This window comes from Sciurus vulgaris (assembly GCF_902686455.1).
Source record: "Sciurus vulgaris genome assembly, chromosome: 10".
In the NCBI taxonomy this organism is placed as follows: Eukaryota; Metazoa; Chordata; class Mammalia; order Rodentia; family Sciuridae; genus Sciurus; species Sciurus vulgaris.
Genome location: NC_136470.1, coordinates 12404103 through 12475075, shown reverse-complemented (window position 1 = coordinate 12475075; position 70973 = coordinate 12404103). Strand labels below are relative to the sequence as shown.

The window sequence follows — 70973 nt, the reverse complement described above, 5'->3', positions numbered from 1 at the left end:
CATTTGCACAGGTACTGCTAGACTTCCATCTCTGTCTCTCCAGGCAGATGACTTAAATTTTCCACTAAGAAATTTTTGTAAAATGACAAAAACTCATGGGGGCGGTCTTTTGTGAACAGACCTTGAAGAAATAGGAATGCAGCCTATTAAAAAAAAAAAAAAGTGCCAGCACAGCATAAATAGATGTGACTGATAACAGTCAATCACCCACTTGAGAACTAGCCTTCTCTCAAGGAACGTAGACTTAGATTCATTTGTTCATAATGTGGGTGTGAAAATGGTTCTGAAAAAAACATTCTAAACAAACTTGTGTTTCTAAAGGAGTAGATGAAATCAGTTTTTAAAGGACAGAAAATATGTCATTCAGGAAGTTATATTCTCGTTAATTCTGTGCCCTTCGCATGTCAACTTGTCCTAAAAGAAAGTCTGGCCATATTCCACAGGTATAGAGATTAGGAGAGAAAGCACCTCCTGAAAAGCCCAAGGAAATATCTATAATTAAGGTTTCAAGAGAAAATGGGTTCTTTCTAACACCTTGTCCCAGGCAGTTCCCACCTGAGTCCTTTTTGCACCAACCTCTGTTGGTACCAAAAGAGTGCAACAGACTGTAAAGAAAACAGGCACTCCGAGAAGGAAGAACTCAGTGGACAGTGGTATTTTAGAGAATTTTGTTTTCTTCTTAATTTTTCAACATTTTCCAGAAGCCCTACAGAAGATATGTCTACTTCTAGTGTGTGTGTGCGGGAATCAAACCCAGGGCCTCGCATTTGCTAAGCTTGTGTTCTGAGCTATACTCCCAGCCCAGCATGTATTGTTTTATAGTCAAAAAGAGAAAACTCCTTAAAAAGAGCAACCACATAGGTAAGTGTGCAGCAAACCTCAAGTATTCTGGGTTGATAATCTTAGCTGTGATTAAAACCGTGAACATATGAATAACTAATAAAGGAAAACTACTTCTCTTGGCCATTTCCTGTCTTATCAATAGGGATTCAATATTTTTTTTTCCAAATTGAAAATCATTAAAATCAAGTCTCAGGGTTGTGGATGTAGGTCAGTAGTACAGTGCTTGCCAAGTATGCATGGCCCTGGTTTTGATCCTCAGCACAGCAAAAAAGAAATAAACAAATCAAGGCTCTACTGAATCCCACATTTTACCTTTTGTTTATTCAGAAAATAAATATGAACATATACTATAGACAGGCACTGTGCTGGATGTTTAGGATACCGGTGTAAACCAAAACAGGTACGTTCCTTCCTTGTAGAACCACATCTTCAGAATATAGTACCTGATATTGCGTCATTTGTCTTATTGAATTGTATGAATTCTTTACATATTCTAGATTTCAGGTCCTCTGTCAGATATGCATACTGTGACTATTTCCTTCCAGTCTGTGTTGTCTTTCATTTTCTTTCGAAAAACAGATGTTTTTAATGTTAATGAATATAACTTATCAATGTTTTTCTTTTATGGTTTGTGATTTTCTGTCATATTGAATAATTTTTGCTTCCCCCTAAGGGTACTAAACTGTTCTATGTTTTCTTCTTGAGTCTTCACAGTTTAGCATTTATGTTTAGGTTTGTGATACATTTTGAGTTAATTTATGTGTATGATATTGGGTAAATGTCAAGGTTCTTTTGTTTTTCAATAGGACATCCAGCATTATTGAAAAATATCATTTCTGCACAGAATTACTTTGGCTTTGTTGAAAATCAGCTGACTATATAAGTATGGAGCTATTTTTGTATCTAATCCCAGTCATCTATATGTCTATCTTACATATAAAAATTAGACCATCTTAATTTCTCTGGTAATTCAAGTAAATTAGTTTGAATCTCCAACAGTATCCTTCTTTTAAAAATGTTTTAGCTGTTCTACAATCTTTGCATTTCTGTATACATTTTAGAATCTACTTGTTAATTTAAAAAGTAAAAATGAGACAAAATTAAGTCTTCTGTGATTTTGATTGGGTTTGCATTGAAATTATGAGTCAGTGAGGATAATTTACTTTGTTGAGTCTTCTGATCCATGAACATAATATCTCCTTTCATTTAGTTAGGCCTTTAGTTTCTCTTAACACTATCTACTGAGCCCTCAATATCTCTTACCCATATTTTGTTAAATTTATCCCAGGGCAATTCATGTTTTGGGTTCTTATAATAAATGGGTTTTTTAAAGAATTTGTTCCTAATTTTTTATTTCCAGTATAGAAAAACATAATTAATCCTGTATGTTCTTCCTGTGTTCTGTTATCTTATTATAATTGTTAGTACTAGTAGCTTTTTTATAAGTTTCTTCAGATTTTCTCTGTACATGATTATGTCACCTAAGAATAAAAGTTTTTCTAATCTACTCTATGAATATATGTCTTTGTTTTTCTCATCTGTACTAACTAGTATTCCATTGAGATGTTGAATAAAGTAGTGAGAGCGGATATCTTTATTTTGTATCCTTCACCAAGACTTGTGTTGTTAGCTGAAGAGTTTCTAATAGGTGCCCTATGAGGAAGTTCCCTTATATTAGTCCCCTGAGAGTATTTTTATTCTCTTAAACCATGAATGGGTATTGAATTTTTCCAAATGTTGTTCCATATCCATTGACATGATCAATTTTTTAAAATTTTAATTGATTAATATGATGGCTTAAAATTATTGGCATTTAAAATGTTTTTACTGGTACATTATAATTATACATAATAGTGGAATTCATTGTTACATATTCATACATGCACACAATATACTTTGTTCAATTTCATTCTCCATACTTCCCCTTTTCTACTACTGGGGTCCCTTTCTTCTACTCTCTGGCTTCCTTCTATTTTCATTAGATTCCCCCCTGTAATTCACTTTTGAATGTCAAACCAACCTGGTATTCCTGAAATAAAGCCACGTGGTCATGGGGTATTACTACCCTTTTTATATATTGCTGGATTTGGTTTGCAAAGATTTGATGAAGAATGTTTCCTTCTAGGCTCATGTATGAGCAATGCCAGATTAATTTCCTCTTCTTATAATGGTAGCTTATCCTCATAAAAATGATTTCAGAAGTATTACCTTCTTTCTTGTTTTCAGAAACAGTTTGTGTAGAATTGATATGATTTCTTTCTTGTGATTTTGTTTAGAACTCACCAGTAAAGTCACCTGGGCCTAAAGTTTCCTTTATTTATAAGATTTATGTTAGCAATTCAATTTAAAAAACTGATATAGAGGTCCTATTGTGGTTTAAATAAGTGATCCCTAAAGGCTTGGTTGCCAGCTTGGAACACTATTGAGAGGTATGGGAATGTTAGGAGGTGGGGCCTAGAGGAAGGAAGTTAGGTCATGAGGGATGTGCCCTTGGAGGAGATATGGGGATTCTGGCACTTCCTCTTCCTTGTTCTGTTTCCTAGCCACCATGAGGTGAGTAGCTTCCTTTGCTATGTACTCCTGACATGTTGTACTGCCTTACCACAGGCCCAAAGACAACAGGGCCAAATGATCATGAACTGAAAAATCAAACCAATTGCCAAAATAAACCTTTCCTCCTTTTTTTTCTTCTGAGCTATCTCCCCAGCCCCTTTCCTCCTTTTTAAGTCACTTTATCCAAGGTTATTTGTTTAGCAACAAAAAAACTGACTAACAGAAGCTACTCAAGTTTCTATTTTTTGTTAGTTTTGATAGTTTGTATCTTTTGATTAATTTGTCTATTCAAAGTTTATCAGCTAATTGGCATAACCAATGATATTTTGTCATATTCTATTATCCTTTTAATGTCTGATGACATCTTTCATTCTTGATATTAGTAATTTCTATCTTCTTAAGTCTAGCTAGAGATTCATCTCTTTTTGTCTTTAAGAAACAGCTTTTGGTTTCATAGTTTTGCTCTATTGTTTGTGTACTTTGTACTTCATTGATTTTTTTTCCCCACTTTTTGTTAGTTCCTTTTTTTGTTTGCTTTATATTTAACTTACTTTTTTCTAGCTTATTAAAGTGGAAGCTTGGATCACTAATTTAAGACTTTTTTGGTAATATACGCATTTAAAACTTTAAATTTACTTCTCAGTTTTTGATATATTGTGTTTTCATTTTCATTTAGTTCAAAATATTTTGTGATTTTCTTTGCAAGTTACCTTTACCCATGAGTTATTTGGAGGTATATTGTTTCAATTCCAAATATATGGAAATTTCTAAAATATCTTTTTGTGATTGATCACTGATATAATTCCGTTGTAGCCAGAGGTAATACTTTGTGTGATTTCAGTACTTTTAAATTTATTGAGACTTGTTTTATAGGTTAGCCTATGGTTTATCTAGATGATTAGTCCACATGAACTTTAAAATTAGGTATGTTCTGTTAGTATTAGGTTGGTCTATTAGTGTTGCTTAGATAAGTTTGGTTAATAGTATTCTTTAAGTGTTCTCTATGTTTATTTTCTGCCTACTTAATATGCCAATTGCTTGAAAGGAGATTTAATATCAAATGTACTTCTGTATTTGTTTATTTCTCCAATTCTGTCTGTATTTGGAAGCATTTTTATTAGGTATGTAAAAATTTAGAATTATTATTTTTCCTTGATGAATTGGCCTTCTTATTCTGAAAAATTTCTCTATCTGGTAATATTCCTTGTCCTGAAATCTATTTTGTTTGATATTGATATAGCCATTCTGGCTTTCTTATGGTTACTGTTTGAATAGTCTATTCTTTTCCATCCTTCTACTGTTAACCTATGTCTTTATATATTTTTTGCAGACAGCATACAGTTGGGCCTTGTGTTTTTCTCTAATCTGACAATCTGACAATTCTTTTATATGAATTTTTAAGAACATTCACATTTCATGTAGTTATCAATATATTTGGGCTTACATTTACCATTTTGTTACTTGTTTTCTGTTTGTCTCATCTGCTCTTTTTCTTTTTTCTTTTTTTTTTTTTTTTTTTTTTTTTGTGGTGCTGGGGATTGAACCCAGGTCCTTGTGCATGCTAGGCAGGCACTTTACCAACTGAGCTATATCCCCAGCCCCCCATCTGCTCTTTCTTTACTGTTTTTTCCTCTTGTTTGGCTTCTTTATTCCAGTATTTTGGTTCAGTATTTTTTAGTATTTTACTTGATCTCTTCTATTAACTTATTAGATGTACCTGATTTTTAGTGTTTGATTTAAGGTTTTATAATATGCATTTTTAAGTTATCACACTCCACTTTCAAATAAATTTCTGCTACTTCATATACAGTATATGATTCTTATAAGGTGCCTCTGATTTCTCTTCATTTTTTGTGCTTTCTGTTATTCTATATTTTACTTCTACATGTGTGTTTTCTATGTTTTTGCTTTAGGCAGTTGTTTTCTATTAAAGACATTTTTAAAAAAGACAATGCTTTTTATATTTTCCTATATATGAATAATCCAGTACTCTTCATTCTTTTGAATACATTCAAATTTCCATCAATTGTCAATTTCCTTATCCAAAGACAAGTTCCTTTAATATTTCTTTTAGTGTGTATCAGCTCAGTGAACTCTCTCTGCCCTTGTTCATCTGAAAAACTCTGTATTTCATCTATATTTTTGAAAGATATTTTCAGTGGATATAGAATTCTGGGTCTTTGGGATTTGGCCCCTACCACTTTAAAGATGTCATTCCATTGTCTTCTGGCTTGCATAGATTCTCATGTCTTATGGTTTGGATGTGACATGTCCTCCAAAAGCTCACGTGAGACAATGCAAGAAGGTTCAGAGGAGAAACGACTGGGTTGTGAGAGTCTTAACCCAGTGAATTAATCCCCTGACAGGAATTAACTGAGTGGTAACCATTGAAGTGGTAGGGCGTGGCTGAAGGAGATGGGAATTGTGGTATGGATATGGGGTATATATTCTGTATCCCGAGAGTGGAGTCTCTCTCTCTCTCTCTCTCCTCTCTCTGTTTTCTGATCACCATATGAGCTGCTTCCCTCTGCCACACTCTTCTTCCATGATGCTGTGCCTCACCTTCAGCCCCAAGGAATGGAGCTGGCCTTCTTGGACTAAGACCTCTGAAACCATGAGCCCTCAAATAAACTTTCCCTTTTTTACAATTGTGCTGATCAGATCCTTTAGTCACAGCAGTGAAAAAGCTGACTAAAACATCACAAGAAGTTTGATAATTCTTATACTTGTCAATAATTTGCTTTTTGTCCAGTGTTAGAAATTTTTTGTTTCCCATGTTTTCCAATTATCTAGCTTTTCCCCATGATGAAAGGGTAATTTTGGACCTCATGAATAGAAGCAGAAGTTCACAGCAGTTTTTAATTATTATGCAGTAATATTTTTTATTTATAGCTAGAGACTTCCTGTGGGTTCAAAAATCTTTACTGGCACTGAGATTAGAAAGATATTCTCCATGTTTCCTTTTAGAAATTTTATAGTTGTAGTATTTGTATTTAGGTCTGTGGTACCTTTCAAATAATTTTTTTGTGTATGTGAGAAATAGATTTCAAGGTTCATTTTTTTTTAAAGTTGTTCTGTCCCTCTTTATGGAAAAATTTCCCCTGTCCTGCTGAATTACCTTGGCACTTTTGTCAAAAGTTAAGAGGTTGCATATATGCAGGTGTATTTCTGAACACATCATTCTATTTCTGTAATCACTGATTCCACATTGTCTTGATTGCCATAATTTTATGGTAAGTTTTGAAATCAGGAAGGTTAAGTCCTCCAACTTTGTTTTCCTTGAAGATTATTGTGATTATTCTCGTTCCTTTCCATTTCCTAATAGAGTCTAGCTTCAGCCTGTCAATTTTGGAGGAAAAAAAACCCTTATAGTGTCTTGGTATTTTGATTGTGATTTCTGATTCTAGGTATTCATAACTATTCATCTTAAGGGGGTCCATCATGTAACCAATAATCATAGCACATTTTCCCTCTTCACTTGGCCTTCCTTTCTCCAACAACTGTTTTATGTCTATTCCTCTTTTCACACTTCCAACACCAACACCTCCTCTCTTCTCACTTTCAAATAATGACTTTGCTTCCATGTCACTGAGAAATGGAAGCATGTGGAGAACTCCTTCAGATTCACACCACCACGCCCTCCTACTTACCAACCTCCGCATGTAGACTCCACATCCTTTCCTGTTACCATAAGTAAACTACCTGTGCTGTTCTAAGAATGTCCCTCTACTCGAACACTATATTCCAGCCTTTCTTTCCTACTTAGTAGCGCTTCTTTCTCCATTGCATCATAATTTCCCCTCCCTCTATTGAATCATGTGCAATATTACACAGGCTCTTATTTCTCCCTTCTTAAAAGTTCCCTCTAATCAAACAACATTGCCCTATGTAAATTTATGATTACACAAATGGTATGCCTTGACTCCATGTACAAATAGAGAAACAACATGTATCCCACTTGTTTAAATTAAAAAAAAAAAAAAAAAAAGTTCCCTCTAGGGCTGGGGAGATAGCTCACTTGGTAGAGAGCTTGCCTTGCAAGCACAGAGCCCTGGGTTCGATCCCCAGCACCGCGCAAAAAAAAAAAAAAAAAAAAAAAAGAAAAAGAAAAAAGTTCCCTCTATTGAACTCACCTCAACTACCAGCTACCTCCTCATTCCTGTGCTTACAGGGACACAGCTTTTTACCAAGGACACAACTCCAAACCACATGTGTCAGCCTTTAATGTGTATCATTTCCATCAAGTTCACATACGTTCCCTCATGATCTGAGGACATAGCTAAAAGATAAGTCACCTGCCCCCAATACTCACATACAAAATGATGGAAAGGGAACTGAATAGGTACATTTAAAAGTCCCATTTGAGGAACGGAAAACCCAGTGGTCACTCGTCCGTGGTGCACATCAAACCTGCTGGACGGGAATGGTGGTGACTCCCTGGTCTGGTATGGTGTTATTGTCATGCTTAGCTGATCTGGAAGCCACTAGCTCTTCTCTCGGGAGGTTCTTCCTGCTCCGTTTTCCTCCCTGCATGCAATAAGGAGAACACTCCTTCTGTGGAACACACAGATTCTGTAGTTCTCTTTTTGTTCATGCAATTTTGAGGCCTCAGCATCGCCTTGGGGTGCTGAGGCGGTGGGTCTCAAATTTGGTTGTATAGGAGAATTAAAAAACTTGACACCAGGCCACACCTCAGTCCTGTTAAATCATTCTCAAGGATCTTGGTGTCAGTAATTTTTACCACGCCCTCCCCCCACCCCCAGGTGATTCCAACATGAAGCCAAGGTTGACAGTTACTGCCTCACCCTTTCTATTTAGGCAATCACTTTCCTGCTCGTCCTTGTGTTTTCTAAAGCTGAAGTTGGGAAAAAATTGTCCTTATTGACCTGGCTGGGCTTCAAATTGTGGGACTCTATTAGACTGAAGAATCACACCATTTAGCAAAGCTGATCACCCACAACCATCAATGGTCAAACCAGACATCTTGAAGTTAAGGTCTCCTTGCTTGATAAGTTTGGGTATAATCTAAGCTGCTATGACAAAGAGACCCTCCCTTAACCCTAACGTGAACGTAGCATCCCATTCTCAACATGGGAACTCCAGTGTGACCTATGCCACAAGCCATGATTTCCCAGCCAGTAGAACAGGAAAAGGGTAAGTAGAGGCATGCAGTTTCCTTGTAGATGTCACTGGATGTTGCGTACTTCTTGTTTGCTCATGTCTCAGTTGGAACTTAGTCACATGACCATTACAAGCTTCAGGGGAGCCTAGGAAATGGATTTTCTGACTGGGTTGGTCCTGTATCTTGCTGAACCTCATCAAGTTCTATTATTAAAGGGAACAAATCCCCAGTAGGTTTGGGGAGAAAATCATTAATCTTTACCTTGTCTGTCTATTGGACTTTGCTGAGTACCATGATAATTAATCAAAACATCAATGTTCTGAAATTTCCTGCCATTTCTCCTAATAGCACAGAATGCGTATTGGGTCATGAGTAGAGCAGGTCACACTTTAACCAAATATTTTGCCATCACCAAATCACAGACCTGGAATCATTTATTCTCACTGCCTGTTGTCTTATTTTGTCCTCTCCATTATTTTAGAGTCTGTTACTTGTAGTAACCTAGTTTAAAACATCAAATCCTCCGTCAAATAGGAATTTTGACAGCAGCAAGTAAAGAAAACCTAGCCATTAGTGGTTTTAGCACACATTTCTTTTTTTCATTCAATAAAAAGTCTAGAGTAGATTGTTTCCACCACTGATTCCAATGGTACAGCAGAGGACTAAGGCTCTTTTATTCTTGCTGCTTCATTTTTTAAAAACATCTTGGCTTTTCGACTTCTTGTCATTTCATGGTTACGGGATTCATGATTGCTGTAGTTCCAGGCATCACATTTATTTTAAAGCATGAATCAAGAGAGAGATCAACACCTGCTGAGGCTCTTTCTTATGTGAAGAGAGGAGGCTCTTTCATAAATTTCTCCACACAGTTATTCCTGCCTCTTATTGACGAGAAATGGCCACATACTCTTCTCTAAACCAACAAAAAGAAAAAAGGGATTGATTACTTACAGCCAACCAGATTTCATCCACTAGGGCTAGCATGTGGGTGACTTTCCTTTAGACTAAGGGAAGAGATCTTTGTGAAATATCCAAACTAACAAATTCTGTTAGCAAGCAAGTGGAGAGGAAGGGAGCTGAGGTATGGGTGTTGCATGGGCAACAAAGATTAAAGGCCGTGTAGCTCAAACCCTCTGTGTGTGTGTGTGTTGTTTGATTATCTAAGCATGCAGCAAGCATGAAAGGTATATACTCAGTGGTTAGCACATGCTTTGTCACAGTGGGGAATGGGGCACTGAAGCATGTGAACGCAGGAGGGAAGGCAAGAAAATCTGGGGGGGAAAGTGCTCTAAAAATGTAGATCACATTTATGCATTTATGTAAGTGCATAAATCCTGTACTCATGTCAGTATCTAAATAAATAAAAAGATTTAAAAAAAATCCCAACACCACCCAAAATAAAGGTCACTTTAGGCAGTCTGTAAGAACCATGGCTGAGCACCTGTGTGCAAGTAAAAGAAGAGTGAATAAATAAGACAGAAGGCAGCCACCATAAATGTCTCATTAAAAACAAACAAAAAAAATTAAAAAATAGACATCCCATTAAAACAAATACACATGTACATACATCCTTCAGTGTCTATTGCGGATCGATTCCAGGACTGTCCAAGGATACCAAGATACAAGGATGCTCAAGTTCCCTATGCAAAATGGTGTAGTATTTGCCTATAACCTATGTAATCCTCCAGAATACTTTAGATCATCTCTATATTAACTAAAATGTCCAAGCATTGTAATCAGTTGTGCTGTGTTATTTAGGGAATAATAACAAGGAAAAATGTCTGTACATGTTCAGTACAGATGTAAATATTTGGAATATTTTTGATCCAGGGGTGGTTCAATCTTTGGATATGCAGGACCAACTGTAAATAGAAATAGTTTTGCAAGCAACCAGTATGAATGTCTGGTCCACACATTAAGATTATGCATGCCACCCACTGGATGGCCGCTCAGCACTTATTCCTGGTAAAATTATCTGACAATTCTAATACCTTGAGTGTGTGTGTGTGTGTGTGTGTGTGTGTGTGTGTGTGTGTATTTAAGTCCAAGTACATTAAAAGTAGCAATACAATAAAAGAGACCACTAGAGACAGGCAAACCAACAGCAACAGGAGGTGGCGCTGACTGGCTGACAGTGAAGGGGGAGACAGAAAAATCTATAGAAAGCAGCCATGAGAACTCACAAAGGCAAAGTTGTCAAGGTCCTTCAGTTTAAAGTACACTAGTTCTGGGCACCTCTATAACCCCCAGAGGCATGGGTTTTACTGTAAGTCACGGGGAGAATATCGGACACCAGTTAACAAGGAACGTGAGATTATGCACCACTTAATTTGTTTAAGAAATCAAAGTGGTCTAGGACAGAACGGAGGACAATGTCTGCCTCTAGAGAAAGAAATGATGATGCCCAATTCATTCCCAAGATTTTAAGGCAAGGGTCTCAGCTCTCCACTGCATGGTCCTCTGTATTCTGCCAACCTCCTTGAGCTCAATGCACTTAAACTCTTCCTGCCTCATGCTTGAGGATGCCGATTTACCAAGGGCTACAAAAATGATAGGGCAAATCCATGAATCAAAATTTCAAGGGAAATGCCTGAGAAGGTGTGTCACAGCTCTTCCCACTCTGCGATGATAAAAGTTGTCAAAGGGGAGAGAGGGAGAATTAGGTAGAAGGAGACGGGCTAGAAGAGAGGTCTGGAGCCCATAGTGTTCTGTCTCCAACTCCTACCCTTCTCCCTGTTTGGGGAATGAAGTGAGGGCTCGAGGTGCTACCGCTAACTCAGGGGTCAGCAAGATTTGGGCTAAATCTGATCACAGACTGTTTCCACAAATAAGTTTTTATTGAGAGACAGTTATGTGAATTCAGCTCTGTGACTGCTCTGTGCTACAATGGCACAGTTGAGTAAGTGCAGCAACCATCCAGGCCCCACAACGCCCCAAATATTTACTTCTTGACTCTTTTCAGAAGAGTCCTGTTCTGATTTCATGCCTCATGCGGAAGACTTCAGGGGTCACTGGGAGTTTTGAAATGGGTCCCCAGAAGGCAAGAGATACAGATGGGTAGCTAAGGAGGCAACCATGGGCTGGGGTCTGAGTCCTTTTTTAAAAAAACAGGTGGTGAGAGAAGGGGTTCCCCAAGGACCTCCTTTGCTATTTTGCTGTTTTTAATTGTTTGGACTTTAAAAAAACCCAAGACTTGAGGTGTTCACATTGTCTGCGTGGATGGCAGAAACAGCGCTATGACGCTGGGGTCCAGAGGGAGTAGAGAGTGACCGTGACCCAGCACTCAGGGTCGAGTGGGAGAGAGAGCACAGTGCTGTGGCTCCTTTTGTGTTGTATTGAGGAGGCCACCTGGAGGCCTCAGCCCACTGCACGCCCAGGGACTGAAATGGAAAGAGACCACCCAGAATAGGTGCATCCTTTGTCGTCAAAGGAAATGAGGGAGAAAAGGATCCAGAAAAGAACTTCTGCAGAGCTCAACAAAAGATGGAGCCCTCACCATCTGCCAGCCCAAGACTCAGCATGAAGCCACAAGCCAAGTCAGAGCCGGTCTCCTTCCCCCTTCCCCTCCCCCTCCCCCACACCCACTTCTCCCTAGTGGGTCTGCACCAACGACTGGCAAGTTGTAGGAGATTTGAGCAGGAGAGAGAGGTCCAGAGGGCCTCTTTCCCCCACTGCAGGCTCCCAGCCTCAGAGTTGGGGAAGGGAGAAAATTTAACACTATCAAGTTCAGCATTCTCACATTCTAACTACTAAATTGAACGGGTGACTTAATGTGGCTCATCTATTACCTAGGCAAGAGTAGAAAAGCATTGGAAGCTGCTAGACTTTCATCTAGGCTCAAGAAAAGACTGTGCCCTTGAAGAGAGGTTGAAGGGCTGAGGGGAAACACACAGAAGTAAGGTTATTTTTGTTTTCTTTGGGGTGGTGCACAATTCATGCTTGCTCAACACCCTGGATCCAATAACTACCATCTATTAAGCACTAAAATGTTCCAGACCCCACGCCAAGCAATTTTCATGCATTAACACGTTAAACCTCCCAACAAACCCTGACTAGGAAGACTTGTTTTTACAGAAGGGAAACAGAGACAAATAAAAGATGGGTGATGGTCCAGAGTCTCAGAGCTGGTGAGTGGTAAAGATGAGATCCAAACCCAGAGCCTGAACTCTCAATCACTACATTAGTCCTTCAGCATTCAAAGGGAACTGGTTCTAGGACTGCCCTTGGAGAGTCCACGGGTGATTAAGTCCATTATATAAAATGGCATGGTATTTGCATATAACTTATGCACATCCTCCCGTAAACTTTAAATAACCTCTAGATTGCTTACAATACTTAATACAATGTAAAGGCTACCTAAATAGGTATTATACTGAATTAATTAGAGAATAATGACAAAGAAACAAATCCGTATATCTAAAGTACAGATGCAACATTTTTTTTTTTTTTTTAAATGTATTTTCCAATCAACTGCCGGTTGAATCTATGAATGTGGATCCCCACAGGTACAGAGGGCCAACTGCCTGTCATACTGCCTTGAAGCGTGGCAACCTAAGAGCTAGATCTCTACAGGGTCATTGTTGCTGAGAGGTTTTGAATTCCCCTAGAATTCTAAGGGTTGTCTACTTTGCTCCTGCCATCAGGGCCTACCACAGAGTCCTATCATATCTCGTTTGACCAGACACCCTTCAGGCTTCTTTGAATCAACTGGATCACAAATTCTGAGCAACAGAGTTGCTGGCCCTGCACCCTGAACCAGCTCTGGGCCTTCCAGTGCTCCAAGCTGAGGGTCTGGTGAGTCACCGGTTCAGTCAGACAGCACACCCAGGTGTATTAAGAGTGGCTAACATCTGGTACACACCCATTGCACCTGATTCCTGGTGATCGGGGTTGCCACAGGTAACTACTTCCTTTTCATTTTGAAGAGAAACTTACCTGCTCAGTTCACTGGGCAACTTCCCCCACCTTTGCACAAATCCACTTATGGGTACGTGAGGTATGTCCTCTACTCTTTGGTGTGACTTGTCTTACCCAGACATCCTGGATGTGTACCTGCTTAGCCCTCCCTGGATTCTGTCAGCTTAATATGGTATGAGACAAGGATTCCACAGACCAAACTAGCATGGCACCAGGGAGGTAACACTGAGTTAAGGAAAAGATCTACTGTTGTCCTGGCCAGGTAAAAGCAAACAATGTGGCCAGACAGACAAGCCACCAACTAGCTTCTGGTGTTCTTCATCTGTGGAAGTAGAGAAAACAAACCTTTGGCAAATCCACAGATGCAATCCAAGTGCCAGGGGCTCTATATATTCACTCTTGTCACGTGAAGCCACCTGGAAGAGCAGATGTCACTGATTAAGTTTATGAGAACACAGTCATTCCTCAACAACCATTTGGTTTTCTTCACTGGCCAAACGAGAGAGTTAAATGGGACTGTGATAGCGATCATCACCTCTGAATTCTTCATGTCCATTATCCTCCACATTCTCCTAGGGACATGGTCTCACTAGTCATGTGTCATTTTACATATGAAGAGCTCCTTGAGTTTACACTTAGCCATTTCTGTCACCATAACCCTCTTTATAGAAGAGAGTCATTTTGGGGATTTGTTGTCTGGTGAGTGTATCTGTTCCACTTACACCCTGTAATCCCAGCAACTCAGGAGGCTGAGGTAGGAGGATCATGAGTTTGAGGTCAGCCTCAGCAATTTAGCAAGGCCCTAAGCAACTCAGTGAGACCCTGTATCTAAATAAAATATACAAGAAAAGACTGGGGATGTGGCTCAGAGGTTAAGTGTCCCTGGGTTCAATGCCTGGTACCAAAAACAAAAAACAAAAAACAAAACAACAACAACAAAAAAAAGAGTTGGGAAATAAATACAGATTTGAGGACAACTTGCCATAAACCTCTGACTGGCAGAAAATGGTAGCCTTAGGGAACCACAGGAAACAGGAATCAGCATTAGTAATGGATTCACTTTCTAATAATCCTCCAGAGATCTATCTGCTGCCCTTTCTATAGTTCACATTTACACAAATTAACTGAGATAGCTATTTTGAAGGAAGACCAAGATGAGGTTTTACCTCAGGCTTGGTGGCACATGCCTGTAATTCCAGTGACTTGGGGGCCAAGGCAGGAGGACTGCAAGTTTGAGATCAGCCTTCGCGACTTAGTGAGGCCCTAAGCAATTTAGTGAGATTGAATCTCAAAAAAAAAAAAAAAAAAAAAAAAAAAAAAAAAAAAAAAAAAAGAAAGAAAGAAAAGAAAAAGGGCTGGGAATGTAGCTCAGTGGTACAGTGGCCCTGGGTTCAGGATTCCCAATATCTATTTGTGATCTTATTGTAGTGTTCCTGAGATCCAATTAAGGTTTTGGGCTTGAGAATCTCTATCCCAGTGACTCGGTCCATGCCTTCGCTTATCACACCTGAGTGGGAGCCTTAATGATTTTGGTTCTAGAAACTCCACAGTCAACAGTGGTTACAGTGGTGCTTGTCTATAACCCCAGCTACTCAAGAGGCTGAGGAAGGAGGATTACAAGTTCAAGGCCAACCTCAGCAATTCAGTGAGACCCTGACTCAAAATAAAATTTAAAAAAGGTGTTGGGGATATAACTCATTGATAGAGCACTACTGGGTTTAAACCTCATTATGAAGTAAGAAAGGAAGGGAGAAAGAAAGAAAAACTCTACGGCCAATTAGCCATGATGAAGGGCCCCTGAGACCCTGTTCTGGTCTACTGCTTTGAATCACTCCAGACAGTTTGCGGATGGTAGTGGGGTCAAGTCCACACCTTGCTGCAATAGAGCCTGGGGGGACGGAGGTCATGAATCTAGCATTTTCAGTTCCAATCATGGGCAATAGAGTCAGTCTGCCTTCCACCAGGATTTATGTTCTGGGGAAGTAAATCCAGATTTCTATTCTAAACATAGGAAGGAGTTTTCAAGGCTGTTTAGCTGAAAACAATGATAAATGCTTTTCCCTGATCCATTTTACCCTCTTCTGTTGTCTAATAAGCATGAGATTTAGGAGATTAATCCCATCTCTGAAGGCAGCCCTTGCTTTATTTAAATGAAGTTTAATAAGGCAATCTCCTTTGCTAATGATTTGTTTAGAAAATCAGATCAAACCAGTTAGCACAAGACATCCCTCTGACCTCAGGCATTCAAAACACTTTGGTCTAAAGACAGGCAAGATTCCCCGGTATTCTAAAAATGTTTCTCAGTTCCCCAGAGCTAGAGAAAGACCGCAGTATCTTCTGTGTGTGATACCTGGAGCCATCTTGGTACCATTAGGAGGATAAAGTTGCTATAGGGTGGAGGGTAGGAATGAGATTTCTAGAATAACCAGACTGAATCTGCTGAATTAAACCAACCCCAAAGACTGATTTATTTGCAGATTTACAGTTAGGAGAGCCAATGCATGTACTTATTGTTTAAGCCAATTTAAGTTGGGATTTTTGGTTTTTGTAACTGAGATCATCCTAACTGACTCATTACAGGATTTTCTGTGTTCACAGCTCCTAATGGAATTCTCTAGAAGTGGTATTCCTTTATAATAATGATTACTGTCCTCTGAGGTGGGAGTGTCTCGAAGATGGATTAAGATGACAACAAAACAAATATAATTATTGATAAGATAGGAGATGAATAATGATTAAAGGAGAGATTAAAAAATGGATTTTATAATGATGTTTTAGTTATCAAAATTTTTGAGTATAGTATATTGTAATTCAATTCCCTGTAATATAAATACATGAGGCATTATTAAGTATTTAGAAAATATTTATACACGTAAAATAATAAACTATTTATGTCTTTTCCTGCTTTCCCTCCAGTGAGCTGTGTTATTATTATGAGGCTTTGGAAAGAGCCTGGGAAACTTGTAATAAGATCTTAGGTGGGTGAATTTGCTTTACTGAATCTTAGGTTTCTAGTCTGCAAAACAATTTTCGTTAGTATCAAATTAATTCCTACATGTGAAAAGTCATTATAAAGCCCAGGGCAGTGAAGAGACAAAGTTTATATCTGTCCTTGTGTTAGTTAGTTTTCCAATACTATCACAAATATCCAAGAGAATCAACTTATAAAGAGAAGAAGTTTATTTTGACTCACAGTTTGGTGGTTGCTATCCATGTTCGGTTCTCACTGTTGCAATGGGCCTGCATGATGGAAGCACGTGGTGATGCATAACGCTTATCCTTTGGTCAGGAAGTGATAGGCAGGAAGAGGCAGAGATCAGAGTCCCTCTCTTCCTTCAAGAGCATGCCTTCAGTGACAGAAGCCCTCCTCCTAGGACCCCCCTCTTAAACATTCCACCTTTTCTTTTCTTTTCTTTTTGCCGTCCTGGGGATTCGAACCCAGGGCCTTTGTGTCCACCATTTCTTAATATCTCTTAGCAGCACCACTCTGGGGACCAACTCTTCATCAAATGGGCTTCTGGATGAAATTTAATATCCAAACTCTAACATTCTGAGTTCCAGAAAGTTAGAGGGCCACACTGATCACTAACGAATTTTAGTTCTAATATAAATACTTGGTTTCCTATAATGGTGGCTGATTTTCATATTTAAAAAAAGAAAAGGTCCAGTGGTGTGTTTCTTCATGTCCTGCTGCTTCCTAATTGGTATTCTCTATATATCTGGTAGATGCCTGAGTGTTAGTAATAACTAACACTTCATGAGAGTGAACAGAGGAAGCCAAGGACTTTCACATGCACAAGCACACCCGAGACACGCAGCTGCTCTGTAGCTGAGAACAGTATTGTGAGTACAACTTTGTACCAACCGATGACTGCTTAGTGGCAGGAGGAGAGTTGTGATATTTCTATGGAAGTCTAACTTGACATTTTTGTCTTCCTTGTGACCTTGAGGAAGTTTCTTGGTCTTGTCATGCCTTAGTGGCCTTTTCAGTAAGATGGGGATAACAATAGCATAGGTCTGTTTTGAGAATCAAATGAGCTCCTATTTATAATGTTTCAGCTAGGAGCCAGCTCTTAGTAAGAGAGCTTAAATGTTTTAAAGTAATAAATAAATATATTCTTCACCTCTGCTGCTATCACCATCACTGGGGTAAATTCTTACTTTCAAATATTCCTCCTCTAATACTCATGGCTTCTTGATTTAATGGATTCTTGCCTACTATGCATGAAAGAGTATGTATGGTAGAGTGTGGTGTTATTGTTTTGTAAAGGATTTTAGATCAGTCTTTGGCAAAACTATGGCCAAATTCAGCCCATTACCCTCTTTTAAAAACAAAGTTTTATTGAAACACAGCCTCTCTCCATTTAATATTTTCATATGCTTCAGTGGTGGAGTTATTTAGTTACAGAGAGAATATGTGGCTTGTAAAGCCTAAAATGTTTATTATCTGTCCTTTTGCACAAATAGTTTGCAGACCCTGCTTAAAAGATACATACATTTTAGAAACATACTTGGAGTTTTAAGTCTTCGACAGAAAGGAAATAATGCACTTTTTACATTCAAAGAAGATACACATTTCCTGTCCTTACTGGATAACAAAAGATAAATATAAATGATTCCTATAAAACCATTCACCCACCATAACTATATGACACATATGGGGTAATTATTAAATGCTAAAATTGTAGATTGTCATTGCCCAATCTAAGCTTGCCAAGAAATTGCAGATTCACTTTTGTATTTGAGGCTGCTCACTTCCCTCCTCAAACATGCCTCCGGATCAGAGGCTGTCCCTGGACATCAAAGTACTGACTCATTTCCCCTGGGAGCAGATCAAAGCAACTTGGGGCCTAGGTCTTGTGCTGGCCCCACCCCCCACCTCACAGATATTCCCTGGAGAGCAGTTTCCAGGTTTCCTTCTGGGCTCTACCAGGCAGCTCTCTGCTCTTTCACTATTGCATGTCACCCCCTTAATCTCAGATATTCATCTTCTGAATTTGGTTGGTAAGAAATTCAAGGAGGAAAGTCAGGATGGATCAGGCCAAATCCATTATGATTTCTTTCCTGGGAAGATAGTTCAGGGCACGTGGCCAGAGCTTGCCATACAGACACAACCCACTCTGAATGCCCCGTGTGAACCTGTATCATGTATTTTTAAAGTTCTGATGTTTTATATTTTGAACTGATCTATGAGACAGTGGCTGCCTAGAGGTGTCACACATCTAGTTCTTGCCGTGAATTGCTTTCCCCAGAGTCCCTGTCCACAGAGATCATTTTAGGCAATTTGTCTTTATAGCTTCTTGAAATTATCCTAGGATTCTCCTATAATTCTTGCCGCTTTTAGAATCTGTCTCCCCTGAACATAATTCCTATCATTTTCTAATGCAATGACATCTGTTCATAAATCTGTAATGCCTGTTACTTTTCAGATTGACAGGTTTTGTGCTTATTATCTATGACCTATTCATTGACTTTTGCAAAGCCATGTTATTGCCATCCCTGCTTGGGTAAGATTTAATACCTGATATTTCCTCCATCCATTTATCAGAAAATTCAGAACTCTCTCTCCCCTGCCCCCGCACAAAGTATAATTTCAAGGATTTTTCTTTAAAACTTATTCCCTATAATATTTTTCTCTAGTACTCACTTTATTAAAGAGATATCATCACCTAAAATAGCTGTGCCAACCCCTTTCTGCATCCTGATTTAGTTTTTGAGATTTTTATTATTAAGCTTATAAGGAAATGTCCAAATATATTGCTAATGAAAGGGAATCCTTGTTTTATTAGTTCTTTTAAAATATTATTTGTAATTTTCCTATTAGAAAATTTATAAATTGTTCCTAAGATATTTCTATTAAAAGTTTAATATTATGGAAATTAAAATTTTTAAGCTCTAGTTTAAAAAAGACTACGGATTGTCTTTTTAATAGCTTTGAAAGCATTATCACTTTCTGTGACAAATTGTTAAATTCGAAGCAGTAATTTCTTAATCCAAGGGCAGCAGAGATACGGATCTGAAGGGGTCAGCGTTCTGCCCTCATGAAGTTTGCAATTGCAGCTGAGTCTGACAAATGAAAGAAAGGAAATTGTAATGTGTGATGTGCTAAGGAAGCTTCTGCTCTGGGTGAGGGGATCACTCGGGAGGGCTTCCCGGAAGAGGGGAGCTGAGTAGGGAAATGGGTTCCAGGAGGAAAGGAACTGATTGTGCCAAGTGAAGTCACTGTCTGGGTGATCTCTAGCAATCCCACAGGAGGGGACAGCGGAGATATCTCCGCACCCATGAGTGTGTGTGCTTAGAGAGCAGCTGGACAGAGCAGCACTAACTGGTTAGTTTTCTCAGAGCTGGACGGCAAGGTCTAGAGGCAGGTTAGGGGAACAGGAAGAGATCAAGGACCTCTGGTGAAAGAAAAGAACAGAGTTGCAGACCAAAGAAGCCCGGAGTGAACAGTTATAATTATTCAGGTAAATCATTAAAATAACACCTCTGTGTGTTTACTTCCTCCGTTTTAACTGGGCAATCAGAATGTTCTCTGGTTTTCCATGGCTCCATGGAGCGAGACCCTTCTGTAATGCACAGGTCTGCAGACTGAAGGAAATGAGCAGAGGAGATCACTGCTTCCTTTATTTCTTTCTGTGCGTTAAGTCTAAATTTAGGAAGCAGCACAACAGATACTTAATAAAAACGGATGTTTCTAAGCAGAGTGTGTGTGTGTGTGTGTGTGTTCAAGCCTTTCCCCCCTTTCCTGGTCTCAAGCAAAGTTTAAAAAAAAAGGTGTCACCTTTTAGTGACACTGTTTTTATGTCCAGCATGCACAGCTGGCAGGTTGGTCTCCCCTCTCACACCCAGGTCCCGGGTATTAGCTTAAACACATGTATTAGGTTATGAGCAAAGGCTCTGGAGCCAGGCTGCTTGGTAGGAATCTGGGTGCGACCGTTTATCAGCTTTAAGCACCAAATGGGCCAAGTTGCCAACCAGCCCTGTCTCTGCTGGTAAAAGGGGGGGTCAGTGCCAGTTTCATGAGTTTTCACAAGGGATAAATGCTGACTCCACAGCTGCTTAGGGAGCCCCTGGCACATGGTGGCATAACCTTCCTGGTGGACAGCCCCATCCATCAGCAGCATGGAGGGGCAATGCCCAGGCCACGGAGACCATTATCTTCAGTTTCTCTTCCTTCTTTTTCTCACTCTGTTCTTCACTGTCCGGCGTCCCCTGCCCTTCTCACCCCATTTGGCTCCTGGGGCTCAGGCTTCCCTTGTTCAGAGGGAAGATGACCTGTGCTGTGTCAGTCTCTGGTAACAGGGTGGTGGACCCCACGGTAAGGGAGGACATGTGGCATCGAGGAGGTAAGAACGAGAAAGCCTGAGGTCAGTTCCTCCATCACTGCTTACCAGTCATGTGTCTTTAGGGAAATCTGGAAGTACTGTGACCTCAGTTTTCTCATCCATGACATTGAGATGTGGCCCTCATCCCACCTGATCCTGGTGAGGGTCATAGGAGCTCGTTCTTTTCTTTCTTTCTTTCTTTCTTTCATGTAGTTTTTAGTTGCTGATGGACCTTTACTTTATCTGTTTATTTATATGCAGTGCTGAGAATCGAACCCAGGGCTTCACACATGCCAGGCAAGTGCTCCAGCTCTGAGCCACACCCCCGGCCCCAGGAGCTCCTTCTTATAGAGACCTTTTATAAACTGGGAAGTACAAGCATATACAGGGTTGATTTCACTAATCCAAAGACATGCCCATGAATAGTTGTGGGAAGCCGTCCTTATTTAGCAGAATCAGACTAGGTTGAGCCGTGGGACGCAGAGGCCTGGCTTCCAGGAACTAACAGCCAGGGAGGTCTGTCCCAGATTGCCAGGAAGCATGTGGTGCTGTGTGGGAGTGGTTCCCTCCTTCTGGAATATCCCCCTCAGAGAATGGTTCCCCTAACTCCACCCTATCCTGTCCATCACAGAAGAAGCTTCTCCCGGTCTTGCTCCCTTACCTGTGTGTTATAAATAAAAGAGAGTTGAGCAACTCCAGCTGGTTGTTTTAGAGGCCAGAGTCAGTATGGTCAGACCTGTCATGCCTCCTCTCATTTAAAAAGAGTATTGGCTCTTGTGTGTTTATTGAGTAGATAAGTTTTTGGGCAATGGATTGATAAACAGCCAACATCATCCTCCAGCAGTTAACCCTTTTTTCATCCATGTGGGATGTGACTGAGAGACCCCCACAAATAGTATTAGTTTTTCCTGGTTTTAAAGTATCATATAATCCTTGTAGTACAATAGGAACCTTGTTTTATTCCTGATTCCCTCCCTCTTTTAAAAAAATCTTGATTTTTAATTGACACCTAAGTGTGCATATTTATGGGGTACAGTATGATATTCAATACCTACATACAATTTGTAGCTATTGGATCAGGGTATTTGGAGTATCCATCACTTCAAACTTTTATCATTTCTTTGTTTGGGGAACATTCAAAATCTTCTGTAGCAGCAAATTTTTGGATCTATGATTAATTGATGTCAACTATAGTTACCCTCCTGTTATGGAGCATGAGATGTTATTTCCCCCTGTATCTATTAACCAACATCTCTTTGTCCCTTCATCTCCTTATTCTTGACTTTCATGGGAGGGATCTGTAATACCTGACCCATAAAATAATGCTCAGGTTATTAACATCCTATATTAACTTAAAACATTTCCTGATTTGCTATTGTAAATGGATGTTATATTTTTGTAAATGCCTCTAAAACATCCATTAGTTCAATCACAGTTTTTCTATTCTAATCTCTTTAGTAGGTTCCTTTTTGGGGGCACAGATACTGGGGGATTGAGCTCAGGGGCAGTCAACCACTGAGACACATCTCCAGCCCTATTTTGTATTTTATTTAGAGACAGGGTCTCACTGTGTTGCTTAGCACCTTGCTTTTGCTGAGGCTGACTTTGAACTTGAGATCCTCCTGCCTCAGCCTCCCGAGCTGCTGTGATTACAGGTGTGTGCCACTGTGCCCGGCTAGTAGGTTCTTAATATTGATACATCTTTACAGTCCTAGAATGATCTCTTCTATGATTCCTTTATGACACTGCTGGATATAAAATTCTGCATCTTTGTGTGCATGTATATGTGGCGTATAAAAATGGCATACATGCATAAGTTGTATGTATGTATGTAGGTCAATAGATTCAGTTATATATCTATTATTACTGTTATTCTGATCCTATAAAGTGGAAAAATGAGCTTGATAGATTTCCCATCTATTCCTAGACTTTGAGACAGTTTATGTAGGCTTATTTCTTTTCTAAAAGTCTGGTAGGATCTTCTGGAAAAGCCATCTGGACTGGCTGCTCATTTTAGAGGTAGATCTTTAAGTAGCTCTTATTTTTTTGTTGTAGTTATGATTTTGTTCAAATTTCCTACTTTTCCTCAAAAGAATATTTACATAATTAATATTTTCCTAGTAAAACACTTTATCAAGTGGTTTTCAAGCTGTTGTCATAAAGGTTTTTACAATTTTTGACTAAATGATTTTGTCTTTTTTCTTCTCCTTTCTTCTTGACAGATGCGCCATAGGTTCACTGTACCATTGGGTCTTTCCAAGACCCAATTTAACCCCTCAGTCTATTGTCTTTTCGTTTCCTGTTTTTAGTGATAATGACTGTGTGTGTGTGTGTGTGTGTGTGTGTGTGTGTGTGTGTGTGTGTGGTGCTGGGGATTGAACCTGGGGCCTTGTGCACATGAGGAAAGCACTTTACCAACTGAGCTCAATCCCCAGTCCCTCTATCTCTCTTAATTCTTTTCTTCAGCTTTATTTTGCCTCCCCGCCTCTCCATGTTCCCAAGTTGAAAACTTGGTCAATTCATTTATTTTCAATCTTTCTGATTTTCTACCACATGCGCATATTTTCTCTCTGAATGCTGTCTTCGCCTATCCCATGGGCTTTGATATATATGTATTGCTCTTATTGTGAGTCTGTTCTAAGGAGCTTATAATTTGTTTTTATTTCCTTTCAAACCTAAGATTTATTTTGTAGAATGCTTGAGACCATCTAAGACGATAGATTTTTGTTGGTTAGCGTCCTTTTATGATTTTCTAATTTTATTCCATTATAGTTCATAAATATCTTCTGTCAACATTTTACTCTTGGGAATTTATTGTGATTCTTTTTGTGGCTTAAGACATTTGGTGAATGTCTCGTGGAGTTTGAAAACAATGTGTAATCCCTGTTGGGTAAAAAAATTTTTTTCTCGGTATATCTTTTAGGTGATAAACATTAAGGCTATTAGTCAGGACTTGCTGAACCTTATTCATTTTAGAATACTCGATCAGCCCGTTGCCGAGAAATGTGTTTTAACTCACCCGTTGTGAGTACTGGTCAGCATCTCCTAGTGAAGGCATCAGGGTTGTCCTAGGTTGTGAGACGAAGGTTTTGGATGTGTGAGGGTTTATGACGTGGATTTGGTGGATTATAGTACGAATTATGGTGTGTCCGTTAAGGGTTTTTCATTTTGAATTTGTTTTGTGAGAAATAAAGTCGTAACTATCACCTGGCATGCTGCTCCTGCTCCTTCCCATCTGTTTCCAGTCTTCCTGTGTCATTTCCAGTAGACGTGGGTACTGGTTGGCCGTCTTTCTGGCTGTGGCGGAAGGGGCTGTCTGATCCCCACAAATCCATGCTGTGCCTTCCTCGAGATGCAGAGTGACTCCTGTTAAGGATCATTCCTCCAGGCCTCCGGAATGACCCTGTGATAACTTCTCAGCCATGAAATGTGAGGAGTGCTGATAGGACTCACTAGAGAAATGGAGGAAGCAGAGGGAAGCTTCTCTTTGCTTACTGATTTTGAGCCCTCAAAGATCTAGGGGACCAGAGACGTCTGAGTCATGGTGGTACTGCCAATGACTTCCCTGATGTTTGTCTTCTCCATAACTGTAAGGGCCCTGCCTGCCGAGTTAGCCATTGGTCTCACTAAAACTTGGCTTATAATAGCCACTTTATTAATATTTATTGTGTGAATAAATGAAGTGCTGTCTCTCTTGTTTTTCATATTTACTTTCTGGTATGCCTGTCAACTGATTTTTTTTCTTTTTTCTTTTTTTGTAGTGCTGGGGATTGAACCCAGGGACTTGTGCTTGTGAGGCAAGCACTCTACCAACTGAGCTATATCCCCAGCCCTCTGTCAACTAATTCTTTTGGTAAGTGAACCTCTGCTTAAATCAGGATCTGTGTTCTCTTGCTATAACAAAATTCCTGAGGCTGGGTACTTTGTAAAGAGAAGAGGTTTATTTGGTTTATGGTTCTGGAAGTTCAAGAGCACGGTGTTGGCATCGATGAAACCCTCATGGTAGATGACATCATGATGGTGGGAAGGTGTACCTGAGTGGTAAGTGGTGCAGGTGAGAAAAGGATTCAGGGAAGGTGTCAGCCTCCCTTATAAACAACTCATTCTCATGAGAACTAATTCAGTCCCATGAGGCCTGTATTAGTCTCTTCCAAGGGTGGCGCCCTGTGAACTACCTACCGTCTACCAGGCCCCAACCCTTAAAAGTTCTACCACCTCTCAATACCACCACACTGGGGACCCAGCTTTTAGCACATGAATCTTTGGGGGGTCAAACCACAGCATCAGGCCATGATATTTCTTAATAAGAACCCAAAACAATGAATTAGGGACTGAGATGGGAGGAAAGGAGGTACTCTCTGTGTCTTTAAGTTATGTGATGTGTAATAAAAATCTAGACAAGCTGTGAATGAGAATAATAAAAAGAAGCCACATATACTAGTAATAACCAAACCCACTTGTCTGAGTGCCTGTTTTGTGTCGGGGACTGAAACGGACTGTTTTCATACATTCTCTCAATGACTCCCCATGGCAGGTGCCACACAGATTTTATTCTTGCTATTTTACAGATGAATCAACTGAGGCTCTGTGCAGTCAGTAAGTTGCCCAACAACAGGGAATAAGTCTGTGGCTAGGTCAGAATTCAGTCTACACCATCATCCTCCCTCCAAGCTTGAGTTTCTATTATCCTGTATAAAAAGAATCAGCATTCCGGGGTTCGAAGCTCAATTGCACGATTTTTAGGAAGTCCTGTAATTTCTCTGAGCCTCAGTGTCCCTGCCTGGGGAATGGGGATAAGGATGATACTGATCTGCAGTCCCTCACAGGATTTTTGTGGAGAGCACCCAGGGGTGAGGGTAATGTTTTGCAAACTCTGATCTGCTGCAAACATGGCTTATATTAATGGTGTACCGGGGAAGCTCACATTAGCCTTTAAAATTTCCAAGCTTGACTGTAAGACTTTTGACAGGCAACCTCTAAAACTTTCAGAGGAGAAAGGATGCTTGCCTGTCTCACGAGAGACCTTGGTCATCTATTTTAAGTATTCGACTTTCTCTTTGGTGTTATTTGTGGGCGGGCCAAGTTTCTGTTCCTCAAATCAGCTTTTTCATTTGCATTGGGCAGGAGTTCTGTATACACTTGTCTTATCATTGCCCAGCTTTTTCTATGCCTTTGCTGAGAGGTCATGAAGGGTTCCTGGAAAAGGCCTGGATTAGTTGTCACAAACCTGGGGATGGAGCCCTGGCTCTAGCTCTTAGCAACCATGAGAACTTGGGTGAACTACTTCCCATGCCTGCTTCTCAGGTCCCCATTTCTTCAAAGCAATGTGCAGGGCTCTTTCCATAAGGACCCTCTCACTGCAAGGCTTAAAATGACTGCAGCGGGATGCTGTGGAGCATGCCTGTAATCCTCGTGGCTCGGGAGACTGATGCAGGAGGATCTCGAGTTCAAAGCCAGCCTCATCAATGGTGAGGCACTAAGCAACGCCGTGAGATCGTGTCTCTGAATAAAATAAAAATTAGGGCTGGGGCATGGCTCAGTGGCAGAGTGCACACTTAGCATGCACAAGACCCTAGGTTTAGTCTCCAGCACCAAAGAACAAAACAAACAAAACAAGACACGCAGAGTCTTGTATCATTGGTTAAGCAAAACTGAACACCTGCTGTCAGTACCTGCACCTCAGCATCGTGGCCCGCGGCGGGATCTATATTTGGTTAGGTCTGGATGAGTTTTTTTTTTCCCTTCTCTTTGCTTTAACACTTCTTAACCTCCAATTATTTGTTTATTACAGCGATCCCCTCCTTTTCATTCTGCAGATGCAGGTGAGATGCAAATATGCGTTTTGAGGCGTTGGTTGTCTCCTGGGCCTGAAGTTGACAGATGGGAGGCAGAAGAAATGAGGAAGTGCATCATGGAGCTGGTAGGACCCTGGGGGGCAGGAAGTGTGAGTGGACACCCTAGAAAAATGGGGCCAACAGCTGGGAAAGAGGGAAAAAAGATTTGACTCCAGGAAGAGGACTGGGAGATGGGCTGGCTCCAGAGGTCTGTGACTCTGGTACTGAAAAGAGGAGTCAACTGACTGGGTGTGGCTAGTGGGTCACACTAGGTTTAAAAGAAAAGTCAGGTCTTGTCCTTCTCCTGCTCACAACTCTTCAGTGGATTGCCCTCTCACTTAAAAACAAAAGAACCTGGAGTTCATGCCTTGGTCCATTTATTTTCTTTAACTCTTTTCCTTGCACCCCTGGACCAGAAACACTGATGTTCTTAGATTTTATTTTTTATTTTTGCCATGCCATGGATCAAGCCCAGCCCTCCTAGAGTTCTTAGCAGGTGATGAGTTTTGCCTTGGAAAACACCCTTCCCCTCTGTTCAAGCCTCGGCTGCCATTTACCCTCTTAGAAGTCTCCTAGGACCACCCAAATTAAGGAGCCAGCCACACCCCAGGCTTTCTTCCTCCCTTGTCCAAATCGTTTTTCTCTTTAGTGCTTCCAGCCTCTTGCCCTTCTGTTATAAATGGGACTGTTTGATGTCTCTCTCCTCTACTACTACGTCAGCCCCTCAGGGACGAGGGGCAGGGCTCAGCTCTCCATGGTGTGCCGTGTGCATCTTGACTGACAGGGTTGTGGAATGAATGAATGGAGGAATGAATGAACTGAGACATGGAAGACCAATCTCCAGCCCCATCCTTGCTGGAGAGCGGCCAGCACCAGCAGGATATGCAGGGGCCTTGCTGGCATGTTTCTGGACAGCAGAGGACGAGCAGTAGCTGTTGGCTCTTTGTCAGTCCAGCTGTGCCAGGACTGGGTGGCAGCCTCTCCCAGGGAGGGAGAGACACCTAGGACCAGTGGGAAGGACAGAGAGTCAGACTCATGAAGCCTCAAGTAGGACCCCAGCCCTCACTTATTCCTGAAAAACTTAGAGGTATGACACTCATTGATCAGCTACAATATGTGTGGACTTCAAGATAAGACCATCTAGACAATCAATAATTATTTCAAAGTAACTCGGTGGTTCATCCTATCCTCACCTCCTTTTCTTGTGGTGTTGGGGATCATGCATGCAAGGCACAAGCTCTACCACTGAGCTGCACCCCCTGCCCCGGTTCATTCTTTCCTTGATCACCAAGAAGCATGTAATCACCAATGGTAGCCCTTAAATCCCTCTTGTCTCTCTCCCACTCACTGCAAAAGTATACCCACCACAGGTGCCGTTCTCGAGATACTACACCTAAAGAACTCCCCACGCCTGCCCCCTTCCCTGCATGCCTCTCATCTTCCCTCTCCCCTCCCTAGTCCTCCCAGTCCTCTATTCCAGAAGACTCTCCATGGAGGGAGGAGAAGGAAGGGTGGAATTTCTCCCCAGTGATTATAGGCACAGGCAGTGTCAAAACCCTCCTTTTCTCACTTGCCAAATAGGAACACAGTAGTTTCTCTTCAGTCATCTGAGGTCAAACACGATTTGAAAATATTAAATAGAAATTTCCAGAAACAAACAATTCATAAGGCTTAAATTGTGTGCCATTCCGAGAAAGGTGAGCAAATCTCATGCCATCTGCTCTGTCCTGCCCAGGACAGATGTGAATTGTCGCTTGGTCCAGTGTATCCACATGGTATGTGCTACCCACCTGTTAGTCAGTATCTCAGTTATCACATCAACTGTTGGGGTATCAGAGTGCTTCTGTTTAAGTAATCCTTATTTTGCTTAATAATGGCCCCAAAGTGCCAAAGTAGTAATGCCAGCAATTTTATTGCAGTATGTTATAACTGTTCTATTTTATTATTAGTTATTGGTGTTCATCTTTTACTGAATCTAACTTATAATTAAACTTTATCGTAGATGTGTATGCATAAGAAAAGATACAGTATATATAGGGTTTGGTACTATCTACAGCCTCAGGCACCTGCTGGGGATCTTGGAATGTATCTCTTGTGGATAAATCACCTTTCCATGTGTTAGTCATCTTTCCATCACTATAACAAAATGCATGTGATAATTAACTTATAGAGAACAGGTTTGTTTTGGCTCCTAGTCTATGATAGGTTGGCCCTATTGCTCTGGGCCTGTGGCAAGACAGCACATCATGGTAAGAGCATAGGGCAAAGCAAAATCAGTCACCTCATTGCCAGGAAGCAGGAGAAAGAGGAAGTGACCAGTGTCCCAAAATCCCCTTTGAGGGCCTGATCCCAAAACCCGAGGACTTCCTATTAGACCCCACCTTTGAAAGCTCCCACCATCTTCCAATAGGTCTACCCTGGGGACCCAGCCTTTAACACATGGGGGACAATCCTGATCCAAATCTAGCAAGGGGGTACTTACCATAGCAGTACTCAGCCCTGGGAGTGTGGGAGACTCAGTTCAGGAATGGATGTGGGCAAGCTTACCTCTCAGAGCAGGGAAGCAGTTGGCTTCCTGTGTGCTCTGCTTTCCCTCTGCTGAGGCTGCCCCAGGTCACACAGGAATGTGACAGAATCTTGTCGTCCATAGAGCTGGGTACCAAAGCCAGAGGAGTGGTTGCTTCTCCCAGAGACAGTCTCTGATCCACAGAGGAGGCACACCTGGGTGCTGGAGAGAGGGTTCCCTGCAGAGAAGGAGGACGAGGGTCCATGGGACGAGACAGGGAGCAGAGTCCTCCACCCAGGCTGGGGAGGAAGAACCAGCCACTGGACACCGGGCAAAGCATGACTCCTGGCATTTGTCATGGTGGCTGGAGCAGAGACTTGTGTCTGACCCGAGTCACACTGAACTGAGGGGTGTTCCTCTGAGTTGAGGTGACAGACACAGCCAAAGTGGTCCTCAGATGTGAAGCTGCCCTTTGCCCTTGGCCTGAGAGTCCTGCCTGTTGTTTTTCTTTTCGGCGGGACCACCACCTGTGCTGGTGGTGGCTTTCCCTGGATACCGACTGAGGACTGATGGTGTTTTGGTCATTCCTGGTGTTTGGAGCACAGGAACATTGCTACAGTGCACCTGCTGACCCGGCTCTCCTAGTGCATGTGGGCGGGAGAGCATTATGGACTGAATGTGTTCCCTCACCCCACCCACCTCGCCCACCCTGCCAAATTCTAACCCCCAGCGTGATGGCATTAGGAGGTAACAGGTCATGAACGTGGAAACCCCATGAATGGGATCTGTGCCCTTAGCAAAGGGATCCCACAGAGCTCTCTCATCCTCCTTCCTCTTTCCACCATGAGGGCCTATGATAAGTGGTTGGCATGACTTGGAAGAGTCCTCCCCAGAACCAGAACATCCTGGCACCCTGATCTTGGATTTCCAGCCTCCAGAACCGTGAGGAACAGGTTTCTATTGTTCCATGAACCAGTCTCTAGGACTTCGTTATAGCAGCTTCAGCTGACTTGAGACAAAGCTTCCTGAAGTACAGCTCTCGGTTTTTGTATAAGCTCTGCCATGGTCTCCAAATTAAAGACTTCTTGTTCCTCCAGAAGCAGCCGAGATGGGCCCTGTCAGAACATCCACATCTGCATTTGGATCCCCACTGATTTACAAGTGTTGTTCACTCACACATTTCTTTTCCTAGCTAAAAGGGGGTGTTATAGCAATTCCTGAAATCACTTCCTGCTGGGGGTCCACATTTCTCTCAGAGCAATTAGTCCTGCTATGAGGGAGAAGATTTGGTGCTGGTCAAAAAGACCTGATGGCTGATGGGGATGAGGCCACGTCCTTGGTGCAGGAGGCTGGCTGGTCTGCACGGGGAGATGTGGCCTCTCAGGAAATCTGTCTGCGCTTTCTACCCTTCTCCCTGGGGGCTGTCTTGCTGACTTGTGTAGGAGGTAAAGGAAGCCAATGGTTTGGGGAAAGTCCTGCTGATACAAAACGAACCTGTTTCAAACTTGGTAAGGTTCAAGCTGTCAGCAGGAAGCAGCACACGGGCTGGTTGTGTTTAATCCCGCTTCCAGCCTGACGCCATGAGCAGGTGTGTCACCTGTTCTTGCTCATAAGCAGCTCAACACTGATGTCTAGTTTTATAGGTGCCAAGGGCCCATTACCATTCATTACCTACTCTGCCACACAGCAACTCTACCGGGGCAGCTAATGATGCCCAAGTTACAGACAAGGGGGATTAGGTTGAAGGTGCCTCGTACCTTTCCCGGAGCTAGCTCCTTTCAACAGAATAAGGAAACATGTTAGAATTCCCAAGTCATTAACTCAGATGCCTTCTGAGCATTGTGAGCTGGATTGGTGTAAACCAACTCATACACTAAAGAGCAGCTGTAGGGGTTCTTTCTCCCCAAGAGCAAGATCCTGCTTGAGGGAGGGGCCTCTCTAGGAAGGCCCCTGGTGATAGCCTCTGCTCTGGTACCTATCTTAACTGGGCAAGGGGCTTCTCCCCACAGCTATGGCAGGCAGATTCAAGGTGGAAAATGTGAAGAAAGGGGAGGGGGGCCAGCGGGTTAATTACATCATTTCAGAAACAGGTTGTGAACACCAGGACAGCCAGAGCATACTCACCCAGAGGTCCTTGTGCAGGCACCAGGCCACACACATACTCTCTTGGAGCCTTCCTCCTTCCCTCCCTCCCTCCCTCTTTCCCCTTTCTCCCTCCCTCCCTCCCTCCCTCCCTCCCTCCCTCCCTCCCTTCCTTCCTTCCTTCCTTCCTTCCTTCTCTCTCTCTCTCTTTCTACCCAGAACTCAGGGTGCTTAACCACTGAGCCACATTTCAGCCTTTTTAAAAACATATTTTATTTAGAGATGGAGTCTCACTGAGTTGTTTAGGGCCTTGCTGAGTTGCTGAGGCTGGCTTTGAACTCTTGATCCTTCTACTTCAGCCACCCAAGCTGTTGGGATGACAGGCATGTGCCACTAAGCTTCTTTTCTTTTCTTTTTTCTTTTTTTTATAAGTGGGAATTGGACTCAGGGCTTTGCACGTGCTAAACATGCTCTGTCGCGCTGAGCTATGCCCTTTAACCTCAGCAACATTTTGTTAAAGAAAAAGATTCCATTCAAATGTTCACCGGCTGGAGAAAGGATGAAGAGGTGTGGGGTGTGATCACCGGGCTGACTGCAGGGCTGAGGAGCCTGAAGATGAAGGAACCAAAGCCAACACCTCACTACAGGTGCATTTAGAACCTGAAGTTCAATGGAAAAAAGTCTCAGAGAAACAAGCACAGTGTGACTCCATTCATAGTGTTCGGAAATCCACAAACGAAGAGTGCCTATAGGACAGCCCGCAAATGGAGCCAAACTACCCAACAAAGGAGGAAGGATAAGTGCCCAAACAGAATGAGTGGTTTCCTTGGACAGGAGGGAGGCTGAGAGGCCAGGGAGGGATCTGCCCGGGCTTCTGCTACCTTGGTGATGTTTGGTTTCTTACACTGGGTAGTGGGTCCATCAGGATTCGTTCTGTTATTATTCTTTAACTTTTGCATTTAACTGCGCGCGCACACACACACACACACACACACACACACGCCTGTATGTGTAATATGAAGGAATATATATCTATTCAGACATACACATATGTGTTCTTTATTCTGTCTGAATTACTTGGTAATAGGGAAATACACAGATAAACCACCTCCCTAGACTCGGCCTTTCCCCAGAGCACCACACTTTCTTGCCTCACTTACAGACCCTTCACACTCTGTCCCCTCCACCCTCCTGACGTCAGCCCACATTGTGTCAGCCTTGCATTGTGTCAGTGACTGTCCAAAGTGCCTTATGTTGTGCCGCCATGTTTAATCCTCATAACAACTCTACAAGACAGAAACTGCCACCATTCATGTTCGGTGTGTGTGGAAACTGAGGTCCGGAGAGGGGAATGAACAGGTCAGGTTTGCTTGGCTGGCAGGGGCAGAGGCAGTGCCTGCGCCTGCATGGTCTGATGGAAGAGTGTGAATTCTGGAAGGTTCTTCTCGGTCTGCTGGTGCCTTTCCTCTCTGCTTCGGGACTGTCCCTCCTCCACTGCCCGGCCTTCCTGAGCGTGCTTCTTTGGTGGAAATGGTCTTTCCAGGTATGGACTACAGAGTATCAGGACCAGGAACCTCTACTGAAGCAAGGGTCAAATAAAGGGGACAAACCCTGAGTAGGAAAACTCACTCTCAGAGCGTTACCATTCTCCTTTCCGAATTCCTACAGCCTTTCTAGTTTGTATCAAGCCACCTGGCTCTGATTTGTGTACACCCGGTTTGGTATAAGAATTTCTCTGGGAAGTGGAAAGGAAAGATTTCTTTGTGAACTGGTCTTTATTCCTCGAGGAGAGGTTAAATTTCTTGTGGGCAGGGACTAAATGGTGGGTTTCTTATGCTTCCATTTGTTCTGAAGTGTGACTCTGGTCCTGGGCACTTGATTAGTTCCCAAAACATGGAGCAAGGAGCGGTATTGGTGTAGGAACTTGGGCACTCAAAACCTTGTGTTCAGGAGTCTCTGGGCACATCCAACTTTGCAGGAGGTGCTGTTTCTCACCCATGTGAAGGAGAGAGATTTAGAACTTTTGCCTGGATCAGGGAAGAAAGAATTCGGTGACTTGGCATTCAACCACCCCACTGCCAAACCCTCCAACAGGCTGTGTTGCCTAAGCCAAAATGCATCACCACCCCAGCAGGCGGAACTTGACTTCAGCCTCTGTGGGCACAGAGAACTCACCTGTCGAGAACTCACTGCGCTCTCGTCTAATGAGAGCCCAGGAGAAGACGACCTCGCAGGTGCGCGTGCTGAAATGATTTTGAGGGTTGGTGAGAGATGTTCCAGTTGCTCCCTCTGTTGGGTTGCTAAGGTGAGGGGTGCTTCTTCCTCCTTTAATCTCATTCCTTTACACCCTCTAAGATCTCCCCATTTATACCAAATTAATGCTGTATAATTATAGGCCATTAATATAATTCAAAAATGTAGTTCATCTCTCTGCTCTTACCCTGTATTAAGGTTCTATTGCTGCTATAACAAATCCTCACAAAGGCTACAGCTTAATAACACCAGTTCATTATCCGACAGTCTTGGAGGTCAGAAGTCTGAAGGAGCTGAAATCCAGCTGTCGGAGGGCTGTGTTCCCTACAGGAGGATGCAGAACCGTTTTCTCCCTCTTTCCAGCTTCTGAAGGTCTCAGCTCCTGCTCCTTTCTCCATCTTCCAAGTCCTGACCTGCCATTTCTCTTAAGAACACATGGGATTAAACTGGGTTCATCTGGATAATCCAGGATCATCTCCCCATCTCAATATCCTTAACCGTAAGGATAAGACTTCTGCAAAGTCTCGGCCAGGAAGGTGAACATACCCACAGGTTCCGAGGGTTAGGGCATAATTGTCCTTGGGAGTTGAGCCTGTCTACCACATTCCCCTAATTTTTAGGAAGAGTTTGAGGAATGAGCTAGGGAAGTCATTGTGTGATCAGGAAGCATGATTTATGCAGTCAGCTGTGTCCCCTAAACTCACCATGTTACCCTGAAAGTCCTAAGTCAAGAAAATCTGCAGGGAAGTTTGAGAAGAAGGGGAATTTTGGAGAAGCTCTACTCATCCCCTCTTGAAGTGTCATTATGTGTGGTAGACTGTCAGTTCAGAGGAAATGTTGGCCGGCATGCTGACCACATTTGCACTCCTTGGAAATGCATCTTGTCCTCCCCATTCACTGTTACCGAGTGGGGCAGACTGGAAGTATCTGGGAACTGGAACCAGACCCATGGCCAGGATGAGGCAGGTCCCTGGCAAATGCTAAGAAAGGGTCTAAGGATGGGCAAGGAAAGAATGGCTACTGGGAATCAGGGGCAGATGTCCACATGTCCAACAGCAGTCTCAGGGGAGCCTGAGGAATAGCACTCTGGTCCTTAGGAGAGAGGGATGTTATAATCTGAATCTTAAATATCCTCCAAAGACCCATGTGTTAAAAGTGTGTTCCCTGGGGTGGTGGCTTTGGGAGGTGGCAGATTCTTTAGGAGGTGGGCCTAGTGGGGGGGTTTTAGGACATGGTAGTGTGCCTTCTAAGGGGTTGCAGAACCCCAGTCTCTTCTTCATTTCACACCTCAGAGCAGATTTGCTCCACCATGAACTCCTGCCATGATGATTCTTGCCACAGACCCAAAAGCAATGGGGTCAACTGACCATGAACTAAAATCTCTGTAACTATGAGTTAAAATAAACCTTCTCTCTTTATAAGTTGATAATCTCAGGTATTTTGTCATAGTAACAGACAATGAACTAACACAAATGTAGTAAAACTAGGACAGAACCAAGACCTTAAAGAATGTTAATGCAAGGCCCAAGATTAAGACCAGTATAGGCTTAGAGAACATAACAGAAGCCCATTCATCAAGATGGGATACAGAGGCAGATCATGGCAGTGCCCCTCAATGGTGGGTCTTGGTCACTGTAGAGTAAACAGAAGCCTGCATGGTGTTTGCACTCAATTCTGCATGAAATGGGAATTCCTTGAATACTGCAGGGTGTTTGCTATCCCTGGTTCCTACCTAGTAGATGCCAGTAACCACCCTAAGTCGTTTTACCAATTCAGACATTTTTAAATGTCCCCTAATGGGTTCATAATGCTCCTGGTTGATATTAAATGTGACCAGCCTATAGTCAGGCTGGGTCCTGGACTAGAGGCTACTATGAACCTAGGTGTTAAGCCAGCCAGGCCCTAGGAGTGAGGAAAGAGACACTATTGTTGTTGAAAATTGATTTTTTTCAAGGCTTCTGTGTACTGGTTTATGCAGTGGTTCCTCTAGTCTCCCAGCCATCTTTCCTTATTTCCTTCCTTCCTCTCAATACTATCCTGTGTTTTCTTCCCCATTACATCAGCACTAGCTGGGAACCTTGTGGTTTCTGTGGGTGGTTGCGAGAGGACCCAAGATGACTTTCCTTCATCCTGCCCCTTCCTTCCCTCAGCGGTGCTGTACATGCCTTCTGGACCATCCTTAAAGCTCAGATCTCACCATCTATGTTATTGTCCAATTAATGAGTCTTTTGGGAACCCCCCACCAGCCAGTCCATTGAAGGCCAGATTTGGCTGGTGTTAGAGCCTTGTCCAACCTTGCTGGGCACCTCCAGTTTTAGTTCCAATCCTGGAGTCCATGAGTCTCTTGGTTTCAGTGTGTCCCTTCTCACTGTCACTTATTTCTAAACCTCTATATCACTGAGGATCAACCCATGTTATGGTTTAGATATGAGACATTCCCCCCAAAGCTCATGTGTAAGATAATGCAAGAAAGCTTAGAGGTGAAATGATTGCGTTATGATAGCCTTGATCCAATCAATGCCTTAATCCACTGATAGAGATTAGCTGGTTGGTAACTGTAAGCAGGTGGGACATGGCTGGAGGAGGTGGGTCATTTGAGGGCATTGCATTTGGGACACACATTTTATCTGTGGCGAAGGGAGTCTCTCTTTCTCTGCTTCCTGGTGTGATGTCCTGAGCTGCTTCCTCCACCACATCCTTCCACCATTATGTTCTGCCTCACCTCTGGCCCAGAGTAATGGAGTTGGCCATCAATGGACTGAGACCTCTGAAATGTGAGCCCCCAAATAAAGTTTTTCTCCTCTAAAATAGTTCTTGTCAGGTCTTTTGTTCATAGTAGCAAAAAGGTTGACTCCCACAACCTAAATCCTTCCCTTTGGGTATCTAGATCCTTTCAGGCTCAGTTTAATGCCACTGTACCCAAGCATCAGGAAAGCACACTGGTTAAATACTGATTCAATACTGTTATTTTGTTCAGAGGAGAAATCTGAGTTAATGGGCAAATCCACTCTGGACAGCAGAGGGCTCTTATGTATGTAACACACAACTTCTCCTGCTTTTAAAGAGCATTAGCACAGGGGTGCAAGCCACATGTCATCATCCCTGTGCCTTGATAGGTATGAATTTTGACAGGTATAGTTGCTGTGCTAATGGACACAATTTTCCAGTGCTGTTAAAAGGAGCAAAATGAGACAGAGAGTCTGGGGAAAGTATTGTAGCAATTCTAAAGGGAGATACAAATGGAAAATATTATCAATCAGTAAACTCCTAGAAGCAGTAACTCCCTCATGAGACCGCAGAGGTGCCACCTCTAGCCTATACACTCTCTAGAATTTCAGACCTGCCTCTCTAATGTGCTTGAAATCCCTCCCTAAGGCTCCGTCGGCCCCTCAAAATTAATGGGGCTGAAACATAACTCTTGATCCAGTATCTACTCAGCAACTCAGGCCCTAAATCAAATCTGGGGTTCTGTTCTTTTTTCCCATTTTGCTAATTGAAAGCAAGACCTACTCTTTCTCTTCCCAAGGTTCATCCTGACCCTGTCCTCTTTTCTCTGTCTTCCTGTTTCCAGCCTGACACTAGCCACCAGGATTGCCAGCCTGAACTTCAGTCAAGAGCCTCCTAGTGGTCTTGTCTTCCTCCTTCAAGCTTTTCCCCAAACACAGCCAGAGTATTCTTTTAAAACAAATCATGTCATGTCACTCCCTTGTTTTATACCCCTTGAAGCATTTACCTTACCCTAAATAAAAATCAAGATCCTTCCCCAGGCTTTGAAGGAACCACCTGGGCAGGTGGACTCCTCCCCTACCACTCCTCTCTGTATTCCATTCCCACCCTTTCTGGCCACGGTATGGACCATACGCATGTGGGTTCCTCATCTTTTCATGGCTGGTTTCCTTGATGCAGCCAATTCTCAGCTTAGATGTCACCTCAGAGAGGCCGTCCCTGATCCCCCAAACTAAACTAGTGACCCATCTCTCTTTTTCACCTACCCTACCTGAACTATCTGTGAAATAATTATCATCAACCACATCAGAGGATAAACCATTGACATTCAAATCCCATCTTGGGATATAATTCAATTAATAGGATCACTGAGGTGAGGTACCTTATGTCTTTGGAATTACAGAATTTAGGAAAAGAATAAAGAAAAATGTTTAGACATAAGCACAAAGAGATATGTACAACCTCTTAATGCTGCCCCTCCACTCAGAGACTAGATGATTTTAGAATCTGGGGGAAAATCCACGCCAGATAGGGCTCTGGATGAATTATCCACAGAAACCAAGAGACTGACGGTGACATCACCAATGTCAAGTCAGAATTCTTGCTGTGGGGACCCCCTGACCATTTCACATGCTCTTCCCTGTGGTTGTTTATCTCCGAGCACTTGCATCTCCTCTGACACATGCAGGGGAGTCATGATAAATAAGACATCCCCACTCCTTCCCCTGCACTGGCTGCTTCTCCACTCACCTCTCCCTTGTGTTCAATGAACACATAAAACCTTCTAAGCTTGTTCCTGAACTCGTATCTTGCCTATTTTGGAAGAAGTTGCAATTCCTGGGCAGCTGAACTGTCATGATAGTGACTTTAAATGACAGCTTTAACCAATGCCTGGTCTTTGGGAAGAGCTGTCTCAGCCTTTTAAGAACAGAATCCACTGTCTCCATGGAGAAATTACCTAAGTCCTTACATACCTTTTGAAGTCCTTTGGAAAATTTATAGGGCAAATAAGAATTGGGCTTGGGACCACTTCCAGACATCCTCTTCCTGACTCAAAAGTGTCTGCCTTCTCTCTGCCAGTGAGCAGTCCTCCAACCACAGAAACTCCCTCCCCACCTTGCCCTCTTCTTGTGCCCACCTCTAGTGAAAAACTCCTAAATCTTTGGAATAATTCTGATGGAGGTCATTTGTACACATATGTGATTGTTGGATAGTCTTAACTCCCCTCAGTTGTACTTTTCCTTTGAGAAAGAACATTAATCGAACTCTAATTAGGAACAAATAATTAGGGGAATTAGTTACATCCATATTTTAGAGCAGGGTGTTGGAAACCTCTTTGTCTCTTTCTGCTTGCCTGCTGTGTTACTGAAGGCAAATGCTATAATCTCTCTGTGCTTCAGGTTCTTGTAAATAGCCATCATCAAAGTTCTACCCCATAAAGTTGTGTCAGCTCATTATCATCATCACCACCATCACTATTGCCATCTCCACCATCATTGCCACCATCACCATCACCACTATCACTGCCACCATCACCACCATCACGATCATCACCACCATCTCCACCACCATCACCACCATCACCATCATTATCACGATCACCACCACCACTACCCATGATCACCACCACCACTACTGCTACTAGTTACTACCACCACCATCACCATCACCATCACCACCATCTCTACCACTACCACCACCATCACCATCACCATTACTGCCACCAGCACTATCACCTTCGTCATCATCATCCCCACCACCACCTCTGCCACTACCATTATCATCACCACCATTACCACCACCATCATCACCATCACCATCATTATCACGATCACCATCATCACTACCCATGATCACCACCACCACTACTGCTACTACTGTTACCACATCACCATTACCACCATCACCATCACCACCACCATCACCACCACCACCATCATTATGACCACCATCATCTTCACCACTGCCATTATTATCACAAACACACCACCGTCACCATCATCGCCACCATCTCCTCCACCATTACCACCACCACCATCACCATCACCACCATCACCATTACTGCCACCATCACTATCATCTTCATCATCATCATCCCCACCAGCATTGCCACTACCATTATCATCACCACCATTACCACCACCACCATCACCACCACCATCAACATCGTCATCATCACTACCAGCAGTAGCCACAGCCCTTTTCCCCCTTTCTTCAGAAGGTCTTAGAGCCTCTACTGGGCTCTAGCAGCCTTATTTCCTCCGTGTCCTCATTGAATTCAATCTGAAGTAAGTTTGCAGTTTACTAATGTCTCCACCAGGGGGCAGGCCATGGAAGGAAAACATTGTCAAAGTTAAATGCAAGAATTGACCCGTTTCTTAAATTTTTGAGCCCTGTGTGTAAATTCTTCCACACCGTTCCTGACAGAAACCCTGCTTTACGTATCTGCCAAGCAGTTGTATTGCTCTATTGTTTTCTGTCAGCGAGTTTCTCTTATTCAGTGGGATGCTTGTGATTTTGAATATTTGAACCCAGTGTTTTCCCCTTTGCTCTACATTCTAAGATGTTTTGCAAAACGTGGGGAAATTAAGCTTGATATGAGTCAGTTGCATTTTTTTTCCTGCCAAAAGCGATTTTGATTTTAGGCTTCAGACATAGGCGAAAGGTGTGCAGAACAAGATGGTCAACTCTGCAGACACTGGCATGCAGGTCACCCTTCCCTCCTCTCCGGCTCACAGACAGCATCCTTGATAGAGGGGAAGATCGTTGTTGTTCAGACAAAGGCAGTACTAGAACCTTCTCCACAGGAGCCGTCAGTGAGCTTCTGGTAATCAATGGCTTTTGGGATAGAACCAATTTGGTGGAAGAAAGATGGATGGAGAGAATCTCAGGTACGGGGGTACAGTTGGATTGGAGGAATAACTTCTCATGTTTTACAACATGGAAGGTTGAACTGTGCTTGACAGCAATTAATTGGATGTTTTAAAATTGCTGGTAGAGGAGATTTTGAATACTCCCAAAACAGAAATGTTTGCCTGATGTGATGGGTGTGCCGTTATCCAATCACTACACATTATATACACATATGGAAATGTCACACTGGACCCCATAAATATGTACAATTACCATGTGTGAATCAAATGTAAAACTATATTAAACCCCAATTCACATGGAGCTAATATATTAAGCACTGGTGAAGATGTCCTACTTCATTCTTCTTCCATTGCTCTCGGCTCAGGGTAGAGTGGACCAGGGCCTCCCGTTGGAAGGATATATGTGCAGAGATGCTTCATCGGGACAATCTGTTCCCAGAGTGTTTGGAAACCTGTGGGGTGATTTTTGGTAAGCACAGTGGTGGGAGCCATTCCTGGCACTAACTAGGTCAAAGCCAGGATTGCGAGCCATCCTGCAATGTGGGGGGTTTTCCCTCACAATGAGGAATTGTTTCCTAGCCTGCATTATTTTTGAAAGTGATTGTTGGCCATTCATGTGGGTGAAAATCCTGAGGATAATAATCTAACACCAGACCTGAACTCCATTTTATATCACAAATTATTATTTTTTCAACTTATATCCATTTTTAATCAATGCATAAATAATTAAAGTTATATATATTTACGGGATCCCTCGTGATATTTCCATCTGCTTGTACATTATATAACATTTAAATCAGGTTTCATGCAGATTGTCTTAGTACACTTTTAACATGCCAGGTGTATAACGACTGGACCAATTGAAACAATGTTGTGTTTACATTTCTGAAAACTGCCTCATAGCTTTGTTATGGAATTTGAGCTGCTGGTGTGGCACACCTGTTTCAGCATGCACTGGCCACTGTCCCGTTCCCGGGGAGTTGACAGGTAAGGCAGGCATGTGACTTCTTACTGATATCTCCATTGTACTCAGGCAAGAGCATTCACACAAATGTGTGGAGGAAAAATAGGTGGTTCAAGTATCTTACCTTTAAAGAGGGTCCACGGATCCAGGCAAAGTGTTGCTTTTTTTATTTCTGTTGGGGTGGGTGTGGGAGGTACTGTGTGCTGGTGTGGTGTGCAGAGCTGAGCTGGGTGGGATATGTATATGTAAGCCTCTGTCCTTAGTTTTTTTATTATTGTTTCTGTGGTTGTTGCTGATTGGGGTTTCTTGGGGTGCAAGGGATTGAGCCCAGGGCTTTGCACATGCTAAGCATGAGCTCTGCCAGTAAGGGCACCTCCAGTCCTGTCGTTTTTCTGAAGTGATAACGGACATAGGCCAATCCACTTCTGCTCTTTCTAGGTCCACACATTGCCAAAAGCATAGATTTTGGGGAGACATGTCACCTGGAAAAGGCAGTACTATGGTTCAGGCATGAGGTGAGAGTCACCAATTGATACCCATGAGATTCAAGGCACAGATGGGTCTTCATTTCTATCCATTCCCTGCTCACAGAGGATTTTAGTTTTTAAAATCATTCTTAGTTTTATGGCCTTTAAAATAGATTTAGAAACGATATCTTATGGCTACATCTTCCTCCTTTGTCAATATTGGTTAACTCAACAAATATTTATTAGCTTCTATTTTATGCCAGAGGTTCCAGGTGCTGAGGATACAGTGAAGAACAAAACAAGTCCCCTAGATCCTTTTTGATAGAGCATTCTCCCGGGAATTTCTTATAAGGAAATTATGGGGAAAACATGCAAAGATGGATGAAAGATACATTATCAGAACAACAAAAAAAATTATCTAGATGTTAAAGAACAACAACAAAAAATCTAGACATTAAAGAACAGAGGACTGATTTGGAGATTTAATTACATCTATATACTAGGAAACTATGCAGCTATTAAAATTAAATTTGTAATTACTAAGATGAAAGAGAAAAACTGACATATTTAGTGAAAAAGCTGATATTGTTATTCAATTTAAAACTTCTATATTTTACATGCATGTATTTTCTTTTTTTGATTTTGTTTGGAAAAATTTCTGCAAGTACATGCACCAATTGCAAGTTGCAATTTTCTCTTTATAATTTTTTCATGTGTTAAATGCATAATTTCAAAGTTGATGTATTTTCTCCAAGCATTTAAAGTAAACAAAACTAGTCTATATACTTGCTGCATTAGTTTACTAGGGTGGCCATAACAAAGTACCATAGACTGGTAGTTTAAATAACAGAAATTTATCATCTCACAATTTTGGAGGCTGGAAGTCCAAGATCAGCAAGTTTGGTGATATGGTTTAGATATGAGGTGTCCCTGCAGAGCTCATGTGTGAAACAATGCAAGAATTTTCAGAGGAGGAATGATTAGATTATGAGAGGTGTGACCTAATCTGTGGATTGATCCACTGACGGATTAACTGGGTTGTAGGATGTGGCTGGAGGAAATAGGTCACTGGGGTCATGCCTTTGGGATTTACATTTTGTCCATGGTGAGTGGAACTCTCTCTTTGCTTCTGGTTACCACGTCCTGAGCTGCTTTCCTCTGTCACACTCTTCTGCCATGATGTTCTGCCTCACCTTGGGCCCAGAGCTATGCAGTCACCCAACCACAGTCTGATCTGCTAGAACCAGGAGCCAAAATAAATATTTCCTCCTTTAAATTGTTTTTGTCCGATCTTTTGGTCACAGTAATGAAAATGCTGTCTAAAGCATTTGGTTTCTTCTGGGCCTCTCTCCTTGCTTGTCAATGGCCACCTTCTCTGTGTGTCTTCACAGGATCCCTCTTGGAGTGTCTATGTCCTCATCTGTTTGTAAAAGGACATCTTCCATATTGCATTAGGGCCACCCCATTGACCTCGTTTTAGCTTTTTCTTCTCTTCAAAGACCTTGTCTCCCATACAATCACCTTCTGAGACACTGGGAGTGAGGACTTCAGATTGTGAGTTTGGGGAGGAGACAAGCCAGCTCACAACACTTACTTTCTAAATAGGAGCAGGAATCCTCGTAGCTCTCGCGTGAAGTTTCTTCTGCTTTTAAAACATGCTTATGGCATAATGATATGATCATGCCAATAATTATTTTATAGCGTGATAAAAATGATTTTACAGATTTAGACGTAGATTTCCAAATGTCTTTGGCAGTATGAAGAGGATCCCAGGGCATGCTTGCTTGCAGTCTTCTTCCCTGGTGGGCTCATGGTGTGCCGTGTTGCAGTGGAGTCTCACTTCCTTCACTTGAGGCCAGCAGTCAGTCAACCCACATTTACCGGACACCCACAGGGTATGGCACATTCCACTAGGTGTGGGGCAAGTTAAAAATAAACAGAAACTCAACTCATGCCTTCAAGTACCTTTTAATTCCCTGGGGGCAAAGAATCCTCCCACTGAACCCAGAGACACCAATAATAGGGAAACATTTCTGGTGAGATTCAGATATAAGCTGTCTAACTTACTTTGTGGGGGTGACTTGTTTTGTAATTAAGTGACCATAAAATGATGGCACCCTCAGGATGGGCCCATTGGCCTCTAGAATCGGGCCAGTACTTTCCCTTCAGACCACCCCATGACTGACCCCAATGAGCTCCTTCAACTGCAGTACAAAGCATGTGCCAATATTGAAGAAAGCATCAGATCTGGCTTCACCAGAGGCATTTCAAATGGGTTTTGGAGAAGGGAAGGGACGTGATTGAGAGGAAAGGATCAGACGCATGGTGTCATGGCCTGGCCATCTTCTCAGCCTAAGAGTTGGCTGTGCAGAGTAGTACAGAAAGCAAGGATCTCCTTTAGACCAGGGAGAGATTTCGACTACGCGCAAGGGAGGGGACAGAGGGTCCCCCATGGGAAAGGGCCAGGTCAGCATAACCCAAGGGGAGGGGCTTCCTGGGGTTGCCACAGGGCTGAGACCACAGCAGAGAGGTGACAGGTGAGCCCCCTGCATGTACCATAGCTGGTTTCAGTGCTGTTTATTTCTTGGCATATTTTGTAGAGTTTTCTCTTGGGGACACCGACAAGTCCTCAGGTATTCTTCTATGATATCCAGGGAAGTTGAATGGATTAGTTCCTAGAGGCCTGTGTGTGGGTGCACTTGTAATATATGAGTGCATGTATGTGAGGTAGCATGTGTGAGCGTGTGTGAGCATGTGTGTGAGGCAGTGTGGGTAGCATGTGCATGTGAGTATGTGTGTGTGGCTACCCAGTGTGTGTGTGTGTGTGTGTGTGTGTGTGTGTGAGGAGAGAGAGAGAGAGAGAGAGAGAGAGAGAGAGAGAGAGAGAGAGAGAGAGAGAGAGAGAAAGTGTGTGCATGTGAGAGAGTATAAATGCCTGTGCATTAGCTCTGGAGGTCAATGTATTTGTTTCTTGTTGCTGCTGTAACAAAATTACCACACACTTTGTGGTTTGCAACAACACACGTTTGTTTCTTACAGTTCTGGGAGTCAGAGATCTGAATGGTGCTCACTGGGCTAAAATCAAGGTGTGAGCCGGCCTATTTCCTTTTGGAGACTCTAGGAGAGGATCTGTTTCCTTGCCTTTTCCAGCTTCTAGAGGCTATCCGCATTCCTTGGCTCCATCTTCAGAGCTAGAACCATGACTTGGATGAAGGTTGCTCCTGATTTGACGGCACTGCAACAGTGTTGGAGGTGGGGCCTGTGGGCGTTGGGGTCAGGGGGCCTGCACCCTCGTGAATGGGTCAGTGCCTTTCTCCTGCTGAAGAAGGAGTTCAGCCTCCTTTCCTCTTTTGAACCTGCCTATTTGCCCTTCCACTTTCTCTATCCTTGGAATTGGCATGAGGTCCTCAACAGAAGCCAAGTAGATGTCAGTACCCTGTCTTGGGCTTCTCAGCCTCCAGAATCATAATCCAAAATAAACTTCCTTTCTTTATAAGTTGTCTGTTCTCAGACATTCTGTTATAGCAACAGAAACCAGATAAAAGAGCCATATCAGGTTGAGTCCTTCTCCTGTTGAATACTCTGACCTGTTCATCTGCCTCTCTCTTTCACTTTTAGGAATTCTTGTGATCCCACTGTCTGCCTGGACAATGAAGTATAATCTCTTTATCTTAAACTCAATTAATTAGCAACTTAAATTCCATCTGCAGCCTTAATTTTCCTTTGAATTGCAACCCACCACACTCATAGGTTCTGGTGATGAGCAGGAGGACAATCTGCCCACCGCAGTCACCACTGTAACCACTGGCAGGCCTTTTATAAAGTCCAAGTCCTCTTCTCCTTTCTCTAAATGTGAACCTGCTGGAGGGGCAGCAGGCAGAGACTGGGGAGTCGGGTGTATTTCAGGTGACTGACTCAAGCTCACCGTCATTGAGATTCTCTGGTTTAGGTGCCTAGGCAGTATTGGTCTTTTCCCAGAGAGCAGGAATGGTGAGGGCTGCCATGAGGGACTCTCCAACCCATTCACTCTTCATTCACAAGGAAACCAAGAGCCAGGCTGGAGAAGTGACTCCTCCAAGGTCTCCCAGCTTGTGGGGTGAGCTGGACCACCACCAGGCTCCTCTGAACTCTGTCCCCTGCTCTTGCTGCTGTCATGCTCGTCAATTTTACACGATTAATTCCCTGTCTTTTCCAAGCAAAAGAGATGTGTTTTCTTGACCTTCAGAAGGCATTTGATTCTCTTGACTAACAATGTATATCTGTATGTGCCTGTGTCTGAAAAGCAATTACAATAGTTGGATCAGATGCTTACATGGTTGCTTTGCTGCATTTTCTGCCCAAGGCATATAATGAGACAGGAGGGGAAACTACGGAAATGTGCCCAGCATTCAATCTGGACAGCCCTGATACCCAGAAGATGCAGATAAATTGGAGGAGGTCCAGAGGAGATCAGCTAAATGATGAAAAGGGGGAAGGAAAGATTGAAGAAGCTAAGTAGGGGATGCCTCACTAAGCAGTCATTCGGCTGGAAGAAAGCAGGCTCCAGGATTCATATGAATATTTTCAAGCTATGACAAAGAGGGGACAGAAAGGCTTTGCCGTACTGGTGGGTCTGAGGAAACGTGCTGAGTGTAGATACAAAGAAAGAAAATGACTTCATCCTGACACAAGGGCATCGAAGCTTTTTGCTTAACTCTCTGTTGACTGTAACTTGGAGACATTGTTTTTCACTTTGCTAGGGTGACCAAGTATCCTGGTTTGCATGAGACTGAGGATTTTCCTGGGATGTAGGCCTGTCAGTGCTAGATCCAGGATGGATATGGGCAAACTGGGGGCTGATCATCTTGTTGCCCGTGAGGATCATAAGGTAGACCTAACCCATCTGTCCACCTTGGAGACACTGGCATACAAGAGTGGGTTACTACCAGTCCTGTTTGCATGTGGATTCCAAATTTCCTTGGAGAAATGGTAGAATGATCTCTAGTGCTCATGATCAAGTCTTGGAATACTGAGTTGCACAGTTCTGCTTATCGGGAGAAGGCACAGCTGCCGACCTTGGCTGCAGTCAATGGGCATCTGGATTTTTCAGAAAGAGAGGGCACATGGCTTGAGATCACTTGGTGTAACTCACTCTGGGGCTCTTGTTCAGGTGGATTAACCAATATGTTTGATGCAGCCTTAGACAGCGTACCTCACACCTAGTCATCTCCTGCCTAGTCAGAAAGAGTGAGGCTCACTTCCAGGCCCCTGAAAAGGTACACCCAGCATGCTTGTTGAGGGCTCTGTGGGAACAGCAAGAGAAGGGTTTGGATACTGGAATTGGTAGCAGGAAGATCACTGGTCCCTTTTCAGTCACAAAAATGGCAGCCATTAAGCCAGATCATCAGATAATGGGGAAAAAAGAATAAAAACAGAGCAAAAGCCTCCAATAAGAAAGAATGTGAGAGGAGGAGCGTGGCCGCTTGGATTCGGAGTGGCTACACCAGAGCTACAGGCGGTTGCCAGAGGAGGAGCTGGGTGGCAAGCTGTTTGGACTCAGACCACTTCTGAACACCGGGGCCTGCCCGGAGGAGTAGGAGGAGGAGAAGGAGAAACGCGGCGGGTCGTGTGGACTCGCAGTGACTGCATTAGAGCTCCAGGTGGCTGCTCAGAGGAGGAGGCGATTGGTGAGTGGTTTGGACTTAAAGCGACCACTCCTGAACACAGGGGGGCTGCCTGGAGGAGAAGCGCGGTGGGTCGCTTGGTCTCGAGTGGCCGCACCAGAGCTCTGGGCAGTTGCCCAGAGGACGTGTGCAGCGGGTCACGTGGATTCAGAGCCACTCAGAGCGACCGCTCCTGAACACCCGGGGGGTTACCTGGAGGATGAGGAACGGGGAGGGTCACTTCGACTCGGAGTGATTGCCCAGGGCTACGGGTGGTTGGTGGGAGGAGGAGGCACTCAGTGAGTTGCTTGGACTCCTAGTGACCGCACCGGAATACTGGGCGGCTGTCTGGAGGAAGAGGCGTGGGCGGGTCTCTGGGACTCAGAGCGATTGTACGGGGCCCCAGGTGGCTGCTCAGAGGAAGGGCCGCATAGCCAGGCGATTAGGTGCAGAGCAGGGTCCCAGGATCTAGGAGGCTTCTTGGTGGAAGAGCCCCACAGAGGCAGGCTTAGGGGCTGAGCGAAGGTTCCAGGACTGCGGGCAGATTCTCTGAGGAGGGGCAGCCTAAGGAGATTCATCTGCGAAGGGTGAGGCTCCCAGGCCCAGGAGGTAGGGCCGGGCCCCTGGGAACTTTGCAGAGGAAGGCAGCCCAGCCCAGGCGGTAGCTGTAAATTGAGGGGAACCTCTAGGAGGGAACTGACCAGCGAGACCTCCCCACCGGGTGAGTCTTCCCTGCCAGGTGAGGTTTCCCCACAAGGACGGTAAAACCAGAGACACAGGCCCAAACAGGCCTTGCCTCTGCCCGCAGCCTAGTTCCCCTTTGGATGACCATCGGTTAACAAGTGGAGGCACCTCTGCCCACTAGCAGGGAATATACCCCACCTGAAGGCCACCACCCCTAGAGAGGCAGCTTCCTTGTGGAGCACCGCATTATCAACTTCCTCCAAGACTTCAGCCTACTGAAGGCTAAGAGGGGATATATATAGAAATCTTCAGGGACATTGTAAGTCAATAGAGGAAATCTGCAATATCTCAGCAGTCCACTGATACCTGAACAATATGAGAAAACAAGGAAAGAAAATGCTGCAAACAAATCTAGATGTTACATCAATAAAATCCAATGACAGCATGGCAGAAGAAATGACAGAAAAGGAGTTCAGAATGTACATAATTAAAATGATCAGGGAAGCAAACGATGAGATGAAAGAGCAAATGCAGGCATTGAATGATGAGATGAAAGAGCAAATGCAGGCATTGAATGATTGCACCAATCGACAGTTAAAAGAGCTAATACAGGAAGCAAAAGATCATTTCAATAAAGAGTTAGAGATATTGAAAAAAAACCAAACAGAAAGAATGTGAGGCTGCTCTAGAAAGGGAGGACCTTTGGCAGAAACTTAGAACAGAAATAAAACTTCATGAGCCTTCCTCCACGTCAAAGAGGGTCTCTACTGTTACCCAAGCTGTCAAAGTCTACAAGTCCTGTTGCTCCAAAGGAGAGGAACTGGGCTCCCCGATGCTGGGGAGTTGGATAATCCTCTGAAAGGATTAAACAAGAATTGGAATCGAAACAGACTGTTGAAAGGTGGAAACAGAAGGAAGGGAAAGACGGCTCAAGGCAGCTCATCATGGATGTCAGAACTGCAGAGTGGGTCAGGTTACAGAATGGGCATTTCATTAGCCCACAGTTCTATGAGGTGATTGTGAGATAAAATGACCGATTAACTTAAGCAAAAAATAAATTTTCTGTCATAGGTAGCTCATAGAAGGATCTGGAAGGCTGAAGGAGGCAGAGCTAGAAAGCAAAGGGGAAAATGCCTACAGTCACACCCCAGCGAGGTCATGGGATGCCACCACCTGCCTGCATGGCCCAGGTTGCCCGCGCTGGCTGCGTAGCTGGATGCGGCTATCGCCAGCTCTGTGGCAACATCTGCCTGGTCTCAGTCCTCCTGCCATGACATGTACTGAGTCCTCTGCTGTTCCGGCTTTGTGGCAACAATGGCGGCTCATCTGAAGTCCAAGTGGATGTGTCTCATCCCAGGAATCTGAGTCCCAGTCTATCACAGGTGTCTGCCTTTGCACCCCTCAGAGACCCACGAAGTGGAAAGACAGGTGGCCCTGTGTTGACATACACAGGTACTCCCAGGCCTGTGCTCCTGCTTCCCACCTGGTGTAAGTCAACCATCCCTCATACCATTGGAAACACGCTCTCAGCTCTCAAAGTAGAATTGGATCAAAATGCCACTGTCGTGTGTCCATCGTGGAGTGCAGGATCACCGGGCCATGACCATTCTTCGTCTATTCCCTCCTGATTCCATCTTGATGCTCTATAACCTCTGAGGAAATTTGTACCGGTAATCATCACCCCAACCCCTTACAAAATAGTGAGATAAAGGAAGAAGAAAGAAGGGGGAAAAGTTAAAATGTTAGCGTATGTATTTTAGCAAGGAAAAAAATAGTGCCCATTTCCATATCTGGTCAGGAGGTTAAATTTGGTAGATATTATCTTCCCTCCTCCATTGCCACATGTCATTTGAAGTCAGTCAACACCTTCACTGGCTGGGGTTCTGCATCTGATAGGATGATACATTCCCAGAGTTCTTGGTGGGGAGGGGTTGTAGCTGTGTGGCAGAGCACTTGCCTACCACGCATGTGGCCCTAGTTCAATCTCCAGCATCAAAAAAACACACAAAAAATCCCCAAGAAGATCAGTTCTGAGATCTTGGTAGTCATACTGAAGCCAGAATTGAGGACAGGCAGTTAGCGTAGAATAGGGAATCTGGTCGAACTGAGAAATGGAGGCCATCTGAGTCTGGGAAGTTGGAGACCGCCCCTGGGAGATTGGAATGTCCATGTCTCCAGATCCCTTTTGATCACCAAGGTTACCTGCCTGTACTACCTCTCCCTAAAGGCTGCAGGCAGGGAACTGCTAATTCATGCCCCCTGGGCCCCCACCTTCCTGAATCACTCCATTTGGCCCTCCCCCTGTCATCTGCTTCTCACCTTTTTGCCATCTCACTGGCATTTCCTGGGCCTAGTCACGGAGGCAGGAAGGAGAAGGAGAAGTGGGGAAGGAACAGGAGAACAAAGGAGACCCTAATCTATAAAAGATGCAGGGCACACTCACTTCTTGGGATCCCAGACCACCAACCATGGCCCCCTTCTCCCTCCCAGGAGAAGTCTGTGTTACTACTTTTAAATAAAGCCTACTTAATATGCTTGCCTTGGCGTGCTCCTCTGCTGTTATACTTCAACCTCTGAGGAAGCAGAACTCATCACTGATAAACGGTGATATCAATACCTGCACTTCTTGATTGACTTTTACCATTGAAAATGGCAGCATTCAGAGATAGCCCAGGAATCTCCTGGGTTCCATTCATCTCCAGATTGGCCTCAGTTTATAGCAGTAGCCCTCTGTCTCCTTCAAATCAGGGACAAACAAAACTATCATTGCATCTTTGTATCTGTGTGTGTGTGTGCGCACGCCCAGCTATTTTGGGTGATGATCATATAGGATCAGTAAATTACACCTTCTAGCAACCTGTCAACTTGTTTCTTTTCTGTAGTGTGTGTTCCTTGGATAGAAGCAACAAGGTTGGTGTTGTTGACCAAAGAATGGTGGGTGAGAAAGAAGGATCAAACCCAGAACATGTTCCTATATCCATAGGGACAAAAGCTAACAGTTCAAGACAGAGGGGAGTTCAATACTGTCAATCTGCCACCAGGGGGCATGCTGTTGCCTCCAGGGAAGATATACTTGCTGCCTGTGCTCAGCACTGGAAGTAGCCAGAGTAGCTATGATAAAGGCAAGTCCACTGCTCCCGTTCCATCAGTCGGTTCCAATCTGGGCCTCCATAGCCACTTTGTGCATGAATCCACTGTACGATCTCCTGGGTGGCTGGGAAGATTGCCTAGGAGCTACAGCTGATCATCTTTATCTGCTCCTTTCTTCCTCACCTTTCCCACCTTGCAGGGAAGGTCTTTTGGTGAATATGCCCTGAGACACTTTTCTAGATGCCCACTCACATATCTCCTTCTTACCCCTCTCTGTTGCTGCTTTTCCAGTCTTGGTCCTTCCGAGGTCTGACCAGCTGTCTGAACGTTAGCCACAGCCTGCCGTCCAAGAGCCTGAAAATGCTTTGCCTCCCCTATCTCACCATCCGTCTGGACTGGACAACAGAATGTCCAGGTTCTATCCTCTGGAATGATGTCCCTTACCCACTGCCCTCAGGGCCACTCCAGAATGAGGACACAGAGCCAGAAGTCTGCTTCTGGCTGGTGTGAGCACAGTAAACAGGTCCCTCTGAAGACAGGCATGGCTTTTCCTGTCCTGCTTGAGCCAGCACGGGGAAGTCCCCCATGAGGGCGAGGGTGCAGGTGTGATGGGAGGGAAGGATGGTAGGGTGGCTTGGCGCAGTTGGTGGCTGTGAAGCCCTCGCTTGTGTTCAAGCCCTCGTCCGACTGTACCTCTGCCACTTGGTGATGGGGCTCTGTTGACCATGTACTTTTGATATTGCAGATAATCTAGTCACCTCATCGTGAGAAGCCTGGAGCATGTGGTCACTTCCACTATGATCATGTTGCAATTACTGCCCCACCCCCATTATTGAAGCCCCTGGGCTGGACTCTGTCTTTTTTCCTGTTTTTTTGGTCCTGGGGATTTAACCCAGGGGCAATTTACCACTGAGTCACATCCCCAGCCTCCCCTTTTTTTGGGGGGGGGGGGTGTACCAGAGATTGAACTCAGGGCTACTCAGCCACTGAGCCACATCCCCAGCCCTGTTTTATATTTTATTTAGAGACAGGGTCTCACTGAGTTGCTTAGTGCCTTGCTTTTGCTGAGGCTGGCTTTGAACTCATGATCCTCCTGCCTTAGTCTCACGAGCCACGGCACCTGTTTGTTTCTTGTCTTGAGACAAGATCTCATTGAGTTACCTACAGCCTCACTAAGTTGTTCAGATTAGCCTTGAATTTGTGAGCCTCCTGCCTCAGGCTCCTGAACTCCTGGATTTCAGGTGTCTGTCACAGCCCCCAGCAGAACCCTGTCTTTCTGCAACAGTTCCACTGCCAGAAAGGATTCACTGTCATTTCTGCTTGTATGTCTCACTTGCTCTTAAAGCAAAGTGCAGTGGCAATATGAGACCCAGGTGACCTAGGGTCCCAGGCCTGTGCTAGCTGCAAGCAGATATTTGGCCTTTTCAGCCTTTGTATTGGGTAGATGGGTAGACCAGCTTCTAAGGAGGATTGCCCACAATTATAGGAAGGGGACTCAGGTTTTCGATTATCAAACTATCTTTAATATCTGTCCACTCACTGCTTTTCAAAAAATGCAGAAAATTTAAAGGGCATAAAAATAAAATGTAATCCAATAGCTCAGAAATTAAAAAAAAAATGATCAAAATGTCGACACGTTTCTTTTCCCATGAATATTTATCTTCCAGGAACATATATTTTATGAAGTCAGGGATGTCATCTGTTTAATTTGCTGCTGTCTTCACGTTCATAAGTGAATGTCTAACTGCATGATGATTGTTTTAAAAACCTTCAACTCATATTATAGTCATTTTCCATCATCCACAAAGATTCTTTACGCATCGACTCAAATGCCTCACGTGTGTTTTGTCATGGAGTTGTCGCACAACCCTGTGGAGTTCATTCCCAAGTGGAGGTTTCAGGGCGCTGGTGGAGGGCTGGGGTCCGCAGCAGGCCGTCTGCCTCGTTGACAGCATGCTGGGTGTGGTTTCAAATGATATTATTCAAAGGAAGGCTTGGCAAAGAAGGACAGGAATAGATGACATCAAGCAGTGGGCGGATTCTCTTCCCTTGAAATGGAGGCAGGGTCTCCATCCCTTGATGGGATCCACCACCGCTGCCCCTAGCTCAGCACAGGTTAAAAGACTTCAGGTGATTTCCTTGAAAGGAGAGCCTCTTGGCAGCGCAGGAGGGAGGATGGTGAGTTGGAGTTTATAGGGAATCTGTAAGTCTCCACCATTCTCCTCTGGCCCTGGAATCCCAGGTAGGGCGCCACCAGAACTGGAGATGGGCGCTGCTCCTGGATGCCTTCGACGGACTCTTGCTGTTTTCCTGCTTTGATCTAGCCTCTCTCCTTCTTCCTCTCTTCCTCTCCTCCTCTTCCTCCTCCTCTGAGTTGCCCGGGTTGGCCTTGAACTTGAGATCCTGCCTCCATCTCCTGAGTAGCTGGGATCATGGCACAAGCCACCATCCCCAGCAAAACCTGGATTTCTTATGAGGAGCGAGAACCCTCCCCTAGCAAGATGCCACCTGACTGATTTAGCAGACTAATGCACACACTTCAATCCCTCCACAACAGGGAGAGGGATTAAGATGCCAAACGACCCTCATGGTGAGTTGCTGCTCACCGCCCTGGACAACTGGTGCACCTGGGTCCCCACTCGCTGTGTGCACCAGGAGTCAACTGTGTGAGCATCCGGGCCTCTTCATGCCATTTATGTTTATTACTGTAATTAATTAAATCATTTAAAAATTCTATGAACCGATTTATTGACCAAATTGAACACCTGCAAAGTGCCAGGCTCTGGTCTTCCTGCCCCAAATAAATAAGTGAACAAAGAAACAAAGATCCTTTTTCTTTTTCATGTAATTTCCAATCTAGGCAAAAAGATACACTCTAGCCCAGCATGGTGGCACACGCCTGGCAATCCCAGCAACTGGGGAGGCTAAGGCAGGAGGATTGCAAGTTCAAGGCCAGCCTCTGCAACTTAGTGAGGCCCTTAAGCAATTTAGTGAGATTCTGTCTCAAAATTAAAACTATAAAGGACTGGGGATGTAGCTTAGTGATTAAGTGCCCCTGAGTTCAATCCCTGGTGTCCCTTCTTTCAAAAAAGATAGACTCTATCACATAGAGAATGAAATTGAAATTTTGGTAAAACCCAACAAGTGTAAGTTGTTCAACAAGTGTAAGCTGCTTAACCTGGTGGGTTTGAGACAACTTTTAAGATATATATATATATATATATATATATATATATATATATATTCAATATTATATATAACTAAAATAAAAAATTATATATATATCATTCAATATTATATATAATTGAAGGACCCAAAGGAAGTCTTATACTTATGTCAAAAACTATTTACGTTTTGCATTAAAATAAAATGTTTAAGGCAAATATGTACCTTTTAAAAAATGAAGTTTCATTGTGAAATGGCTTTTTAAATTGACAACCAACAGCTAGTCCCATCTGGGTTGCATGAAAGGGTTTATAGACTCTATTTTTCAAGATCCACTGGAATCAGAATCTCCAGGGAGCTGCAGGTTTAAGCTATAAGTTCTGGGGGTGGCTCCCAGCACCTACAGCTAAGCAGACGTCCTAGGGATCTGCTTGGGACAGTTGGCTGCTGAGGGCTCTTACCAAGCAGGGCAACCCCCTGAGTCCTTCTTTTCTGGACCTTTGACTTTGAAGAGTTGGAGACACCAGTGGCTGGGAAGGTTGTATTCCACATGCAGAGGGCAAAACCTTGAAGGGTCTTGTTCTGAATTGTGTCACAGCAGAGATTTGCTGATGAGAGAAGTGATGTTCATGTGTAATTCTTGGTGCCCAATTTAGATATTCCCAGGAGATTAAGAGGAGACTTTAATCTTGAGCAGTTTATGATCTTGAGACAAAGTGTTGAATCACTAGGTGATACTCCTTGATAGCATAAATACAGTATTATTACAGTAGTGTAATCACATGCTACAGATTCTGTAGGCGACAGTGTGAGGGTGTCGACCTTCCTGGTCTGTCCAGGACTCTGGGGTTGACTAGGATTGGGACTTTCAGTGTTAAATCTGAAGGTGGCCTGGGTCACCTGGGCAAGTTGGCCACCACAGAGAAGGATCATCTTGGGAGCAAAGCTGAGGAAGGCTCTGCAGAGGAGGGAGACATATCTGAGTGGGTGTTCAAGTCTAGAAGAATCTATACAGCCAAGAGCTAGGAGGGAGAGGGAGCGTTCTGGTGTTCTCATGCATGAGAAGCCCCAGAATCCCCAGCACCGTTAGCTTAGATCCAGGTATTTTAAACCCAGCGTGTTTTTAGCAATCACTTGGCATGTTGCTACAAGAAGTGCCACAGAGCTAAGTGGTTCTGCAAACTGAAGTGGTAACAATTCAGATGCGCCCCCACCTCGGAGTATGGGTTAATTAGCTCATGTTTGCAGAAGCCTTGGAGTGTCTGCGGCACGTCCCCAATCCCAGATATTATTAGCCAGTTAGTACCACTTTAAAGAAAGAAAACCACATTTCTGCAGTTCCATCAGCCCTCGTTTCTTCCAGATTTCTCCCAAGTAGCTAGATTCCTGCAGATCTCAGTCTGAGCTGCTCACTGGAACTGAAGAAGCTGCCGTGCCCAACCAAGTGTGTGAATGTGACTTCAAACCAGCCCAGGTCGAGGCTGCTGCCTGACTTGCAAACAGTGGGTTGTTGTCTTGTTGGAAGACCGCCACGCTCTTGTCCACAGTCCTGTTCATAGATCTGTTCTGTTCATAGCTCATGTATCTGTTATAGGCCATACATGTAACATCATAGACCTTATGATATTACATGCTGAGATATCTTACATCTTCTAATGAGAGATATGCTAATGTCACAGGACAGCTGAAAACACTGGACAGCAAGCAGCCCACCCTCTTGCTGAGCTCGGGCTGACTCCCAATGCTTGTGGGAGGGGCACAGAGTAGGATTCAGCACGGGCCCCCCTTCCCTGTCCAGGGGGTGCACTGGGCCCCATCTCTAACCCTCCTCCTAGTCCACAGGCAGCTTAAAGTTTAGTCAGGCAAAACCTTGTGGGGGATGGCCGAACTCTTAAAAGCAAGTATGTGTGCACTTGTGTGTATGAGCAGGCATGTTGTGGTGTATGTGCATGTGCATGTGTATATGCAGGTGTGCATGTAAGTTTGTGTATGTGCATTGATTTGTATGTGTGAGTATGCATGCTGTGTGTGTGGAATGGGTGTGTGAGTGTGTATGTGCCCAGCCTTGTGGAGGGGTCCTGAGTGTTGACAGTTGTGCTCTGGGCCTCCGTGGGTGCCCAAGACATCTCCCTGCTCCTTGTTCTGATAAGAGGGTGGGTGACAGTGCTGGGGGACTGGAGAAGGGTCAGTGGCCAGGCACCAGGCACAGATTGGATGGTAAGTGTTTCCACACGAGGGCTGGCTTCTCTCTGCAGTGGATAAGAGGCTCATTTTGCTGCTAATGGAAACCAGCCTGAGATGTCCTGACAGTCTGAGGAACTGATGGAAGCAGTTTACCTGGCTGTCGGTGCCGAGTGGCAACATAGAAATCCTGGGTTTCCAGAGGACCCTGGCCTAGGAGCTCACGAATGAGAAAGCAATTCCTGACGAAGACAATTCCTCCTAGGGTCATGCTCAGAGAGCTGGCCTGCACAATCTCAGAGTCTCTCTGGATCATGCTGCACTCGGCACAACCAACGACAAGTCAGATGGAGAGAGGACTCAGCCTGCTGATTTTCTTCATGTCTTAGAGAGCCCAGGAAGTTGAGCCTTGACCAAATCAATAGGCAGCAGAACACATACTAGTTATTTGATGCTTGACAGTGGGGAAGGGATGAAGTCTTACTAAGGAAAGCAAAGACTGAAAAACCTAGAGGGTAGAAGAAAGAGGTGGAGAGGTGGGTGTTCATCTGCTGCAAAAGCCAGAACTGGAATATCAAAAAGACCTTAGAATGACAGGTTTCTCTCCTGACAGGTTTTGGCAAGTGTGATGAGTTCTTTCACTTGTGAGTGTGCCCCCAGGGTCCCCTACAACAGGGGTGCCCTTGTAGAGTATTGCACAGCTAGAGCAATGTGGTCTTAGAAGGAAGAGATGTATAAATAAGGGTTAGGAGTGATTTAAAAGCAGCATTGTTCTGCTCTCTGATATTAGGTCTTTTAAATAGCCACACCAGATACAGACTGCCCACACGCATCTGACAGTTCTGCATCCCCAGATCCAACAACAATGAGAAATTCGTCTGTACTGAATATGTACAGATTTTCTTTCCTTTCATTATCCACTCAACAATGCAGCATGACAACTATTTGCATAGCATTCATATTGCATTAGGTATTACAAGTCATCTAGAGGAGACTTAAAAGTACACGGGCAGATCGCATAGGTCATATGAAATGCTATACCATTTACATGAGGGACTTGAGCATCCCGATTTTGGTATCCACAGGGCACTGGAACCAACACCCTGTGGATTCCATGGCACCACTTCATTTGCATGGCCCCTGGCCTACGTGTGTGTTCACGCAGGAAGGAGTTCGCTGTCTCCCAACAGGCTTCACACTAGTTGGCTTCTGGCCCCCCATTTCCTTTGCCTTAGGAATGATGGGTTCCATTGATCTGCCAGGAACCCCTTCAGCGCTGATAGCCATCTGATTATTCTTCCTTTCCTCTCTGTCCTTCATGCCTTCCTTTTACTTGTATTGGCAAAGAACCTAGGATTGATCCTCTTTTTCTTTTTAGTACTGGGGGATTGAACCCAGGGGTTTTCAACCACTTAGCTACATCCACAGCCCTTTTTATATTTTATTTAGAGACAGGATCTTGCTGAGTTGCTTAGGGCCTCACGGAATTGCTGAGGCTGGCTTGCGATCCTCCTGCCTCAGCCTCCTGAGCTGCTGGGGTTACAGACAGGTGCCACCATGCCCGGAGGAATGATCCTCTTATTTTGCCCTCATCGAGGTCAGCAAATTTGTTCCGTTTGTTCCAAACACTCATTTTAAAAGTGAGAACATCACATGTTGGTTTCTTTATAAGAATTTGCCTTAGGGATCAACACTACCCATCAGAACTCTGCAGTGTGTCCCCATGGTCCCCTGTAGCTACTAGCCACAGGCTGCTCAGCGAGTGCTTTGGCTGTGACTCCGGTGATGGAGGTGCCACATTTTCAATTGTATTTAACCTAAGGACACGTGGCCAGAGGCTGCAGGACTGAATGCTGTAGTTATAGAAGGTGGATGTGTCTCTAGAGTTTTCTTCCTCCAGATCCCAGTTCAGGTTTTTTTCCTTGGGTGATCTGGGCACGCTACTTGGCTGTTGGTGGCTCCTTGTCCTGGGAGGAAGTACCTACACGCTGAGCTTCACGGCCTGCCGTTCCTCCAGCTCTCAGTCTCCTTCACCCAAGGAGCATGAGGCTGGGCTGGGAAAGGCTTCCTGAAATGCCAGCAACAGGGGCGAGAAAATTTCATTTCTCCACCAGGCATTTTCTTTGTTGACCCAACAGTTCACTGACTTATTGTAGAGGAGAAAACGACAGCTGAACCCCAAAATGAAATGCCTGAGTCACAAGGGGATGACATTTCTGTTCCCATCTAGTGTGTGTTTAAATGAGTGTAAGTCTCTGGAATCACGTACACTTGAAGGTACTATGTCATCAAGATTTTAGGAGAAAGCCCAAGGAAATTGCAATTGCCTCACTAGAGAAGAATCCGCAGAGTTCCGGGTTTGCATGAGGGAAGCACCTTGGACTGGGTTCAGGCTTCCAAGGAGGCAGCCCCTCTCCAGGGCGGAATAATCTGTTTGTAATTGGGTGATGCTGGCAACGTCCTGGGATGAGGGGGATGACTGGGGAGGGTTGATTTACACAAAGAGGCTCCAGGGACAATAAAAGGACAAGCAAGGAATTTCCAGGGCAGAAAGAAGAAACATCAGATTTATTAGCAAAAGTCAAAGCCAATTTTGAAGCCCCGAAAGGAGGAAGTGACTGGGAACCCCATGCAGATGACGCTGGACACCTGGAACAGGTAAGGATCTGCAGGCGTATCCGTGACAGGGAAGTAAGACAGGTGGGTTTAGCAGATTCTGTACGGCACAGTTCCTCGGTGTGGGGGGAGAGCCTGCGGTTAAAACAGCAGGAGGTAGCCCTTCATTTATTCTTCTCTCCTGCTGTATTAATTTGTTTCACTTTCTATAACAAAATAATCATAGCAATTTATTTTCTAACAATTCTGGAGGCTGAGAAGCCCAAGGTCAAGCCCAACCAGCCAATCTGGTTCCTGATGAAGGCTCTCTTCTGGCTTGTACCATGTCCTCACATTGCAGAGAGAGACTTCGGGGCCCTTCTGCCTCTAGTGCCCAAGACCTGAGCACCTGTCTTGACTGAGTCAAAACAAAGGGACCAATATGTTACCAACATCCCAAAGGAGTGACGTGTGACAAATCCAATTTTCAGGAACAGAGTTGTCTGGAAAAGTAATTGGAAGGACCTAGATGCAGCAAGAGTGACTCCTTCCCCTCTGTTAAGCCTCACTGTTCTATTTTGTGTATTCTCAGCATTATAGGGCCTGTCCCAGGACCCCCATGGATACCAAACCCTGCGGATGATTAAATCTTTTGTCTAAAATGGGGTAGTGTTTCCATATAACCTACACAATCTTCCTGCATACTTTAAATCATCTCTAGGTTACTTATAAAACCAAATGTGATATAAAGTAGTTGTTTGACTGTATTGTTTAGGGACTAATGACAGAGAGGAGGTCTATACATATTCAGTGCAGATGCAATTATTTTTCCAACTTCTTTTGATCTGTGGTTGGTTGGATTCATGGGTACAGAAGGAAGTCTATACCTCCCTCATTTTGGAGGTCAAGCAGCTGGGCACACACAGTCAGTCTCCCACTAACTGCCACAGGTGACACCCCTGACGTGTGGGCTGTGTCCATGGTTGCCTAGGTTACCTTTCAGGGATCTGAGGCCACTTTTGCTGAAAACACAGATTTCCGCTTGGGTCTGCCAATGCGTGAGGGACGACAGGAACACAGGCTCGGATCTCTGGCTCCATATCGTGTCTGTCTCCTTCACAGCATAACCCCTGGGTCAGATTCTACTCATCTCTGCATGCAGACATGTTGATCATTTGAGAATTGTTTGGTCCAAAGCTTAAATACTTGACCTAGACCTGATTAACCTCGCTCCTCTCGCTTCAAGGCTAAAGATGTCTGCCAGTCACCGTGACCGCAAACACCAGACCATGAAATGAGTGAAAAGAGCTGGCTCCTGAGTTCCTGGAAGGTCTCCAGAAGAGATACGAATGCTCCCTTCTCGTTCCTCTCCTGCATCTGTGATCCTCAAGCCCCCAGAGCTGAGGAGCTATCTCTGGTATCTCTGGTGCCTCGCTTTTGCTGAGACTGGCTTTGAGCTCACTGCAATCCTGCCTCAGCCTTCCGAGCCTGTGGGATTACAGGCGTGCACTGCCGTGCCCAGCCCAAACACCATTTTTGATTATACCCTGCTATGGTTTGAACGTGCCCCCACAAAAGCCTGTGTTGGAAACTTAATCCCCATTGCGCCAGTGTTGGGAGGCGGGGCCTGTTGGGAGGTGTGTAGGTGACAAGTCTCCACCCTCAGGATGGACTGATGCAACTGTGAGAGAATTGCTGCTCTCTCTCTGTCTCCCCTTCTCTTGGTGCTTCTGCTTTGCGATGCCTTCCACTGTGCTATGATGTGGCAAGAAGGTACCAGAGACCAGTTCCTCCATCTTGGACCTCTTAGTCTCTAGAACAGTGAGAAATAAATTTCTGTTCACTATAAATCACCTAGTCTCAGGTTCTCTGTTACAGCAGCACAAAATGGACTAAGACACATCTAGGGAATTCCTCTCATTTGTTGTGCCACCTGGTTATATGCACAAGGAACAACGATCTGAGTAGAACAACACGTCTCCTATCCTCTCCACACATACCTGTCAGACTCCTGCTGTATGCCAGGCACACAGCAGGCTCTGCAGAACACCAGAGATCAATACCAGGCCAGCTTCTGACGCTTTGCACAGAAAACAGTACGCTGGAACCCTGTGAGATAAAGTTACACAGCAAGTTTTGAGGATTTGATGAGGGAAGAAATTACATGCGGGTGGAGTGGAAAAGAGGAACATTTCATGGAAGAGAGATAGTGGGAGCTGGGCCACACCACAGCTGTAAGATCTGGGTGGGCAGTAATGGCTGGGGGGGCTCTCCAGGCAGAATAGGGAAAGAGAACGGGAGTCTGGGGTATACGGAAGGCAAATGGGTACAATTCCCTTACTCTGAAGTAGAACAGAATAGGCAAACCTGGGGACAGTAAGTGCATTCGCGGTTGCCTGGGGCTGGCAGATGGGGAGCGACTGCGGGGCTTTTATGGGGGCGGGGGTGATGCGATGTTTTCTAAAATTAGATCGTGGTAAAGGTTGCACTAAATATACCAAAGCCATTGAACTGTAGGATGTAAGTGGGTGCGTTGTATGGTCTGTGGATTATGTCTCAAATAAGCTGTCAGAGAAGAGGAGAATCTAATCACAGCCAAATAAGTGGAGAATGATACGGTCTGTGGACAATTCAGAATCTGGCAACACTGAACAACGTGTCATTAGGAAGAGGTGGGAAAACGTCAGGGAGCGCCAGCCCTGGGGAGCAGAGCATGAACCGCACGCAAATCTGACACGTTCCGTTCCGGGGCTCCCTGTCCGGGGACCTCCCAGGTGCAGCCTTTGTAACGATTTGCAGCGCTCTTGGAATGTTCCACGGGTTTCCAGACAAGTGAAAGGAAAGGCCTGGTGCGGGGAGGGAGTCCCAGGGAGAGAGCGGACGGTGTGCAGAATCCAGAGCTCCAGGTGAGGCACCAGCACCTAAGGAGAGCCGCCGTTAAGGATCCAGGCTCTGTATGCAGGAGTGCATGGGGCAGGGAGGAGCCGGAGGCGGGGAGAGGCCTCAGGAGAGGGACGTCGTCCGATTGGCATGCGCAGTGGGGCAGTGGGGAGATGCAGGTGCCGGAGAAGAGCAGCGCACAGTCAGCCTGCAAGGCTGGCAGAACCTGAGGGTCGAGGAGGGAAGCCGAGTGGTACCGGGTCGGAGATGCGGAGTTCGGGAAGAGGGGACTGGACCGGGGAAAGACCAGCAGCTTAGCAGGGGCGGGCCAGGTGTACAGGACAGGTCTTCGTCCCAACATGAGCCACCTCAGCAGATGGCAGCCACGACTCTTGGCACCTTGGAAGTTCCCAGGTCATTATGGGGCCTTTCCCAGTTCTCTCTGTGCTTGGTTCCTTGAGGAACCTGCCCCTTCTTGGCGATCTGGACTCCATATCCTGCTCCCGTTGGCAGTCCCCACGCCCACAGCCTCCCAGACTTGAAAGACCAGCCCTGTTGCATTTCTTAAGGGCTCAGTCCAGGGCCCTGGGACAGGCTTGAGAGCATGCCTTCTGAAAAGTCTCCCTGAATGTGTCCTCGGCAGGTGTTGAGGCTCCTGACTTCCAATTACCTGGGAACCTTACCTGGCCCAACCCGTGAGAAGACAGAGGTGAAGGCTTCTGGGAGAAGAGACTCCTAAGGGGTGGCCATGAGGCATGAACGGATGTCATCCTTTGGGGCGCGGGGAGCAGGCCTGGAAGACACCACGATTGGAGCAACAAGGGGGGGTCCCAAGAAATGGGCACAGCCCAGGTTGTTCAAGCAGTTTGGACTTGATCCTTTCCCCTGAGGGTAATGCAGGTGCTTGAAGGTTTTGAAGCAGGTGGTGATACAATCAGTTTCTCTCTGCATCTAATGAGCATTTACTGTTTGCCAGGAGTCATTCAGTCTTTTCTACACATTATCTCATTTAATCTTCTTGGTGGTTCCGTGAAGGTAGATACCATCAGTCTGTCCATCCATCCATCCATCCATCCATCCATCCATCCATCCATCCATCCACCTCTTTAAAACCGAGATCAGCTTCATGCCGATGTCTCTGTTCATGCTTATTGGACCAATGAGTCCTCACCCTTAGAGGGTCACATCAGTTCCTTAAAGGGGCATGGTCAGCAGACAAACTCAGAAAAGCAGACTCCGGGTTCTGGGTTTCTCCACTGGGCCAGGTGTTGCTTCGCCGAGCCCTGCTCTTGGGGCGAGTCTTGGGAGTGACCTAAAGGTAGCAAGATCAGGGAGAGCTAGGGCTTTGCTGGGTGAAGTGATCCTGGGTAAGGAAAGAGGTTGGTGAGGCTGCCCCAGAGGGAATAAAGAGGATGAAAGGCTCAGGCCTTGAGGAGCCAGGCAGTCCCGGGCACCGGCCGTGTCTCTGCTTTCTTTCTTGCTAACAACTGATTTTTTTTGGAAAGAGACAGGCAGATGGCAGCCACCAGCCCCACTCCTCCGGATGAACCGTGATGGTTGAAGCCGTTCATGGCTGAGCTGATACCATTTTCCAGGTACTCACGTTGCTGACCTCTCTGTAGTGGGTGCAGGCCTGAGGCCAGGTTTTGATCAGTGATACAGGGGAGGTGTCACGACCCAAGTGACGTTTACTCAAGTCAGATTAGAAATGTTAAAGGTAGGAGAGATCCAAGAAAGCAAGCCAAGCCACGGGAATAAGGGAAACGTGGGGGCACTGTGGGACCATCAGCTCTGAAGGAGACTGGATCTAACCATCAATGGCGCCCGCGCGTTTTTTTTTAAATGGGTAGGAAGGTGGATGGGACTCAGAGTGGAGGACTTCCTGAGGAAAACAGGAAGAGGACTGTGAAGACAGCTTGGTGGGGGCTTAGCAGGGACACCCACCTCCTCTACTTCCTGTCTGCTGCGTTTGAAGGTAGGGCAATCTGAGCCAATGGGCAGGGTGTCAGTGCAATCTGAGTGTCTTGCATGCGTGGAATTTCACTGAGTTCTCAGAAAAGCAACCCCCCTTCCTTGAGGTGGCTTAAACAAACATATAATTCATTCATGACCTTTTGAGGGTTTGTCAAAGATATTTTTGATCCCCCTGATAACAGGCAGGAACAGTAAGGGAGATCCTTCATTATATAGCTGTCTCACTGCATCCTGACTTTGAATGCAGTCATGATTCCTGGAGCTATGGCAGCCATCTTGTGACCACGAAGCTACAAAGACAAAAGGCCAACAAATGGAGGAAAAGCCTGAGCAGATGAACTAATGACATTAAGGACTCCTGTCTAGATATCTTAAAATGTAGAAAAAAGCAAACTAGGAGTGTATACTTTTTCACTCACTCTAGCTGACCACATACCAGCTGCTATAATAGACACAGTGAGGAGGAGGCAGGAAGCAGAGGTGAACCCGGTGGAACGCAGGGCGATGGTAAGGAACATTGCTTTGTTTTCTGTATTATAAACCTTGAAGAGAGAGTCACCTTTTCTTTTCTGTCCTTCCCTCCTACAGTACTCTGTTAACCTCCTCCTTTCCTAGAGCCCACACTAATTCCATATGTTCAATAACCATTTTTTTTTTAACAAAGAAACTTGCTCTTTGTGGATTCTCATTATGCACCTATCAAACTATCAAAAATGTTGAAGGGTAGAGACCTGAACTCTGCCACTGAGCTCAGGAGGGCGCTATAGACCTTGGCTTATCATTTTGTTTAGCTCAATGGGGGCAACAGTACAGTGCGGAGGACAGGGGAGGATAGGAGAGACGCGAGGGAGGAGCGCCTAGTACCTGCACGGGCAGGTGGTGCTGGCCAGCCCTCCCGGCCTGAGGACCTCCTAGTGGAACGCTTGCCTTCTGTGTGACGGCGGACGCTGCTGGATCCCCGCACACCCTGGCTGCCCCCCTGGCTTCACTAGAACAGAATCCCATTTTTAAATGTGCTACAGAGTATGGTGATGTTCTCCAGATGAGGATGGGCTTTCCGGAGCCTTCCAGAGCCTTCAGACCCAGGGGGGGAATCTCGTTTCCCCTCTGCTGCTGTTTGGATGTGGTTTGAGCTGCTTCCCAGAGGCTCACAGGCTGGAAGCCTGCTCCTCCATGTGCTGCTAGTGAGGCAATGGGACCTTTAAGACACGATTAGACCTGGGGCCACCATCCCTGGAGGCACTGGTGCAGTCCTGGCAGGACCAGGTTAGTTCCTTTGAGAGCACGCGCGTCCAAAGAAGCGTCTCTGCTCCTGAGATCTTGCCTCTTCTCTCGCCAAGCAAATCCCTCTGCTTTTCCCTCTTGCATATCCTGTCACTGTGATGTCATCTGCCATATCAAGACATGGCAATGGGATCCTCTTCAGAGGCCGCCAGATGTGGCTGCCTGATCTTGGACTTTTGGTCTCCAACTGTGAGCTAAAACAAAACAAAACTTCTTTTCTTTATAAGTCACCTGGCCTCAGGTAGTTTGTTGGTATAGCAACAGAAAATGGACTAATCTCTCTAATCTCTCTAGGGATTGGTTTATGAATGGGCATGTGACACAGTTTTGGCCAATGAGATGAGGGAGAAATCTGAAAAGGGTCTTATGGGAAATTTTTCTTTGCTTTTGAAAGGGGTGGGGCATATTCCCTTTTTTAGATTCTTCTGTGCATGTGTGAGGGTGAGGTCTGGAACTGTGGCAACCTGGTGGGGATAGTGAGAGGAGCCTACCCAAAAGGATAAGCCCACACACTGAGGTTGGGTCCCAACACAATTGCAATCTCAGCAACTGAGGAGGCTGAGGCAGGAGGATCTCAAATTAGAGACCAACCTCAGCAACTTGGTGAGACTGTCTTAGAGTGAAAAAATAAATAAATAAATAAATAAAGAAAGAAAGAAAGAAAGAAAGAAAGAAAGAAAGAAAGAAAGAAAGAAAGAAAAGACAAGACTGGGGATGTAGCTCAGTAGTAATGTGCCCCTAGGTTCAATCTCCCTATACCAAAAAGTCTGGGTCCTAAGCTTTGGAACTTGACCCTCATATTAACCAACTCTGGAAATATTCCCCCTTTTGAATTTATTAACTTGTTAGCCAGAGTGAGGGAGAGGGAGCGTGTTTAGTCATCTTTTTCACTAAAAGACCTGACAAGAACAACTTTAGAGGAGCAAAAGTTTATCTGGGGGCTCACAGTGGCAGAGGTCTCAATCTATGGACAGTAGGCTCCATTCCCTGGGGCTCAAGGTGAGGCAGAACATCAAGGAGGAAGGGTGTGGCCAAGGGAAGCAGTTCACATGATGATCGGAAATCAGAGAGAGACTCCACTCTCCAGCTACAAAATAGATACCCCTAAGGGACACCCCCAGTGACCCCCCTCCAACCCACCTTCAGTCACCACTCAGCTAACCCTTCGGGGATTCAGTCACTGGTTGGGTTAAGCCTCCTGTGACCCAATCACTTCTCCTCTAATCCTTCTTCAGTGTCTCTCATATAAGCTTTTGGGGGACACCTCACATCCAAACCATAACAGACAGATGGAGAGGGGGAGGAAGAGAGAGAGAGAGAGAGAGAGAGGGAGAGAGAGAGAGAGAGAGAGAGGATGAGAGAGAGAGAGAGAGAGAGAGAGAGAGAGAGAGAGAGAGAGAGAGAGAGAGAGAGAGGATGAGAGACTGGGCTAAGAAATAACACATGCCCGGAGCATCTTGTGATGCCAGAAATCACAGAAATGCTATAAAAAAACACAAAACCAACAGCTAAATTCCCACAATGGTGTGGGTGTGTCAAAGGGACACAGGAAGCCGCGGGAAGAGCACCTAAAAGTCAAGTCAGAATAGTTTGAGCAGCAGAGTTGTTGAGGAGATGGTATTGGACAGGTGAGATTCAGGATGGTGGGCCAGAGGCGCCCAGCACTGAGACGGAACCCAAGAAACAGGTCGGAATTATCAGCTGGAGAACTCAGGGACTTGGAGTCAAGGGGTAGTGAAAGGACAGAGCGCCTGGGTCCTGACTGCAGGCAGCGTGGCTGGGGAGACAGAATCCACCTGGGTGCAGGTGGGTGACAGCGAGTCCTAGCAAGCTCCCCCGTGCGGGCTCTGCACCTGGTGGACATGCAGTCTAAACAGCCCAGAGGCCTGGGAACTGCACAGCGAGCTGGCCCTGGGCCCTTCCCTGCACATCCCAGTACCTTCTCCCAGAGGGCAGGGCTCTTGACAAGCCCTGCAGTCTGAGCCCCTCCTCTGGGGCTGAGAAACCCTTGCATTTTCCTGTCTCAGACCCTGCCACCCCATGAGTCAGTGACACGTAGGGAACCCACTGGAATTCTCTGTGGTGAGAAGCTGGACTGTGAAGAAAGGGGAGCAGAAGGTACTGCCCCTTAAAATCAGTTCAGGACACCAACCATCCGAGTCCCAGGAATGAACGGTTGCATATGATTGTGCGGTGGGAGCCGTGTCTGGGATCACCAGCACCGTGGGTGGACAGTGCACAGAACTCGGAGCCCCGGCCTGCCCTGGTCTCCCAGCACTGATTTCTGTGGCCCCATCTCCTCTCTTCACTCCTGGGAGTGACCTAGTGCCCACAGTGCCAGCATTTGCTCTGAACTTTGAATGCACAGCCCAAAAAGATAGGGAGAAAATCTTTGCTTGGTGAGCTCGGCATTTGTACTACCTTGTTCTAAAGGGCTAGCTTCAGCCACCGGTTACTCTGGCTAGTCATCTGGTGAGCACCACATTGTAAAGAATTGGGCTGAATATCCCCTAGCCTCTGCTCTCTGTGGGGCGCACAGCCTAAGAAACCAGGAGATAGGTTTTATTTTGGGGGAGGAGTTACCAGGGATTGAACTCTGGGGTACTCAACCACTGAGCCACATCCCCAGCCCTATTTTGTATTTTATTTAGAAACAGGGTCTCACTGAGTTGCTTAGCACCTTGTTTTTGCTGAGGCTGGCTTTGAACTCGAGATCCTCTTGCCTCAGCCTCCAGAGCAGCTGGGATTACAGGTATGCACCACCGCGCGCCTGGAGGGAAAGAAGTTTTGATTGGCGAGGGCTGTGATCATCCACGCTCCTCCCATCATTTGGGTACCCCGAGGGGGGGGGTCATATCTTTTACTTTATACATTTTTTTATTGTTGTTGTTGTTTTCTATTTTTCCTAGTCTTTTTAATTTTTGTTTTTCTTTCTTTTTTCTCCTTCCCTCATTTTACTTCTTTCCCTCTTTCCTTTTTTATTTTAAAATTTTGAATCTTTTTATATTGTTCTTTATCCCCCCCCCCCCCGCCCCCCGTGGTGCTGAGGATTGATCCTGAACTTCATGCACTTTGGGCAGTTGCTGGACACTGATCTACACTCCCCGTCCAGCTTAGGGGAACTGCACCTAGCTTCAGTCCCGCTGGAACCTTGGTGGACACTTCAACTTAAAAAATAGGGGGAAAAAAGCCACCAGTCCAAGACCTATTCGCAAATGGACACCGCTAGGGAGCTCTGACTTCCCACGCCTGGACAGTCACTCTCCCCATGACGGCAAAGAACAATAACACAACTGTTGTGAAGACTGCCTTGGCCACGCCCACACACAGTCAGATCCCACATCGCTGACGTGATCGCTGCACAGGGCAAGCAGTGACCCCGGCCCCCGCCTCTCCACAGGAAGCTCCAGAAACTCTGTCCCTGTCTAAGCAGAAAACAAGCAGTTCAGGCTGGTCACCACCATCAGAATAGTCAGCATCAGAACTGTTTTCAAGTAACTGCCAATACCAGCAGTGCCTGAGGAAAGTCCCCACCACCTGATAGCGGCTTCCATGCCCCTTGTGCACCCCACATACTGTCCTGTCTACACCACACCTCCCTCGGTTACCAAAATGACTCTAAGAAAACTACAGAGAAGGTGGGTCACTCACATTCTGATACGGTATACATGATGTCAGACCCACTGATCACAGCCACAGAGGGATCACACTGTGCAGTTAGATTGGAATTAAACTCAACACCACACCACAAACTGATGCCTCAAGACATGGCATCAAGAGAAATTGCTTGTGTGAGGCCTCATGTAAAAGTTGAAGAGACAGCCACCTCAGCAGATGCTCAGATCTCAACATAGACACACAAGAAATGTGAAAAAGCAAGGCAGTTGGACACCTCCCAAAGGTCAAGATTCTGCAGTAAGAGAGCCCAGAGATGTTGAACAGGACAAAATGCTGAATAAATAGCTCACAAAGAATGGTTTTTTAAAAGTTCAATGAATTCGAGGAGAATCTATATAAACAACTGCATGAACTGAGAAAGACAATTCAAAATATGAATGAGAAATCCCAGTAAAGAGATAGATATTTTGAAAAAGAATCAGACAGATGTCATGGAAATGAAAAGTTCAGTAAGACATGCAATTGAAATTCTCACCAAGAATATCAGAGTTTAAAGACAACTCTGATGAAATATTACATTCAGACAGAATAGAGGAAAAGAAAGACAAAAGAGAGCATGAGAGATCTCTGGGACTTCATTAAAAGATGAAGTGTACATGTAATTGGCATGTGGGGGGGGGGGGACCTGCAGGTGGGAGGCATAGAAAACCTATTCCATGAAATAGTACATAAAATTTCCTGAATCTTGGTAAAGACATGAACATTTAAGTCCAGGAAGCATTAAGAATTCTACAGAGACACAAATAGAAAAGAAACTCTATGATATGTTATAGTTAAATTGCCAAAATCAAAGGACAAAGAAAGAATATTAAAAACTGCAGTACAGAAATGCAAAGCCACATTTAAAGGCAAATCCATTAGACTAACAACAGAGTTCTTAGCAGAAATGTTAAAGGCCAGGAGGGTGTGGAACAATGTAGTTCTAGTCTTGAAAGAAAATAACTGCCAAACAAGATTGTTATATCCAGCAAGATTAACCTTCAGAATCAAAGAAGAAACAAAGACCTGCAAGGTAAGCATAAATGAAGGGAAATTCATGACTATGTTAGCCTTAAGAAGATATTTAAGGGCATATTACCCCAGAAGACTGAGAAAAATAAATACAAGAGATGCATGTGAAAGAAGAAATCTTACTGGAAGAATAGACATACAAATAAGAAATAGGAAAGAATTAGACATTATCATTACAGTAAACCATCAAACTTCAATGATGAATAAGAGAGTAAGGAATGAACATAGAATATTCAAAAGAATCAGAAGAAAATCAATAAAATGACAGGAACAAATGAAAACAACAACTCACATTAACAGAACCCATATTAACAGAATGTACACAAAATAAATTTTAAAAGACCGTAAAACCACCTCGATAAATGCAGAAAAAGCACATGAAAAAATTCAACTTCCATTTCTAACACAAACTCTCAGCAACCCAGAAATAGAAGAAAATTCCACCAACCCAATAAAGTGTGTCTATGGAAAACCTGTAACTAACATCATATATATCGAGGAACACAGAATGCTTGACTCTGAAGATCTGGCACACAACAAAGGTTCGTGCCATTTTATCAAACATTATACGGGAGTTTCTAGTCAGAAAAATAATGCAAGAAAAGAAATAAATCTCATCTACCTTATTCAGGAAGAAGTAAATCTGACTTTATTTGCAAGTGACATGTCATCTATGAATCAAATTCTATGGAACCTATAGGAAAGATTCTGAAACTAGAGAGTGAGGTTAGCAAGGTTGCAGGATATAAGATTAATATACAAATGTCAATAGCATTTCTACACAATATCTACAGCTATTGAAAACTTTAGAATATACAATTTATAATATTATAAAAAATGTGAACTACTTGAAGTTATAAAAAACCTGACACAGAAAACCACATAACATTGCCAAAATAAATTAGAGACCTAAATAAATAAAGAGATATATCGAGTTTAAAGATTGAAAGACTTAATGTTGGTAGGATGTTAATTACCTCCAAATTAATCTACAGTTATAATGGAATTTCTATCAAAATCACAACAGGCTTCTTTTGGGTAAACTGTTCCTAAAATTCATATGCAGATGCACAGAACCCAGAATGACTTTGAAAAATAAGAGCAAAGCTGAAGAACTTATACCAACTGATTTCAAACTTATTACAAAGTTATCAGTAACCAAGACACATTGTAGCATTAGTACACAGACAAATAGATAAATAAAATAGACTGGAAGACCCAGAAATAGGTTTGTTATATAGAGACAACTGATATTTGACAAAGGTACGAAGGCAAATTCAGTGGAGAAGAGACAGTTTTCTTCATAGAAGGTGCCGGAATAATT

At 44.3% G+C, this 70973-nt stretch overlaps 1 long non-coding RNA gene across 1 annotated transcript; it reads left to right on the top strand.

Annotated features, from left to right (window-relative positions):
* The first annotated feature begins 19795 nt into the window (after positions 1-19795).
* LOC306671153 lies at positions 19796-49129 on the top strand. Its single transcript, XR_013766606.1, has 4 exons — positions 19796-19899; positions 24522-24613; positions 26577-26680; positions 48863-49129. It is a non-coding gene; the product is annotated as an uncharacterized lncRNA (long non-coding RNA).
* The last annotated feature ends 21844 nt before the right edge of the window (positions 49130-70973 follow it).